General features: G+C 40.2%; 4 protein-coding genes across 7 annotated transcripts; 2 read left to right on the top strand and 2 right to left on the bottom strand.

Moving 5' to 3' along the window:
- The first annotated feature begins 7,377 nt into the window (after positions 1-7,377).
- Positions 7,378-11,904, top strand: LOC117634866 (mitochondrial inner membrane protease subunit 1-like). Of its 4 annotated transcripts, none has more exons than XM_034369134.1 (7): positions 7,378-7,493; positions 7,590-7,658; positions 9,329-9,478; positions 10,403-10,641; positions 10,800-11,024; positions 11,161-11,271; positions 11,682-11,904. In XM_034369134.1, exons 4-7 carry the CDS (start codon positions 10,408-10,410, stop codon positions 11,742-11,744), a joined length of 633 nt encoding a protein of 210 aa, XP_034225025.1. In that variant the 5' UTR covers positions 7,378-7,493; positions 7,590-7,658; positions 9,329-9,478; positions 10,403-10,407; the 3' UTR covers positions 11,745-11,904. The 4 variants fall into 4 exon arrangements, with proteins under 4 accessions (XP_034225025.1, XP_034225026.1, XP_034225023.1 ...); XM_034369135.1 differs by having other exon boundaries at positions 10,442-10,641; XM_034369132.1 differs by having other exon boundaries at positions 9,329-10,641.
- Positions 11,905-25,479: 13,575 nt separating this feature from the next.
- On the bottom strand, positions 25,480-26,517 carry LOC117634011 (uncharacterized protein K02A2.6-like). The gene has a single exon (XM_034367908.1). The coding sequence runs from the start codon at positions 26,515-26,517 to the stop codon at positions 25,480-25,482; it is 1,038 nt and encodes a 345-aa protein (XP_034223799.1).
- An 11,359-nt stretch (positions 26,518-37,876) lies between these two features.
- Positions 37,877-43,449, top strand: LOC117635021. The gene is made up of 10 exons (XM_034369346.1): positions 37,877-37,982; positions 38,189-38,468; positions 39,225-39,326; positions 39,519-39,688; positions 40,222-40,355; positions 40,463-40,640; positions 40,942-41,500; positions 42,088-42,200; positions 42,284-42,527; positions 42,919-43,449. The coding sequence occupies exons 1-10, from the start codon at positions 37,921-37,923 to the stop codon at positions 43,135-43,137; spliced, it is 2,061 nt and encodes a 686-aa protein (XP_034225237.1). The 5' UTR covers positions 37,877-37,920; the 3' UTR covers positions 43,138-43,449.
- A 325-nt stretch (positions 43,450-43,774) lies between these two features.
- LOC117635988 (co-chaperone protein p23-2) lies at positions 43,775-48,610 on the bottom strand. The gene is made up of 5 exons (XM_034370398.1): positions 48,386-48,610; positions 47,940-48,283; positions 44,986-45,017; positions 44,862-44,907; positions 43,775-44,077 (listed from the first exon to the last, which is right to left on the bottom strand). The coding sequence occupies exons 1-5, from the start codon at positions 48,388-48,390 to the stop codon at positions 44,046-44,048; spliced, it is 459 nt and encodes a 152-aa protein (XP_034226289.1). The 5' UTR covers positions 48,391-48,610; the 3' UTR covers positions 43,775-44,045.
- Positions 48,611-67,095: the final 18,485 nt, after the last annotated feature.

Consider the following 67,095-nt stretch of genomic DNA (forward strand, 5'->3'; position numbering starts at 1 on the left):
TCGGCCGATCAGACAATTTATCGCTTAATTTAAGCATCGGGTCTTCNAGACTGATCTATGAGTCTAAAAAGTTAATGTGGGCTCAGGAGTAACNTGGATGTGAATGCACGTATTTCTAGGAGCAGGGGGCAGGGTGTTTAATTTAATTCTTTATTCAGCAGTTTATTAATTTAATATTTATGGATAATCANGCAGCAGGAGCCCGACAGGACCGCAGAAAAGAACTTCACGAGGTCCAATTAGCTCGGACCATCTGTGAGTGGACTTTCTTTCATGAATGACTTTATATAAATGAGTTATATAGATGATTTTTATAAATAGATTTCATATATGATTTTATATTGATTTTATATAAATAAGTTTTTATAAATGAGTTTATTTGAATAAATTTCTTTATTGATCTTGAGTAAGCTTTATTATATTTCCGAGCATGATTAGTACAGAAATAGTTCCATAGTTTTGTGCTGCTTACGTACACATGCTAAAGAGTTATAGGAAAAAGAGTTTGAGGCTTATGACANATGAAATAGCGGCACAACTTGAGATTTCATTTATTATTCCGATTTTTCTAAAGGAATTTATTTTAAACCCACCTCGTACCCATTTTCTTTGGTGATTACCCACAGTTGGACCGNTGTCTACGGACATCCAGTCCGATTTCAGTTTATGTCNGTGCACTTGACTTTGCCTCACGAGTTTCGGGGACGCTCGGACCGTGAGTGCCAGGATTTGCGGCTCGGCAGACTTGGTGTCCCGAGACCTGCCAGGATTGCGGCTCGGCTGACTCTGTGTCCCNGAGACCTGCCAGGATTGCGGATCAGGCTGACTACGGTCCCCTGCATCCTGCCAGAGCGACTCGAGNTGACTTGGTGTCATCGAGGAATCTGCCGGCGGGANAGGCTGATCATAGTCCCCTGATTTCGCCAGTTTGCGGCTCGGGTNNNCTGCGTGACGCCCGAGACCTGCCAGGGAATTGACGGTTAAGACAGGGGTACAATTTGGTGGTATTTTCAAGGATTTTGAGTTTTCTTTATTTAATTATGATTTTCAGTTATTTTATATCAGCTTCTCTAATTTTTTTCAGGCATGGATACCTTTATATATATTTATTCAGTTATGCAAGGTTTGAGTACAGAGCTTTTATACAAGTTTGATTTCAGTATTTTATGCAAGCTTTGATTTCAGTGCTTTTGTGCGAAACTTTTCGAACTTGAATGTGATTTATATAGAATGCCTTGAATTTAGTATGCGTTATATGGAGAGTACGTATTCAGTTTTATTTAACTATTTTACAATGGGGGTTATTATGGTTATAAAGTTATTTCTAAGAACNTTATTTTTGTCCACTCACATTTTCAACCTGTTTTTCGCCCCCAGGCCATAGAAGTGCGCCGGATCCACCACCGGGCCAATCAAAGCTTCCGCNTCATCCAGTAAGGTAGAGTTTTATAGAAAATCCTTAAAACCCTGAAACTTAGACAAATGCTCTGATATATAGTTGAAGTTGAAAAATAGGAGTTGAGATCTGTTATCTGAAAAATTCTGGCAGTTGGTGTGAATTTAATTGATTGTTTAACAGGTGGAAAATATTGGGTTTGGTCAAAATACAGGGGAGACTCTGCCGAATTTTCGGCAGAAGTCTAAGGGAGAGTTTAAAGCGAGAAGGGTAAAAAGGTCTTTTGTGCCAGACATTCGCCAGGTATCGGACACGCACAGGGTTTGNCCCGAATTTCAAAGAGGAAATTGGGTCGGGTCCTGTCAATTATCCAAGCCCTCCACATAGTGGTTATTAATTTATGTTTATTTGTAATTGTTATTTATGTTTATTTATAATTGTCGTTTATCTTTATTTCTAATTGTTGTTGTAATTGTTGTTTATCTTTATTTTTAATTATCGTTTATCTTTATTTATGATTGTCGTTTATTTTTCTATGATTAGTCTTTTTTAAAATTGAATGATAAACCACATAATTCATTAAAATTACACAACCATTTTTATAATTTAAATATACAACATAATTTAAACACACAACATAATTTAAACAAACAATGTAGCTCATTGCCCCTCTCCTTTGCATCTCCAAATAAGGTTGATCAAATCATTTCTTAGATTGTGATGCACTTGTGAAGCACGAACTCAATTATGATGGAACATGTAGTCTGAGATAGTTTGTCTGCCTCGGTTTATATAGTACGTGATAGTTGGCTCAAGCTCATAAGCAAGTCTTGCTCTTGCTCTTCTAGATGTTCGTGGACAATAATCATCATCATTAGATCCTGCATCTAGATCTTCAACAATCATGTTGTGCAATATTAGGCATGTCATCATGATTGAAACATGATTGAATGAAGTTGTTCTTTACGCAACATATGTGCAAGTTCCCTAACAATTGCTCATTGAGCCAGAAGTATTTCGAAGGCTCCTTCGACATCCTTTCTATAAGTCTTTTTTTTTTTTTGGGGACAAATAGTCTTTTTTTGGAGTATTTGGTTGAGAAATCGTCTTAACCAATGTAGCCTAACTAAGGTAGACACCATCAGCCGAGTAATAACCTAGATTGTATTCATTTCCATTGACAATATGTTGGATATGGGGAGACACTCCATTGACTACATCATTAAACAACGGGGAACGAGGTAGGACTTTGATATCATTGTTCGATCCGATGACTCGAAAAAAGGCATGCCACATCCAAGTGATATGAGGCCACTGCCTCTAGAACGACAATTGGCTTATTCTTGTAGCCAGTAAACTGGCGTGCCCAAGCAGTGGGGCAGTTCTTCCATTCCCAATGCATGCAGTTAAGATTGCCTAATATGCCTAAAAATCCTCTGTGACTAGCCTTGTGCAAGAGCCTATAAAGGTTGGCCGAATTTGGGGGACGGAGGTACCACTGGCCATACATGGCTTCCATAACGAAACAAAACTTTCGCAAATATTCATGGGTTATAGATTCACCCAATCTACAGTACTCGTTGGTGCAGTCTGCCGAGCATCCATATGTGAGCATTCGAAAAACGGATGTTAGCTTTTGCTCCGGGGATAGACTTTGTCGTCCTCAAATGTCTATCTTCTGGGTAAAGTATGGCTCATGTGCAACAATATCATTCAAGATGTGATAGAAAAGCTCTCTTCTCATGCGGAACCACCTGCGAAAGTCCACTGGGGCTAAAGTGGTCTTTTACAGACATAGTCCTCCATGAGACTCTTATGATATTTTTCTCTCTTCCGATTCTTGTATTCATGGCCTACAACAGAGCCACCATGTTTAGATTGTTGAGCATATTGCTCAAACAAAAACGTATGGTGTTGAATAGCCATTGCAACCCTCTGTTGATGAAGGTCATCATTATCTGAATCATTATTGAAGAAATTTTGTATAGCATTCCCATGTGAATTCATTCTAAGAAGGAGAATGAGATTGAAGGAGATTGTGTGGTCAATTCGGTACAATAACATTTCTTAAATAGACAAGAGAATGAGATGACCTACATGTTTGAAAATAATTGAATGAAAATTAAAAAAAAAAAGATGAGGNAAAGATAAGGGAATCCAATAAAGTGAGATGAACAAAGACGAGCAGTGGTTCAGAATATGATTGAAACCAGACAAGATGGGAAATGGTTTAAAAAATAATTGAATGTAAATAGGAAAAGATAGGGAAAGATAAAGGAATCCAATAAAGTGAGATGGACAAAGTTGAGCAATGGTTGAGAACATGATTGAAACATGACAATAGGGGATGAGAAAGGGTTCATAAAATAATTGAAGAACACAAGTGGAGGTGGGCAAAAGTTCAAAATATTATTGAATGAGGATAAATGAATCCAATACAGTAAAAGTCAAAGTAAAAATGAAAGACAATTATGGCAATGGCTTCAATGAAGGGTTCGAATTATTCCGAGCATACATATGGTAAATAATCCACCAAAATCCCAAAGAGGTGTGAATTGGAAACCACAAGAAGATGAGGCATTGTGCAAAGGGTGGGTGTCTATCTCTGAAGATGGGGCTATTGGCACGAATCAATCAAACGACTCATTTTGGTTGCATGTGTACCAAATTTTTTTGGAAAATGAGCTGGGCATGAGCGGAGCAAGGGTACGATCGCCGCAAGCTATTGCTTCTCGGTTCAAGATCATCAACCAACAATGTTCTCTATGGAAGGCATGCATGATAAAGGCCAATGCAAGGCATGTGAGTGGCTCCAATCTTGAAGGTGTAGTGAGTACCCAATTTTTTCAATGCTTAAATTTATAATTCTAATTCTTTTCAATTATTAACTTGATTTTTATTTTATTTCATGGGTAGGATATGAATGCAAGAAAACTTTTCTTAAATGATAATAAAACTCTAAATAGGCCTTTAAAGTTGTATCATGCTTGGCAAATCTTAAAAGATTGCCCAAAATAGAACAACCTATGTGAATCTCCCACACAAACAATCAAAGATTCTTCTCATAGTGGCAATACAGTCAATTTGGAGGAAGATGAAGATGATGTGGTCATGCCCACTCCAAGGCCGTTGGGAAGAGATAAACAGAATGTTGAAAAAAAGAAAGGGAAAGGTGTTGAAGGTTATCTCAACCAAAGTGGAAAGTTCTTCTCTAAATTGGTTCAACAAGGAAATGAGGCAAAAGAGGATAGGAGGCGAAAGTTAGAGCTCTTACAAGAACAACATGCCTATCAAATCCAACAAGATAAGGATGCCAATGAAAAGAGGATAATGTCCATGGACCTATCCAAATTTACTCCAAGAAAGAAGAAGTATTGGGGGAATAAGGAAGACGAAATTATTGAGGCCTAGATGAATACAAGTTCCCTCGACAATCCAGAAGAAAACTCTGGAGACTATTAGCCAAGCCCTCCAAATAGTGGTTATTAATTTATCTTTATTTGTAATTGTTGTTTATCTCTATTTATAATTGTCATTTATCTTTATTTATAATTGTTATTTATCTTTATTTATAATTATCGTTTATCTTTTTTTATAATTGTCGTTTATTTTTCTATGATTAGTCTTTTTTTTAAATTCAATGATAAACCATATAATTCATTAAAATCACACAACCACTTTTATAATTTAAACACACTTTCATAATTTAAACACACAACATAATTTAAACACGCTTAGATAATTTAAACACGCTTAGATAATTTAAACACACTTACAAAATTTAAACACACTTACATAATTTAAACACACAACATAGCTCATTGCCCCTCTTTTGCATCTCCAAATGTGGTTGATCAAATCATTTCTTAGATTGTAATGCACTTGCGAAGCATGAACTCTATTTTGACGGACCATGTAGTCTGAGATAGTTTTCTTGTCTCGGTTTATATCGTACGTGATAGTTGGCTCAAGCTCATAAGCAAGTCTTGCTCTTGCTCTTATAGATGTTCGTGGACAATTATCATCATTATCATATTCTGCATCTAGATCCTCATTCTCATCCTTAACAATCATGTTGTGCAATATTATGCACGTCATCATGATTGAATGAAGTTTCTCTTTGCGCCACATACGTGCTGGTCCCCTAACAATTCCCCATTGAGCCTGAAGTATTTCGAAGGCTCCTTCGACATCCTTCCTATAAGCCTCTTGTTTTTGAGCATATAGTCTTTTTTTTTTTTTTTTTTAGTATTCGGTTGGAAAATCGTCTTAACCAATGTAGCCCAATGAGGGTAGATACCATCAACCAAGTAATAACCTAGATTGTATTCATTTCCATTGACAACATATTGGATAAGGGGAGACACTTTATTGACTACATCATTGAACAACGAGGAACAAGCTAGGACATTGATATCGTTGTTCAATTGAAGGACTCCAAAAAAGGCATGCCACATCCAAGTGTCATACGAGGCCACTGCCTCTAGAACGACAATTGGCTTATTCTTGTAGCTGGTAAACTAGCATGCCCAAGCAGTGGGGCAGTTCTTCCATTCCCAATGCATGCAATGAAGACTAACATGCCTGAAAATCCTCTGTGACTAGCCTTGTGCAAGAGCCTGCAAAGGTCAGCCGAATTTGGGGAGGGGAGAAGGTACCACTGGCCATACACAACTTCAATAACGAAACAAAACTTTCGCAAATATTCATGGGTTATAGATTCACCCAATCTATAGTACTCGTCGGTGCAGTCTGCCGAGCATTCGAAAAATGGATGTTAGCTTCTGCTCTGGGGGATAGACTTTGTCGTCCTCAAGCGTCTATCTTCTGGGGAAAGTATGGCTCATGTGCAACAACATCATTCAAGATGTGATAGAAAAGCTCTCTTCTCATAAGAACCACCTGCGAAAGTCCACTGGGGGATAAAGTGGTCTTTCACAGACGTAGTCCTCCATGAGACTTTTATGATGTTTTTCTCTCTTCCGATTCTTGTATTCACGGCCTACAACAGAACCGACATGTTTGGATTGTTGAGCATATTGCTCCAACAGAAACGTATGGTGTTGAACAGCCATTGCAATCCTCTATTGATGAAGGTCATCATTATCAGAATCATCATTGAAGAAATTTTGTATAGTCTTTCCACGTGAATTCATTATAAGAAGGAGAATGAAATTGAAGGAGATTGTGCGGTCAATTCGGTAGAATAACACTTCTTAAATAGACAAGGGAATGAGATACCTACATGTTTGAAAATAATTGAATGAAGATAGGAAAATATAGGGAAAGATAAGAGAATCCAATAAAGTAAGATGGACAAAGATGGGCAATGGTTCAGAACATGATTGAAACCATACAAGATGGGAAATGGTTCAGAAAATAATTGAATGAAGATAGGAAAACATAGGGAAAGATAAGGGAATCCAATAAAGTGAGATGGACAAAGTTGAGCAATGGTTCACAACATGATTGAAACAAGACAATAGAGGGTGGAAAAGGGTTCAGAAAATAATTGAAGAACACAAGTGGAGGTGTGCAAAAGTTTAAAACAAATTGAATGATTATAAAAGAATCTAATGAAGTCAAAGTGAAATTAAAAATGGAAGAATATTATGGCAATGGCTTTTCTCAATTTGAAGTAAAAAAATAATATTTCAGTTGAGAATTGTATTACAAAACAATTTAAAAAAATAATTTTTATAATCCGATTCAAAACCGAACCGGAACCGGAACCGGATCGAAACCGGTTCAAACCGAACCGGACAGTTTTTGAATTTTTTTTAATTAAAACCGAACCGAACCAAACCGCATGAATAGTACCGGATCGGTTCTAATTTGAAGCAAAAACCGGTCCAAACCGAACCGTGCCCACCCCTAATATGTATGGTATTTTGAGCCCTAAAAATACATGAATAGTTGTATTTTGAAAGGTAAAAATTTGAGTTTAGCCCCATGGTTGGAGATGGCATAAGTCCGGACCAAAATAAGACGCACGATATGTTAAACATGAGAGCTCTGGTCGTCTTGTTTGCATCAACGTGTTCATCGTCCCAGATCATCCTTGTCCCAAAATAAAAACATCAGCTGCTACCTTCTTGTATGCCTCCAATCTCTGTCTCTCTATCTCTGTGTGTCTTTCTTTCTGTCTCTCTGGCAGTTTTTGCAGATAATTGTGATCTTGTTTTCATTTTAGAGTTCCAATTCTATGAGACGACCCAAACCCCCTCGCCGTTTTTTTTCTTCTGATTTTTGGTACTTCCAGGTATGAGAGACATATGGTTTTGCTACCCTTTATTTTTTATTAATCTTTAATTTTATTTTTATTTGATACTGGGTTATGCTTTGGAAAATCTTATAGTATTCATATATGGTTTTATCGGAAAAAAAAAAACATAAGAAGATGCGTTTCAGTATTGGATTTGTGTGGGTTTTGTTGAATTGGTGATTGGATAGGCTTGAATGTTTTCTGAAAATTATTAATATTCAAACTTAGCAAACTACTAGTCAATGTAATTGCTTTTTTGTTGTAATTGAAAGCTAACTTGTGTGTGTAAACTTTTTTCTTATGGATAAATTATTTTACAAGACTAAAATGACAGGCCTTACTATATATATATATATATATATATATATATACACACCATTGGAGGTGTACTTTGTAACATTTCTTTTCGTTTCATTCCATTTTATTTTAATTTTGACGTACTATCATGTAGATACATACCGAAAGGTTTTGTTCAACTGAAAAGATTGATGCAGGGAATTTATTCTCATTGTGTAAGGAACTGAGTCATGAATGGAAAATGTGATCCAAGTCTGTTCCTTGTGATCATTGTTTACAACTTTGGCCTATATTTTGGGGACTTTAATTATCTTGGGTTGGCTTTAAAATGAGATTTAGAGGGAGAAAACTACTTGACTACAAGAGTTGGTGATGACTGATGACTGATGACAACGATAGAAACTTGATCTCAATGCCCCTAGCCTTAGGCTTATGAAGCCTACTATGTTTCCAACTCTAGGAATGCTTTTGGGCAGGCATGGTTTTCATAATAAATTTTATGATTTTGCTAGAGAGTGTCATGTGTAAGGTCCAAATCAGGGCAGATTCAAACTTAAAATACCATTAAACTAAGAAGTAGTTAGTTATTAGAAATACAATTGGCAACATACAAATGTATACAATTGTCAATCTACAATTTCTTTGCTACCAGAGAAGACCCAAACCAAGAGGTTGTGATATAAAGTGGGTGAAAATTAGGCTTTTTCGGTTGTTGCTTGGTAAATAATAATAAGAATAATAATGTGACACACTTATAGTTGGTTTTGATTTTGGATTCCATCCTTCATCTGTAAGAAAATATCATGCTCTTTGTTTCTTGCAGTACTTCTCATAATCGAATTTTGATATGTAAGTTGTAAGTTTTAACTAAGTTCAAGCATAATTAGTTTCTAGTAAAGGATTTTTCTCCGCCCATAATTGAATGTTCCTAAGTTTTAATTGTAGTTTCTGGTTGTGTGTGCACGTCTCTTGGGACCTTTTTCTGGCATTGGTTTAAAAATTTAATGTCACTGTATGAATCATTCATTTGTGTCTCCTAATATTGTTTTGTTGTAAAATCTGTTTTGAATTTGATTAAAAGTTGCTCTAGCATCTGGTTGATGGCTTTATAAAAGTTGAATTTAGCATTATGTATCAATTGGTTATGGTTCTAGTTATGGCAAAAGTAATTAGATATTTCTGTTTGTGGCTTGTGAATAGAATCAAATATATACTTGCTTTGCCTTGTCAACAATCATTGACTCTGCTATAAAGATATTCTTACAACCACTGAGGACTATATCAGCATTTGTGTAAAGCTCTTGAGGTTGGGAGCAACTTAGCTACATGATTAAATAGCAACTTAGCTGAATAATGCACTTGTATTTTAGGAAAGTGGAATGGATTCAATATAAAGTGGTAGTAGCACTCAAAAAAGGCTTGCATGGAGCAGAGACATCATCGTTTTCGTATGAAACCCTAGAATTCAGATTGCAGTCGCTGTAATTGCTATTTGCACCCAATTGACTGCCAAATCCAAGGTCAGCTTCTTTTTCAATTTCTGTTAAATCATATGGAAAATACAATTCTTTGCGAATTCCATTTTTTCATTTAATTATTTGATTGATACAACTGGATAGTAAAACTTTTTACCTTTTTTTTTCTTTTGCTATTTTCGTATATAATTAATTAGATGTTATGGAGGTACAACAGAATATGTTTTGCTTAGGTTAGGCGGGCTATTTGGTATTGCTAACTTATCTTTCTTCTAGAAAAAGCTGACTGCTTCTGGTAAAAGTGCCGAGACTGGTTGAAAACTTTAGGCAAGGTTATTTAATTCATAATTTTAGGCCTTTAATTGTCGATTATTGTGGTTTTGGTCTATTCTAAATCATGTTCAAAAGTTTTCATCCGGCTGTTTAAATTTTTCTCTTTTGTACTATTAGGACTTCTTATATTGAAGCTAATATGGATGCAATTAATGTTATGCTTGAAGGGAAGAGACTTCTCTCAGTATGCTATAGATGCAGTATAGCTTTTAAAAACTTTTGGGTTTGAGAAATCGACTAGTTTTTCAGTGGATGTGATATGTTGTAATGGATGTCAGGGCTGCTTTGCAACCATTTTGCTTTCGGCTATGAGTTTTATTTATTTAGTTATTAATTTCTTCTATACTTAAAGTTAAAGATGGAGAGAAAAAATCATGTGCGGAAAATGAGGTAGGGAGAAGGGAGGAGGGAGGGAAGATGAAAGAGAGCAGGAGGATGGGGAAATGGAGAATGTATGAAAAACTTGAAAAAAAAATGGAAATTGTTTTATGTTTTAGTTTTCATTTTATGTACCATTTCATCACTAGTTTTCATTTTATTATCTATTATTTTATGTGAATTTCAAATGCATGGATTTGAAATAAATGGATTTGAAATCCAAATGCTTCCATCCAACCGGGCCCTAACTTATGGTAGGTGTCATGTTAACGTATATACTTGTTATCCATCTCAAAGATTATACGACTTCCCTCTCTCTCCCCCAACTGTCTATATATGCTCTGTACTCTCCCATGGCGTCGAGATACATAAGGGAGTTTTTGGCTTTGGAGGCATTTAAAAACGCAAGGAGAGACGTAAGCAACGTCCTTCCACGACTGGTAAAGTTCCTCTGTTGCCTCCAAGTCACCAAGACACACCTTTTCACCGTCACTTTGGTAAGTTCTAATCACACCACTCTCTCATTCTTAGACAATTCTTTTTTTAAAATTTTTTTATTTTATTTTATTTTATTTTTTTGGGATTTAAATTCAATGAGCTGAGGTAAAAATATTACCAAAGGGAATTGAAATGGGTTGTGATTCTGTGTATACAGTCCTACAGTCCCAGCATGCTCCCAACCCTTGGCCTGGCAGGTAATTTGTGCTTGGTTGAATGCATCTCAACCCAGTTCGACAAACTGGGTGTTGGGGACATTGTACTCGTACAGTCCCCTGAGGTTCCTTGGAAGTTCATGACCAATCGCTTGATAGCCATGGAAGGCCAGTCTGTTACATATGTTGTGGACCCTAAGAACAGTGACAAGTCTGAGACTATTGTGGTATGTTAATGTTTCACTTCAAGCTTGTAGTATTGGTTTTGTTTTGGGCTCTGGGTTTTTGGGTTTGAAAGTTTGCCTTTTTGTTGTTTTGGGATTTAGGAGATTATACTGTTGTTGTTGGTGGTGATGCTACTAGGTTCCTAAGGGGCATGTTTGGATAGAGGGATACAACATCTATGAGTCAAATGATTCAAGAAAATTCGGGCCGGTTCCTTACGGCCTTCTACAAGGCAAAGTCTTTTGGAGGGTGAGAATCTTTTCTTCTTGTACCTCAATTTGAATTATTTGCATATGCATCCTTTTACATTGGTTTTAGATTGAATCACTAAGCATAAAGGAACACATCTATGTTGGTTTTCAACTGGAATTGTTAAAAGGATATGCCTTCCAATTTATGAGTGGTATGATTAGTGGGTTTGGGAGAGACTGTATAATGTGTAGTTCGATAGAAGTTCAAATAGTAATGAATATGTGGTAAAAATTTGCAAGCGATGAGATACATCCTATTATGTTTTTCCCAGGGAAGATTGAGAATATGTATTTTTACTGGGTAGAACTGAAGTCCAACGGATGTGAACAATGAACTGTCTCTTGGGTATTTCTATTTTCTACCACTAGAATACTAAGATTTCTTATTTTTGATCTTTTTGTCATTAGATATGGCCACCTAAAGATTTTGGATTGTTGGCGCAAAACAAAGGGAAGGATTCTATCTCATGAAGTATGCTTATTGAGCATGCGCACTGTTAGTTCCTTGTATGTAATTACATAATCTTGTTGTAGTAGGGAATTAGAAACTTGTTTGTAGAATGATATTTTTCTATCAAGAAAAGTGGTTCAGAGAAGGCATGAATGAAAAATCGATTCTCTTTCTACTTTATTTCTCTTTCTGGTCCTTGGTGCCTATCATTTTCATGTTCATAGACTTGTTTTTTTGTTAAATCTGTAGTCAGTTAGTTTCGACATAGACAGTTGATGTGAAGTTTTGCAAGATAGTGATAACAAAGAGCAGAGAGAATAGAACTTTCCAGTTAAGGACGCGACATTATTGATAGTTCACAGACATCTTGAACCACATTTGAGTTATTGCCATTCAATTTTCGTTTCTGGAGAAAAAATCTCTTGCAAAATCTTAGTCAATTTTTGGTTTGAAATTCTATGAACAAGATCTTAGATTTTTGTGGTCCAATCTATAAATTCACCGACAATTCATATTTTGGTAATTCTCCTTTGATGTGAAGGTTTGCTATTTACAAGATTGGCTTTCGATGGAAGTGGTCTATGAGGTTAAGTAACCAACTCTTGGATTGGTGACAGGACCGAATCAAATTCCGCTTTGGAATTCGAGTCGAACCCTGTGCGTGTCTGACACTTGGCAAATGTTGAGCACAAAAGACCTATTTGCCCTTTTTCTTAAAATTTTGACTTTGACTTCTACCGAAATTTCAGCAGAGTCTCCCCTAAATTTCGTTCAATCCAAAACTTACACCTGTCATAACGAGCATAATCGTCCAAACAACCAACAGCCAGCACTTCAATAAACATGCCAAAAGTTCCATTCTCACTCTAGGGCAATATATCAGAGCAATTTTGATAGCTTACGGATCACTTAATTGTTTTACATACCAACACTTTTGAATCAGAGGGCGCGGAAATCACGATGGCCCGGTGGTGGATGTCTTGTGCACGCTACAGCCTGGGGGCGCAAAACAGTTGAAAGTGTGAGTGGACCAAAAATAAAGGTTCATAAAATATCTAAGAATATACTAACCCCCGGTGTAAAAATAAGGAAATAAATCTAAACACGTATTCTGCATTTAAAGCATACTAAACTCAAGGCATTATATGTAAATCATATTCGAACTCGATACTTCTCGCATAAAAACAATGAAATCAAATACAGTTGAGTAAAACTGAATATCTAAACTATCTTGGAAACATATGAAAATCAACGCAGTTACATATTTATAGAAATATATGCAATCGCTTTCAAGAGCAATAAAACTTGCATGAAAGCATTGAAATCCAATTTGCATAAAAGTACTGAAAAAACCTTAAAGCAATGTACTCAAAACTTGAATTAAAGCACTGCAATTAATCAAAACTACCACTCGGATGTACCCCTGTAATTCCGTCAATTCCCCTGGCAGGTCTCAGCGACACACAGTCTATTCGAGCCGCAAATCCTGGCCGGATATAGGGGACTATAGTCAGCCTGATCTGCTGGCAGGTCTCGGTGACACAAAGTCAACTCTAGCCGCTCTGGCAGGATTCAGGGGACCGTAGTCAGCCTGATCCGCAATCCTGGCAGGTCTTGGGGACACGAAGTCAGCTGAGCCGCAAATCCTAGCAGGTCTCGGGACACCAAGTGTGCCGAGCCACAAATCCTAGCACTCACGGTCCGAGCGTCCCCGAAACTCGTGAGGCAATGTCAAGTGCACTGACGAAACTGAAAAATAGACTGGATGTCCGTAGACATCGGTCCAACTGAGGGTAATAACCATAGCTGGGTACCCACGGTGGTTAAAAATAAATATTTTAGAAAAATCTGATAAATCACTGTATTTGGCAAGTCTGAAACTAAGCTGCTATTTTCTCTGATATAAATCTCAACTCTGCTTTCCACCACTTTCTAGCATGTTCAACTAAGCAGCATAGAAATAAAGATATTTTACGGCACAAATCATGCTCGGAAAACATTCCACAAAACTTATTCAAAATCAAATAATGACATTTACTCATATAAACTCATTTATAAAAACTTATTTATATAAAATCAATCTAAAATCATTTATATAAACTCATTTATATAAATCATTCATATAACTCATTTATATAAAATCATTTATGAAAGAAAGTCCACTCACTCCTGGTCCGAGCTCGCTAAACCTCCTGACAGTCTCTCTTGCGGGCCTGTGTGGTCCCGGGTGCCTGCGTAAATCATCATAAATGTTTTATTAATAAAACTGCTTGGTATAACTTTTTAAGTAAAACTCTGACCCCCGACTTCTAGAAGTGCGTGCACTAACTTTAAAGTCATTTTCCTGCCCACTTAGGTATTTCAGGTATTTACAATTGTCTGAAAAGACTCGAGACTTCATTAAGCGATAAACTTCCATCTTGGTCGAGACGGAACCCCGTGGGGTCCACGACCTCCAATGACCAATCTGAGAGTTCCTTTAAGTTCCTCACATTTAAGGAACCATATCCTACAAGTTTGGTCTGAAACTGACGATCGGATTGACCACTATCGTTAAATCATAAAATTTCCAAACCCTAGCCCCAGGGTTCGCGATTTCGGAGTATCCGGGACTACGATTCACAATCCGTCGAATCCTACATGATCCTGAAATTATTTGGAACAACATATCCGATATTGAGCGCGATCCAACGGTTCGGTAATATTGAACCCGGGAATCGCACAATATGAAAAATCCGTTCGGGGCTCAAACGAGATCCAAATTGAGATCCGCCAAATCCTACGCGCTCGTGACAACATAAGGGTCGCAACAAGACACAGTGCCACTGCACTACCCTCACCCACGCACCCCAGCACTCGCCGGCAGTGATGGGTGTCTAAAGCGATTTCGGCTCGCCGGAAAAACTTCAAACCACGGCTCCAAACTCCTACACTAGGTAAAACACCATATTTGGAGCCACTTTTGTTCTTGGACCTACACCGAAAAGTGGCAGGAAGTGGCTGAAAACAGAGGCATAAAATCGGCTGAAACTTCAAGCTCAAAAATCCGATGGCTACGCTACGAATCGATCTAATCCTACCCAACAGCAGTTAGAACAGCTCGAGAGGTTCAAGATCCATACCTGGGTCGACGAAAATGGTAGCCGGATGAGGGAGATCGGCGGCCTTGAAGTTTCAGTGAGTTCCCGTCGCTTTTCTGAAATTTTCGGCCAGCATAGGCCGTGCCGCTGGCGGGGAAGGGTCGGGAAAGGTAGGGGACTCGACGGCGATTCTATCGCCACCGGTATTGTGGCCGGTGGTGCCCTGAGGCGGCGCCAGGAAGCTCTGGAAGGTGGCGGGTAGTTTCGCGCGAGAGGAGAGAGCTAGCTGGTTTTTATATATCCAACTTTGAAATATTTACGGTTATGCCACTGAGACTCTTTTGACCATAACTTTCTCGTTACAACTCCGATTCGGGCCTACTACATGTCTGTGAACTCGTTTCACCGTGCTCTACTCAATGGAGCAAGCGAAATTGTCAAATTCCTTCTCGAACAAAAAGTCACCTTTTTCTTAATAAAATATTACGAGAGCAAAATTGTATTTTCGCAAAATAAAATATTCCTTAATTATGAATTTTTGGTTTGGGATATTACAATCTACCTCCCTCACAAAAATTTCGTCCTCGAAATGTATGCGCCTGTCATTCGAAGAGGGGAAGGGACTGCTCTCACAATTACTACTCGGGTCACCACATAGCGATTTTCACTGAAAGTTAAACATTTCCCATTTCAATATCCGAACTGATTGTTTCTCACAGGTGAAACCAACCTCCAATTCTGCTGGTTATTTGTCTAACTCAACCTGCAGGCAAAGTAAGCCTATAATTTCCTTGGCCCTCACGCTCTATAGTCTCCCTGGGTTCGCAATAGCGAGGCCTTAGTTCTCTCGCTTTCTCAAATCTCACTACACCTTCCTAAGGTGATAAATTTTGAAAAAAAATACCCAACTAAAGATCCTTCTTCTATTATCTGTATAACTCCTTGTCAATCCTGGGTCATTTGAGTTTTTACTGATTAAACCAATATGTTTCTTCATTTTCTACGAACTTCCAAATACCAATAACCTTTGTTTACCATTCCGTCATCATGCTGAGGTGGACTATACTATGTCTCACATAAGGCACCAATTTGGAGACATCACAATTAGAGGCACCAGTGGCAAATTTGAGGTTTGTGATCTGAGGAAGATCAGTTCGTCTGACAACTGTCATGTGAGGCACACACTCTCAAAGTGGTAACTTCTCACCCCAATCACTCTGAAACTGTAGTATACAACGTCTCATCAATCCTTTTAAAGTTTGAGTCATTCTCTTAGGTTGATCATCTGTCTGGGGGTGAATTGCAGTAGTAAACTGCAATCAGGTCCCAAAAGCTTCTTTTAATTGAGTCCAAACGGGGCGTAACCTGGGGTTCTCGCTCTAACACAATAGAGACTGATGCTCCATAAAGTCTCCCGATCTTATCTGTGAAAATCTTAGCCGGTTTGTTCAAACTTTATTTGGCTTTCACCGGCAGAAAATACGTAGACTTGTTGATTCGATCCTTAGTTTCTTATGTTTCTTCCTGCTTGCTCCGTGCTCAGGAAAGTGGAACATAAAATCTATCGTAAGTTACTCCTACTTCCCTTCAGGAATCGGAAGTGGTTGTAGGAACCCTACTGGTTTCGGTCATTCCACTATCACTTGCTGATAAATTCTGCTATTTCTTTCACCACCAGAAGCCACTAGTAGAATCTCCATTTTGAAACTTCATTCTCAGAATCATATAATCAACCTCCACTCGCAGTGTGCAAGTTCAAGGATCCTGAACTTGAGTTTCCTTAGTGCTATCATCACTAATAAATATTCTCCTCGGAGATAAGCTACTGATCTTGAGGAGTTCATGCTGAGTGTATCTATACCACATTAACTTATCTTAGATGATATTCGGTGATGTAGTCCTAATCTTTTGTTAGCTCTGACCATTTGCTTTGCCTCAATTTTTCTTCCTCTCGTATGAATAAATATTGTAATTCTTTGTGATCTGTAAAGATCTGGCATATTTCCTCATAAAAATACTGCCACCAACTTTTCTAAACCAAAATTACTGTGGCCCGTTCCAAATCGTGAATAGAATACTTCGATTCATGCTTCTTCAGTTGTTGAGACGCATAAGCGCTCACTCTACCATGCTGTATCAGCACAAACCCTAATTCTTATTGCAAAACAATACTGTAGCACACCGAGTTCCCACTAACCTCCTAAAGTACTGAAATCGAAGTAGTGGTCGGCCTGTTCTTGAGTTTAACATAACCCTCTTCACACTTATCTGACCACGCCAATTTAACTTCTTTCTTGCCAAAGAGATGAGCGGTGTCGCCATGGTGGATAGCCCTTCCATGGAGCGACCGTAATACTCGGCTTACTTAGAAAACTCTGTACCTCAATAGCACTGATCGGTAGTAGCCAAAGTTCACTAATGCTTCAACTTTTTGAGGATCAACAAAAATGTCATCTGCAGAATTCATGTGTCCTAAACGTCTCACTCTGTCTACCCAACATGGACACCTGCTGAGCTTGGCATATAGTCACTTTGTTCTCAGAATCCACAACCCAATGTTTCAATATATCATATGTGCCTTTCTGTCTCTTAGAATACACCAAAATATCATCTAGGCACACAGTCACGAAGCGATCTCTGTAACGTCGAAACACTGTTCAAGGGCGGTCTAAACTGCGGCGAGTACATTCCTTATCCTCACAGTATCACCAGGAGCCCATAGTGCCCATACCTCATCCGACACGCTGTTTTAGGCGTATACTCTTTCTTACATAACACTGGAATATCCCAATGAAAGAAGCTAGGCTAGATGAATTTCTTATCGATCAACTCCTGCAATTGAGTCTTTAACTTCTTCCACTTTGTTGGTGCCATTCTGTACAGTGCCCGAGGAATGAGCTTCGTTCCTGAAGTAAACTCAAAAATGAACTCGATCTCCTGATAAAAAAGTAATCCAAGAAGATCCTCGGGAAAACATCTGAAGATTCCCCCATTATCTCTGGTATCATTTACATGTGCTCAGTGTCCTAAGCGCTCCTTCCTATGCCGCCTACTGAGACACGGCCTCTGGCCAACTAATCTAGTCCTTAAAATGACATCCAATCAATCACGCCAAAAGAATTCAATCTGTAACTACAGCAGGTAACACATGCGCTTCCTGCTAGGACATGCCGTCTACCTGTGGCCCTGGAACTTCCACCACATCTCCTCGGCTGACTGCTGTCTCGATTGGCTACACTGATCTGGACCTACCGCTGAACAAAACCTCCATAAACTGTGACATCTCCTATAATCTACCTTGCATACTTGTTTCGATGTAGCAATGATCTTTCTATGCTGAAGGAACAGCGGCAACCCTTTTGAAAAGGTCTAGACTGTCCATAGCAATATCCTCCAGTAGTGCTCCACTGGCAGCGCCCGGAATGGTACTTACCACACCCGGCACATTAGGGCGACTTCTCTTGCCAAATCCCGACAACAACTGTCGTCCAATACCTCTAGCTACACTAACCCAAAAGCGGTTTCCAATACCACTACCTTGGCTGGTACCTCCACTGGGACTAAATCCGGGTCGGTAGCCTCCATACTTGCGGCCACTCGATGATCTGGAACTGTAATTACCAATTTAGTTACCTCTCTTAGACACTTCCTGACTAGTATCACCTATGTCAAAATGCTGTGTACGAAGTTCACTCCGTGGTCTGCCCATTATTTGACTGGGACAGACATCACCATATTACCAAAATTAATCAACCACTAACTGATCACAATATCTCGGATGGAGGCCTTTAACCCCATCGTAACCAGGTGATACCTCTTACTTCCAATCTTTACTAGTGGAACACAATACTTAAACGGTTGGAACCTTTTTCTTATATTCTGATCTAGTCATTATCCTCTATCTAACTGTAAAAGCTCTTGCATCAACACAATCTGGTAGGCTCATGGATAGTGCTCACTATCAAATGCAGTCTTAACCACTTGCCACGTAATGATTAAAGATTCCGGTATCGCCTTTTAACCGAGTCCCACCAATACCCTACTATTCTGTGGAACAGCCATGACCTCCATGATCTGCTCCATTCCTTTCAATCCATTCCTCATTTACTGCTGGGTACTACCATTCATCAAGATTTGTAGCCCTCTTACGGATGAATCTCTGGGTTACTTAATCTTGGCTAAAGCCTGAGCTAACAGCTCCAAAGTCTACTGGACAATAGGATCTCCCTGTGTACTAGGTATAATAGATACGGCTTCTAACGAGCCTCTAATGAAAGATTACTCTACCGGTTCAGATACTGATGCAAGTCATGCCCAATTTGGGGATCCCATCCCCTTACGTCGGCACAACTGTCTAGTTTTCCTACGGACACCACCACCATTAAGGCCCATCTGTCCTGTCACGGACGCGGATTTGAAAAGAAAACGAGAATGCACAAAGTGCAAAGTCTACAGGAAGTGAAACCTTGCTCTGATACCAAATTGACAGGACCCGAATCAAATTCCGCTTTGGAATTCGAGTCGAACCCTGTGCGTGTCCGACACTTGGCAAATGTCGGGCACAAAAGACCTATTTGCCCTTTTTCTTAAAATTTTGACTTTGACTTCTACCGAAATTTCGGCAGAGTCTCCCCTAAATTTCGTTCAATCCAAAACTTACACCTGTCATAACGAGCATAATGTCCAAACAACCAACAGCCAGCACTTCAATAAACATGCCAAAAGTTCCATTCTCACTCTAGGGCAATATATCAGAGCAATTTTGATAGTTTACGGATCACTTAATTGTTTTACATACCAACACTTTTGAACCAGAAGGCGCGGAAGTCACGATGGCCCGGTGGTGGATGTCTTGTGCACGCTACAGCCTGGGGGCGCAAAACAGTTGAAAGTGTGAGTGGACCAAAAATAAAGGTTCATAAAATATCTAAGAACATACTAACCCCATTGTAAAAATAACTCAAGGCATTATATGTAATCAAATCGAACTCGATACTTCTCGCATAAAATTATATCATCAACAATCGCAAGAAAATAAAAATGCATGAAAGCATTGAAATCCCAATTTGCATAAAAGTACTGAAATCAAACCTGCAATAAAGCAATGTACTCAAAACTTGAATTAAAGCACTGCAATTAATCAAAACTACCACTCGGATGTACCCCTGTAATTCCGTCAATTCCCCTGGCAGGTCTCGGCGACACACAGTCTATCCGAGCCGCAAATCCTGGCAGGATACAGGGGACTATAGTCAGCCTGATCCGCTGGCAGGTCTCGGTGACACAAAGTCAACTCGAGCCGCTCTGGCAGGATTCAGGGGACCGTAGTCAGCCTGATCCGCAATCTTGGCAGGTCTCGGGGACACGAAGTCAGCCGAGCCGCAAATCCTGATAGGTCTCGGGACACCAAGTCTGCCGAGCCGCAAATCCTGGCACTCACGGTCCGAGCGTCCCCGAAACTCGTGAGGCAATGTCAAGTGCACTGACGAAACTGAAAAATAGACTGGATGTCCTGTAGACATCGGTCCAACTGAGGGTAATAACCATAGCTGGGTACTCACGGTGGTTAAAAATAAATATTTTAGAAAAATCTGATAAATCACTGTATTTGGCAAGTCTGAAACTAAGCTGCTATTTTCTCTGATATAAATCTCAACTCTGCTTTCTATCACTTTCTACCATGTTCAACTAAGCAGCATAGAAATAAAGATATTTTACGGCACAAATCATGCTCGGAAAACATTCCATAAAACTTATTCAAAATCAAATAATGACATTTACTCATATAAACTCATTTATAAAAACTTATTTATATAAAATGAATCTAAAATCATTTATGTAAACTCATTTATATAAATCATTCATATAACTCATTTATATAAAATCATTTATGAAAGAAAGTCCACTCACTCCTGGTCCGAGCTCGCTAGACCTCTTGACGGTCTCTCCTGCGGGTCTGTCTCGTCCCGGTGCCTAGGTAAACCATCATGAATGTTTTATTAATAAAACTGCTTGGTATAACTTTTTAAGTAAAACTCTGAAACCGACTTCTAGAAGTGCGTGCACTAACTTTAAAGTCATTTTCCTGCCCACTTAGGTATTTCAGGTATTTACAATTGTCTGAAAAGACTCGAGACTTCATTAAGCAATAAACTTCCATCTTGGTCGAGACGGAACCCCGTGGGGTCCATGACCTCCAATGACCAATCTGAGAGTTCCTTTAAGTTCCTCACGTTTAAGGAACCATATCCTGCAAGTTTGGTCTGAAACTGACGATCGGATTGGCCACGATCGTTAAATCATAAAATTTCCAAACCCTAGCCCCAGGGTTCGCGATTTCGGAGTAACCGGGACTCCGATTCACAATCCGTCGAATCCTACACGATCCTGAAATTATTTGGAACAACATATCCGATATTGAGCATGATCCAACGGTTCGGTAATATTGAACCCGGAAATCGCACAATATGAAAAATCCGTTCGGGGCTCAAACGAGATCCAAATTGAGATCCGCAAAATCCTACGCGCTCGTGACAACATAAGGGTCGCAAAAAAGACACAGTGCCACTGCACCACCTGTTCACCCGTTTTCGCGTTTACTCCTTTGATGGAAGGGCGAAGTTCCCCACTGGCTTGGAGACCATGTGTTGGTCAACAAGTCAGCTTTCTTTGGTGTGCGAGCGTGCCACTGCTAGCAATGTAAATCCTAGCAGATTTCTTTTTAGAATAAATAACTTGCGCCCCAAGTTACTGACTTATAAAACAAACGATTGTGAATTTGGGTGAGGAATATCTCCCAAGTAAGTTCTTTTCTTGCCTCAGATTTCTTGCCTCAGACTGGTGAGGACTTTCACAATTTATCTCAGTATCAAATGGCTGTTCTGGCCAGAAATGTTTGATAGAAGTTGGGCTGTTTCAGGCAGAACTGCCTTTTACAAAACAATAAATATGCACATCGACTCTAGGAAGGTTAAAAGACGGCCGGAATTCCGTTTCTGCTTGGATGGAAGGTCCCAATTTGGGCTGGACTGGACGGGCCTGGGCCGGTCCGAACTGCTTCGTGACTTCGGATGCTAGGCTGACCTATGAATCGATACCAAAGTTCGATTTTGGCAGAGCTTTATGTTTACTTTACGCTTCGTGAGGCCTTTGAGTGGGTAGAACTGTAGCTTCTTCAGTTTGAAGGGGGCAGAAGTGGCTGTTCTCGAGGGTTTGACGAGCTAGGGATTGCACTACGAGCGTTGTTTTGCTTGAGCAGTACTCTTCATGAGTTCGCTGAGGTCTCCACGTCTGTGAAAACTCAAACTCTGCTTGTCTTGGCTTTTGCTGAACCAAATTTGTTACGAGGAATCTTGTTTTAGAAGAATTATTTTCTAAGTTTGAACTTTGGAATTCTGATCTAAAGCTGGTTTTTCTTGGAATCCAAGTGAGCTTTTGGCTGTTTTCTTGTTGTTGGTTTTTTGATTGATTGATGAATTGAGTGTCCCTCTATTTCTTGCCTACTCTTGTTTTTATAAGAGACCTTCTTGGGAAGGCGGTTTTAATTTTAATAATGGGCGGCAAAAAGATCTCCTAAAATGTAAAGTAGAAAAGATTTTTATCAATCATGGCAGATAGGCTTCTCAGTAGTCATCTCCTAAGCAATCTCTTCCCTGGTTTCCTGGGTGGTAGCTTTCTATTTCAATGCCATCGTCTGTGTGAGCTGATTTTATGGCGGTTTGGTTTTTTTTTTCTTTTGTATTTTCTGAACAACTCCCTGTTTCTTGCTTTTGAAAGCGTGACCTGTGAATTCTTTGGGAGATGGTGTATTGCTTTGGAGCAAAATCTCTGAATACAGATGGGCTTTTGATTTTCTGCTGGCAGTGTTTCAGAGACGTCTCTTCCCATAAAAAAAACTTTTGTTGAAAATGCTGACTTTTCAAAGCTGAGGTAGCCACGTGGGTGTGTTTTTAATCTCTTGGGTTTGAGCCCAATCAAAAATTGTGGGCTGATCCTTGAAGCCTTAATGACAGCTTCCATGTTTGGCTCTTCTTGGGCTGGGCGAGTAACTTCACTATGGGCCTGCTTTTGAACTTTCTTGGCGTGTTAATTTTAGGCCCAAACAATGCCCCCTTAAGTCTGAATTGTTTTGGAACGGTTTTCAGACTTAATGTTTTTGCCATGAATTTGCGCGCCAATCTTTTCCGCTTCTTACCCTTCGTCTGTCACGTCCGTCTATAATGATCTAGAGTTCGTGGGAAAAAAACGGCTATTTATTAGCTAGTTACTAGCTAATAATCATCAGGTGTCGTCCCATCTTCCTCTTCCCACGTTTTCGACCTTTCTTTTAAAAGAAATTCAGACCCACCGCTTCTAATCCTAAGAACTTTTCTTCGGGATTTCCATCGTTTCCTTCGAACCTCCTTTTTCTTTCATTCTCTTTCTGTTTCTTCCTTTGAATCGAAAATGTCTTCCCCAAGATTTCGTGCTCAGTCTTCTTCAGTTCCAGTTCCTCCTGATTACATTACTGGGACCGGGATCGATGCTCACGCGATAGAAGTCAGGAGCAAGCTTCACCTCTTTGCTCAAAAGAATCTGGACGAGAATATCCTTCATCTGTTTGAGAACACCCTGGTGTTAGGGCCTCATTGGTTTGGTCCTGTTCCCGCTGAAATGGCGGAATTGCTTAAAAAGGATGCGGAGGCTCCTTTGTGTTTTGAGAGCACTTCTGCCCTAGCTTCTTATTCTTGGGTTAGCAAGAATTTGGGTCGGTCTTTCCCCTCCAGCGAGGTGAGGAACAGTCCGGTCAAATGGGCAGACTGGATTGACAGACTTCTCCCGAGATATGGGGGTCACTGGAGGAGAGCGGGAATTTATGATGCCATTCTCCTGTCCAAGCAGTCGATTAACAGAGATGAGAACCTGCTTGCCGCTGCTCTCCGTTTCTGGAATTCTGCCAGCAATACATTTGACTTCCGTGTGGGTCCTATGGCGCCAACCCTGCTGGATATGGCTCAGATCTTTGGGTTCAGGCCCCATGGCTGGCCTGTTGATGCTGTTGGAGATTATCACAGGCGAAAAAACCAAGAGAAGGTGGTCACTCCCTTCACTATCTCTCCAGCCACGATCAACCAGAACTGCTCTTTCTCCAATTATCTGAAGAGATTCAGTGCTGAGAAGGACAAGGACCAGCAACACATGTTGTTTCTTCTGTATTGGCTGAACTCGTTCGTTTTCCCCAATCGGTCTTCGGCAGTTCTGCTTGAGTACCGTAATTTGGCAGAGGCGCTTCACAATCATACTGATGTGGGGCTTGGGCCTACAGTTCTTGCTCACCTTTTCAAGAATCTATACACTGCCACCCTGGAGAATCCATTGAACCTGTCGGCCCCTAGCGCATTCTGGATGATTCAAATCTGGCTGCAGGTCTATTTTCCAGAGTTAAGGTTCCCAGACATATTTCTGCCTGAAGACCAGGTTCTGGCCCTTCCTCTGATATCAGCAGAAGTGCCCAAGCGTTCTCTTGAGGAGTACTTGATGCTCTTCAGGCATTGTACGAAAAGGTCGGCAGCTCAATGGCAAGTGGTGATCAGAAGGACCTATCCTTGGTTTTAGACCGGATTTCGGTTGTTTGAGAAGGAGCCAGAAGACGAGGCTGCCAGAACAGATTTTAGGAAGAAGTTTCTGAGCATTACTCTGCCCAGAGATCTACCCCATGGTGGGGGAAAACTTCCGAATTTTCATCTCGGGGCAGAAGTCTATCATCCCAACTTCTGTGCAAGGCAACTTGGCTGTCCTCAGCTTATTCCGCTGAAATCATATCGGAGTTGCAACCGGGCCTCCTCTTGGAGGGATGTAGATGATCTGGAGGTGCACAAGGATGCCCGGTGTGTAGTGAACAAGATTAACAATAGCACGGACGCCCTCTTTCCTTCGTGGGAGCCGAATTCCTGCAGTTCCGCCGATTTTGAGGCCTGGTGGCAAACCAGATTCCAAAGTCTGCCTGCTTCTGTCACTGCCCTCAATGTGCTTTTTGACGGTTGGGAGAACTGGCTCATTTTCGCGGATGGGGATGCCAAAGCGCACATGATCCAGACCATTAAAGACATCAATGCACAAATCATAGAAGGTAGATATCTGATTCTGTCTGGGATTTGTTCTGTCTCGATGATCGATTTCTAATGTATGTTCTGCCTGTATTAGATCCTTCTCTGACAAAAAATGTGGGTGGACAGTCTGTTCAGGCTGGAAAAGTGATTGGTAGGTTTCCTTCTAGTTCGTTTCTTCTGTCTCTTTCTGCTGGATTTGGTTTTTAAACTCTAACTTCTTGGTGCAGTCTCTTCTGTCATTGAGGCTGGGGACTTGGAGCTTCCTTCTGCTGATGAAGAAGATGAGCTCCAGGTAGAGCAAACCCCTGCCGAGGCTGTTCTTTCTGGCAGAAGAAAAAGAAAAGGGCCTGCTCCCTCTCTGGAAACCCTCAGGAAATTAGGGTTTTAGTTTTTTTAATTTTCGTTTCTTTATTTGTTTGGGAAATTTTGCCGCGAGGGTGGCTATTTTTAAATAAACTTTATTTTATTGCCTTTTAAATAGCACTTTACTACTTTTCATTTACCCTTGATGCAATAAACAAACATAGTATTGAAAGTAAAAACAAAACAACTTTAAAGCAAAAATGGGTTCATAAAAACAGAAAAGGTCAGCCTTGTTCTTTTTCTATCCCTGGGTCTGTCTGTACAGCCTGCGAATCCCACATGGTTGGGTAGAATTTCTTTAACCATTTGCCATTGATTGGGGCAGTGTGAATAACTCCATCTCGGTCCTGTAACCTGTATGCCCCCATTCCGAGGATCTGGTTAATTACAAAAGGGCCTTCCCACGTAGGTGACCATTTCCCATATCCAGCTATGTGTGCTCCAAGGGGCAGAATTGCCTTCCAGACTATTTCTCCCTCTTCAAAACTCTTGTTTCTGACTCTTTTGTTGTATGCCCTTGACACAGCCTGTTTTCCTGCTAAGAGTTTGTTGAGGGTGTCAATCCTACTTGCATCCAATTCTTCCAATTCAAGTAACATGGCTTGAGAGTAGTCTTCTCCTGTGAGACCGTGCTGGTGAGCAATTCTAAGAGACTGGACTGCTATCTCCATGGGAAGAATTGCATCATGGCCGTAGGTCAGAGCATAGGGGGTCATGCCAGTCGCTTCTCTTTTTGAAGTTCTGTATGCCCACAAAGTCTCTGATAACTTTTCATGCCACTGCTTTGGATTCTTCTCCAGCATCTTTCTGATGATATTGATAATCACCTTGTTACTTGATTCTGCCTGTCCATTAGCTTGAGCATAATAAGGGGTAGATTGAAGCAGTTTGAACTTGAATGTTTCTGCCATATCTAGCATATCCCTAGATATGAAAGAAGAACCCCTATCAGTTGTGATTGATTCTGGAATGCCGAACCTTTGTATGATCTGTTCTTCTATAAAGGTGATGATCTCTTGAGAAGTTGTGGTTTTGATTGGCTTGGCCTCTACCCATTTGGTGAAATAGTCTGTGGCAACAATAATAAAACAATGCTGCTGGCTGCTGGCTGGATAGATTTTGCCAATGAGATCCATTGCCCATCCCCTAAAAGGCCATGGTTTTACCACTGGATTCATGGGAACAGAAGGAGCCTGCTGGATTGGGCCGTGCCTTTGACAAGCTTCACATCCCTTGGAATAGTTGATGCAATCCTTCAACATGGTTGGCCAGAAGTAGCCATACCTTCTAATTAACCAGCACATCTTTCTTCCCCCTTGGTGAGCCCCACAGATCCCCTCATGGGTTTCTCCCATGACTTTCATATATTCTGTCTTTCCAAGGCACCTTAATAGCACCTCATCCTTACTTTTTTGGACCAAATCTTCATTCCACATGAGGTAGTTTGTAGCCATGATTCTGACTCTTTTCTCAGAGGGCAGAGTGGGATATTGTAAGTAAGTCATGATAGGCTCCCTCCAATCGTCTTTAGTGATTAAGGCAGAATTGACTTCTATCTCCATTCCTCTAGTCAAAACAGATGGTAGACTTTTCCTTCCTATCTTGATGATCCTCTGGACGCAGTCTTCGGGCATTTGTATGCCTGATGCTACCTGAGCCAGTTCATTGGCTGCGAAGTTCTCTTCCCTTGGGATGTGTTCCCAAGTAGCTTCTCTGAATTCTGTCAACAGATTTCTAGCTGCTACTAGATATACAGCCAGGGAAGGATTTAGACATTTGTATTCTCCAGCAATCTGTTTTAAGACAAGCATGGAATCTCCCAAGATCTCCACGGATTGGATTCCTAATTCTACCAACATCTCAAGCCCTATAATCAAAGCTTCATACTCGGCCCTGTTGTTGGTGCACTGGAAATCTAACTGGAAGGAATAGCAATGTCTGATCCCCAATGGTTCCTCCAGAACAACCCCGGCTCCTGAAGCCTTATCTGTCTTTGATCCATCAAAATATAGTTTCCAAGGTGTAAGATGAATCGAATAGATTGGATTGTTAAGGCAAACATGAGCCCTAGTTAGTAGATTTGCATTTGCTATGTCCAAAGAGTCCATGTTTTCAATTTCCTCTCCTGGGTGATCTGCTAAGAAGTCTGCCACAGCTTGCCCTTTGACAGCTTTCTGGGGGACATACCTGAAGGTGAATTCTGTCAAAGCCAAAGTCCATTTCCCAATTCTGCCCCTCAGCATTGGTCTTGTCAACATATATTTGATTAAGTCTGTCTTGGCGATGATGTAGATAGTGTGTGGCAGCATGTAGTGTCTGAGTTTTACGGCAGTAAAATACAAGGCCAGGCAAAGCCTTTCTATCGCGGAATACCTTCTTTCCACTTCTGTTAATGTTCTGCTTAGATAGTAGACTGCTTGCTCCTTTCCTTCCTTGTTATCTTGAACTAGCAGACTTCCAATGGACACTTCTGATGCAGATACATAGAGCTTGAGTGGTCTGCCTCTTTTTGGTGGGGACAGAACTGGTGGATTTGAGAGGTAATGTTTTATTTCCTGGAAAGCCTGTTGGTGCTGTTCTTCCCACTTGAATGTTTGTTCCTGCTTCAGCCTTAACAGGGAAGAAAAAGGTTGAATTTTTCCTGCAGAATTAGATATGAATCTCCTTAGAAAATTGATTTTTCCTAGGAGACTCTGAAGTTCCTTTTTGTTCCGAGGTGGTAGGGCTTCCATGATGGACTTTGCTTTATTCTTGTCAACCTCTATGCCTCTCTGGTGAACCAAGAATCCTAAGAAATTTCCTGCCTGGACTCCAAAAACACATTTTTTGGGGTTCATTTTTAATTTGTGCTGCCTCATTCTTAGGAATGCCTTTCTTAGACTTGATATGTGGTTTCCTTCCTCGGGGGATTTAATCACCACATCATCTATGTACACTTCTAAAGAATGTCCTATCATATCATGAAAAATGGAATTCATTGCCCTTTGGTAGGTGGCCCCCGCATTCCTTAAACCGAAAGGCATTACAGTATATTCGAAAGCACCTATATGCCCTGGGCACATGAAGGCTGTCTTGTGGATGTCTTGTTCTGCCATCATGATCTGGTTATAACCTGCATTGCCATCCATGAAAGATAGCATCTGGTTATGAGCAGCTCCGTCTATTAGCATGTCTGCCATTGGCATAGGATATTCGTCCTTGGGAGATGCTTCATTCAGATTTCTGTAATCCACACAGATTCTAACTGCCCCTGTTTTTCTTTTGAGAACAGGTACAATATTTGCTAACCAATCGGCATAGATGGCTGGCCTGATGAATCCTGCCTTGAGCAGCCTTTCTATCTCTTCTTTGACCTTTAGTTCTGTGTCCATAGACATTCTTCTTCTGGCCTGTTTAACTGGAAGGTAGCCATCTTTGATTGGCAGTTTGTGCTCTACTAACTGCCTGTCTAGTCCTGGCATCTCGTGATAATGCCAGGCAAAACAATCTCTGAACTCCTGTAAAAGTGCCATGAGTTCAGACTTGAGTGGTTCTTTTAAAAGTGTGCTGATGAAAGTAGGCCTTGGATCTTCTTCTGTCCCTAAGTTTATTTCTTGTAGAGGATCCTCCACTTCTGGCAGGGAGTCATCCAATGCTGCTGGTGCAAAATCTAATACTTCCTCCTGTAAAACTTCCTCTTCTTGTTCCTTTGTACTTTCGTGGGTGAATTCTGCCATATTGGTGGCTGGATTCTGTATGAAAAACTTCCTTTCTTCCCAGTATATCAACAATCTTTTTGTGATGGATCGGATTGTTGCAGCTCGATCCTTGTCCAGTTGATTGGGACTAATCATCAGAGTTCTTAGCATAAAAAGGTCTATTCCAGTCCTCCAGAGAATTGGCTAGACCTTCTTCAATGAGCCTTTGGGCCGTGACACCATGGGGGCGGCCGTTCTGGTTGACTCCAAAGAAAGTGAAAGGACCGAGGTCGTCATGATAATACCTTGCTTCAAGACACATGGCAGAGGGTAGGAATGGCCGTGGATCGGCCTCTACAATCTCCATGTGGCCTTCTTCATTCCATAGTGCTAACTGCTGGTGGAGGGTGGAAGGAACACAAAGGCTCTGGTGAATCCAATCCCTGCCAAGTAGTGCATTGTAAGTGGTGGAAGTAGTGTCTATCACAAAGAATGCTATTTTCAATTCTTTGCTTCCAACTATGACATCTACGTCTAAGATGCCATGAATTTTTGTGATGCCCCCAGCGAAGTTGGTGACGGTCAGACGTGTTGGAATCAAATCCTTCTCTGTTCTGCCCATCTTGATCAGCATTCTGTGGGGTAATAGATTAATGGCTGCACCTCCATCTATCATGATCTTGGAAATAGGAATACCTCCGAGGTTTGCCGTTATAAACAAAGGCCTGAGGTGATTTGCCATTTCTCTGGTTGGTTTGGAGAAACAAAGTTGCTCTGTAGCGGGGTTATTGGCTGTTCTGCCTATTCTGGGGTTGTCCGCTTGTCATTCTGGTGGCTCCTTTGTTTCTGTCAATTTGCATTCAAAGCTTTCCTGAGAGAAAACATCTCCTTCCAAAGTGCTTTCTTGTCCCTCGGCGGCCCTGAATTTTTCTGGTAGGATGAATACCATGTTAATTCCCAGATCACCCTGCAGCAGATCCTCCAACTCTGCGCCAAAAGCTTCTGTTTCTGCATCCAATTCTTCCTCAAATTCCATCAGTTCTTCCCCGTATCCTTCCGTCCAGTCATCCTGTTCTACAGTTCCGAGGGGTTCATTCCGATCATCTGCAGATGTTCCGTAGTCCAGTTGTTCTTCTTCATATTCCTCCGTGTAGTCGTCTTCTCCTTGTAGCGGGGTAGACTCGGATTTCTCTAGTGCCTGTATGATGTTGGGATGACTGCCGGGTGACGAGGCTGGATGGATAGGAGATCTGGCTGAAGGTTCTGTTTTCGTAGTTCCCTTGACTGACAAGCTTTCTGTTCTGTCTGGGGAAGTGCTTCAAGATTTTTTCCTTTCCTGGCAGAATTGGTCTCTGGATGTACCTGCGTATTATTCTGGCTCTTAAGATATGTGCAATATTGCCTTTGGATTCTTCTTTTCTGAGTTCTGGTTAACTCCAGAGTTGGTCTACCGCTTTTTCCTACGGAGTACCATCTGCCCTCTATGATCGTTGCCAAGGGCTTTTCATTTCCGGGTGTCTTGATTGGTATTTCCTTCCTGGGCTGCTCTGTCCTCCTTTCGCTGCATTGTGTAGGCCTAAGACAATTCTTCTGTCTTGTTTTGTCCCGGGATGAGGTTCCAATCCTGTCGAAGACACTAGGTGTGGGTTGATTTTGTCTGTCTAGAACCACTTCTAGCTCTGTTTCACATTTGCACCTGCTGCAGAGCACTACCCCAGCCGATATGGTGGCTCTTGGTCTCTGACTGGTTTCCCTTATGATTCTTCTGCTTCTTCTGCAACCAGCATCTGTCATTGGCTGAGTTTCCCTCTGTTCTGGCCAATTCAAGTTGACCATATTGACTTGTGGTTGAGGGAAAGGATCTGTCGTGACCGATGGAGGTTTTTCTGCCAGTTTCAACCTTCCTGCCGTTATCCCTTCTTGTATCACGTCCCTGAAAACAACACAACTATTGGTAGAATGGTTCCAAGAGTTGTGCCACCTGCAGTACTGTCTGCCCTTGAGTTCTTCCGGCTTGGGTATTCTGTGGGGCGTTTCTATCGCCTTCTGTAGCAGCATTTCATCGAACAAAGCATCAACCTTGGTCAAATCAAAAGAGTAAACCTTGTTTTGCATTGGCTTGTTGGGAACGAATCCTCCCGTGAATGGTGGGGGCTTTTGGTCTTTAGGTGGCTTTGTAAGGGCTTTGCAACTAATGGGATGTTTTAGTTTTGCCATTTCTGCCACTGAAACCTCTCTCTCTTCTGATTCTTCTGTATCTTCCTGTGATTCCACCCCAATCAGGTGGACCGAAGAAGAAGGGGTTTTGTAATAAGTACCTTTGGAGGAGTTCCTTCTCTGCTGTTCTTCCCTAAGTAACTCCTCATATTTGGATGCTTTATCAGCTAGTTCTGCCAGGTCCCCGAACAACATTCCGTCGAACCTCTTCCTGAGAGAGATTTTAAGGGCAGCTTGGGCCATCTGGATGAAATGTCTTTCTTCCATGGGGATTCGGCACTTCATTTTGAGCTTTCTGAACCTGGTTATGAAATCTTGAGCCGGTTCATCTTCGCTTTGCTTGAGGGCAGCTAGATCACTGATGGTGACTTCTGGCTGGATCCTGTAATAATAGTCATGGAAGACATTTTCCATCTGCTCCCAAGTTTGCACAGAATTGGCTGGCAGGCTGGTATACCAGGTGAAAGCCTGTCCAGAGAGAGAATTGCCGAAAAGTCTTAATTTCAACAGAGGGTTGTTCTCAATAGCTATGCATTGGACGGAGAACCTGCCTATATGTTCAACTGAGGAAGCATGGGGGTCCTCCCCGTTGAACAAGGTGAAGTTTGGTACTTTGAAACCTGGAGGCAACGGTATTTGATCGATGTAGGCTGGGTATGGTTTTCTGTAAGTAGGCCTTTCCCCTCTCCTAGCCTCGGGTTCCATGATTTCTCTGATCATTCTTTGCAATGCCCCTATGTCATTCAAAGCATTGACGGGGGGAAGATTTTGTCCCTGTTCTGGCTGGATGTAATCGATCCTGGGCTCCGCTCTGTATGGTCTGGGTGGAGGTTCCTCCCTGTGCCCTTCCTGCTCTTCGATGTCTAGGTGATTTCTCCAGTTTGCCCCCGGCCTATTCCTGTCATGATTAGCAAAAAGGTTATTTCCCCCTCTGCCTCTTCTCCCTCTTGCGGGTGGAGGGAATGGATTAGGGTCCATCCTTCTGGGTCTATATGGCAATACTGCTGGTGGTTCAGGCTGAAGTGCCAAAGGTTGATCATGCTGGGCCACCAAGGGTGGAATGGGCTGAGGTTCTGGCTGGTTCTGCTGAACTAGTGCAAGGTCATCTGGTCGGGCTGGGGCTTCGTGTTCTTGATTAGGAAGGACTCCTTCCCTTGGACCAGCCTGGATTTCTCTGTGATCTGGTAATCCAGCGACCTGTGCAACTAAGGGATTTTCCTGGTATGGCCATGCTAGTCCTGGCGGAGGGCCGTAAGGGAGATCTAACTGCTGGACTACAGCATCAGGGTTTGGGATTCTGGCCATGGCGGTTTCTCGGTCTTTCCGGAACTGCCTGTTAACCTGCCACTGCATCATTGCTGTCATATTATTGAGAGTGTCTTGGTTCCTTTGCACCGTGACTTCTTGTCGGAGTATTGACTCCTGTATTTGATTCATCTTTCTGGAGCTAGTCCTAGAACGTCTACTTCCTGTACTGCCGCGAGCTGATTGTCTAGCATCGCTTTCTTCTGACTCGGGACCTTCCCTGCGAGCCATTTGGTTTGTCTCCATATCTGGTGTGGATTCTGGCTAGAGCTTCCTGTATTTGTAAATCTGTGAACGGCTCTGTCAGAGTATGTATACTGAGAAGTCCCACTGGGCGTGCCAAATTGTTCACCCGTTTTCGCGTTTACTCCTGTGATGGAAGGGCGAAGTTCCCCACTGGCTTGGAGACCATGTGTTGGTCAACAAGTCAGCTTTCTTTGGTGTGCGAGCGTGCCACTGCTAGCAATGTAAATCCTAGCAGACTTCTTTTTAGAATAGATAACTTGCGCCCCAAGTTACTGACTTCTAAAACAAATGATTGTGAATTTGGGTGAGGAATATCTCCCAAGTAAGTTCTTTTCTTGCCTTAGATTTCTTGCCTCAGACTGGTGAGGACTTTCACAATTTATCTCAGTATCAAATGGCTGTTCTGGCCAGAAATGTTTGATAGAAGTTGGGCTGTTTCAGGCAGAACTGCCTTTTACAAAACAATAAATATGCACATCGACTCTAGGAAGGTTAAAAGACAGCCGGAACTCCGTTTCTGCTTGGATGGAAGGTCCCAATTTGGGCTGGACTGGACGCGCCTGGGCCGGTCCGAACTGCTTCGTGACTTCGGATGCTAGGCTGACCTATGAATCGATACCAAAGTTCGATTTTGGCAGAGCTTTATGTTTACTTCACGCTTCGTGAGGCCTTTGAGTGGGCAGAACTGCAGCTTCTTCAGTTTGAAGGGGGCAGAAGTGGCTGTTCTCGAGGGTTTGACGAGCTAGGGATTGCACTACGAGCGTTGTTCCGCTTGAGCAGGACTCTTCATGAGTTCGCTGAGGTCTCCACGTCTGTGAAAACTCAAACTCTGCTTGTCTTGGCTTTTTGCTGAACCAAATTTGTAACGAGGAATCTTGTTTTAGAAGACTTATTTTCTAAGTCTGAACTTTGGAATTCTGATCTAAAGCTGGTTTTTCTTGGAATCCAAGTGAGCTTTTGGCTGTTTTCTTGTTGTTGGTTTTTTGATTGATTGATGAATTGAGTGTCCCTTTCTTTCTTGCCTACTCTTGTTTTTATAAGAGACCTTCTTGGGGAGGCGGTTTTAATTTTAATAATGGACGGCAAAAAGATCTCCTAAAATGTAAAGTAGAAAAGATTTTTATCAATCATGGCAGATAGGCTTCTCAGTAGTCATCTCCTAAAGCAATCTCTTCCCTGGTTTCCTGGGTGGTAGCTTTCTATTTCAACGCCATCGTCTGTGTGAGCTGATTTTATGGCGGTTTGGTTTTTTTTCTTTTGTATTTTCTGAACAACTCCCTGTTTCTTACTTTTGAAAGCGTGACTTGTGAATTCTTTGGGAGATGGTGTATTGCTTTGGAGCAAAATCTCTTAATACAGATGGGCTTTTGATTTTCTGCTGGCAGTGTTTCAGAGACGTCTCTTCCCATAAAAAAAACTTTAGTTGAAAATGCTGACTTTTCAAAGTTGAGGTAGCCACGTGGGTGTGTTTTTAATCTCTTGGGTTTGAGCCCAATCAAAAATTGTGGGCTGATCCTTGAAGCCTTAATGACAGCTTCCATGTTTGGCTCTTCTTGGGCTGGGCGAGTAACTTCACTATGGGCCTGCTTTTGAACTTTATTGGCGTGTTAATTTTAGGCCCAAACACTACCTTCACCCACGCACCCCAGCACGTGCCGGCAGTGATGGGTGTCTAAAGCGATTTCGGCTCGCCGGAAAAACTTCAAACCACGGCTCCAAACTCCTACACTAGGTAAAACACCATATTTGGAGCCACTTTTGTTCTTGGACCTACCCTGAAAAGTGGCCGGAAGTGGCCGAAAATGGAGGCCGAAAATCGGCTGAAAATTCAAGCTCAAAAATCCGATGGCTACGCTACGAATCGATCTAATCCTACCCAACAGCAGCTAGAACAGCTCGAGAGGTTCAAGATCCATACCGGGGCGAAGAAAATGGTGGCTGGATGAGGGAGATCGGTGGCCTTGAAGTTTCGGTGAGTTTCCGTCGCTTTTTTGAAATTTCCGGCCAGCATAGGCCTTGCCGCTGGCGGGGAAGGGTCGGGAAAGGTGGGGGACTCGACGGCGGTTCCATCGCCACCGGTCCCTTGGCCGGTGGTGCCCTGAGGCGGGGCTAGCAAGCTCTGGAAGGCGGCGGGCAGTTTCGCGTGAGAGGAGAGAGCTGGCTAGTTTTTATAGATCCAACTTTAAAATATTTACGTTATGCCACTGAGACTTTTTTGACCATAACTTTCTCGTTACAACTCCGATTCGGGCCTACTACGTGTCTATAAACTCGTTTCACCGTGCTCTACTCAATGGAGCAAGCAAAATTGTCAAATTCCTTCTCGATCAAAAAGTCACCTTTTTCTTAATAAAATATTACGAGGGCAAAATTGTCTTTTCGCAAAATAAAATATTCCTTAATTATGAATTTTTGATTTGGGATATTACAATTGGAGTCATGGAAAATGAAGTCATATTTTCCGGAGAAAAGATATGATATTTTTGCAATACTGAGAAGTCAAGCGATATTCTAATTCATTTGGACAGGTGGTAGCCAAATTTTAAAATAAAAATAAAAATCATAGCATTAATGTGGGGAATGAATCTCTTCGGCAGTTTGAAAGGACTTTTGTGCCTTCAAACTAAGAAGAAGGAGACAAAGTTTAACCTTTAGACACACTGGCGTGAGCCAAAGATTCTCTAATGCAAAAGTTAGTTGTGAGCAATGAGTAAAGTAGGGTTTTTTAGTTTCAAGGAATAGATACCTTCTCCTCGAGGCAGAGGTTGGTTTATATAAGATTATATCCTGGCTGATTTTTTGTTGCGAGTCCACATTTTGAAATCAAATTGGGTGTCCGTTAGGCGGCACATCAAGTCAATTAGTTGTTTGCGATTTGGGTTGATTTACCTAAGGCGTGTTTCCTAAGGACAAGAATTCTACAGTGACGGTCTCATATATGGCTCTATTAATGCTACAGTGGGCAATAATAAGATAAAAGTCCAACGTAGGATTTATTTGTTTATGAAAGATTTCAAAAACCAAGCTCTTTATTTGTGAGATCTTCAAATATAGGATGTTGGGCAAGCCAAGTCTTCATCCAATCTCCAAGTTCATCAACATCTATAATTGTTGGGGGAATAGAAAAATGTAGTTCCAAATCATAAAATTTTGAAGATAAACCAAACTGCCTTTATTAATAAATTCATCTGCAAGAGACTTCTAGTTCATGTGGTTACATTGCATCCGACATCCTATATTCAATTTTTTTTTTTTTGGATAAAAAAGAAATAAATCTTATCTTAGGGTAGGCAACCATTCCAAAGAGAGCAAAGCATTTGGGTTTGGATTTATTTGTGGGTTATTCAGAAACAGGTATGTAATTGCTTGCAAGCCGGTTGTAACATAAAGATATATCACTAAAGTTATACCCTTTGATTGATAGAAAGGCTACTATCCGCCCCTCATTTTAGCTGCTTGCTACAGTTGGAGAAATTATAAAATAGTACGGAAGTACCATGTCAGTGTATGATACTTTCATTCAAATTTTAACACATGTCTATTTTTGAAAAGAAATTAATTACTTTATTACAGCTGGACTTACTTAAGTTTTATCTTTTAAAATAAAATTAGAAAAGTCTTAAAAAAGGCGTAAGCCTTGAAGTAGTGAAGCATAAGCCTTTTGAACATTAATTTAATTTAATAAAAAATATATATAAAAAATACAATATAGATAAATTATACTACTAATTCTTATTGAGCCAAAATATTCTATCAAATATAAGTATTAATTGTCATTTAAGCGTAATAATCAATCTCAAAACATAAAATACTTATTCAACATTATAATTTTTTTTATATTTTTTAAAACAACTCAATTCATGCATCCCACTCCTCATCACGAAACATCTAATGCTATGATATTTGACATTTATATGTGGACTTAAGTGTTATTTTTAATATATTGTGTTGTTTGGGAAAAAAAAAAATATATATATATATATACAGTCCTGATCTCTTGGACTCCTGTAGTCCAAGAGATTTATGGTCACTCACCGTTGGATGTAAATTCAACGGTTGACTTGAATCGGGTAATAATCATTTATGTCATATTGCATTTATATATATCATTTTGAACCATTGGATTAATATCCAACGGTGGGTGACCACAATCTCTTGGACTCTTGTGGTCCAAGAGATCGGGACTGTATATATATATATGAATCTAGTACAAAGAGAATTGCATACCAAAAAAGAGAGAGGCTTCAACTAATGGAGAGAATTAAAATTAATGCAGATTATCGTATTAGGGATATACATATAGGTCCATTAATGTATTTATTTAGAAGGAAAAAAAAAGGGAAGTATGGCATTACGGATATACATATAGGTCAGGCCAAAAAACAAAAAGTGTTAGTGATAGGTCTGTATGTTAAATATATTATTTTAATTTTGTTTTAAGAAAAACTAAAAATTGATTTGGATGCTGATCAAACGCACGTTCCTCTTAAAAGGGATGCTTTAAAATCAAAACGAGGCGTTCAACTTAGTTTTGGACTATGTAACGACGCAGTTCCATTGGGAAAAAAAAACTAAAAAAGATACGTGCAGTTGTCTTCTTCCTCGCGCAGATGAGCTTCGCCGACCCACAAAGCGGCGCTTCACAACGCCTCCCTACGCCTTGCCGTCGACGCGCACTCTAAGCGTGCAGACGACTAAACAAGCAGACACCTAAGGCGCTTTGCTACCGCCGCGCTCCGACGCGCCTACGCATGCCTTTGAAAACATTGGTTCAAAATAAGATTATAAGGTGAATTGTCTGCTGAGCATCCGATTTTAAAGAGGAAGAGCAAGGAGAGGGGTGGCACACGTTGGGGTTATGGGTGTTTGGGTTGGGGACGAAGGGTTGTTGGAAAATTCTCTCTTTTTTTATTTTTTATTTTTCTAATTTTATTTTTTTTATTTTAAAAAATAAAGTTTAAGTAAGTCCAACTGTAATACGCTGACGTGTACACGTACTATTCTGTAATTTCTCCTAGAGCTGGAGCGAGGATTGATTTGCTGAGAGAAATATGGGACGTGCAACAAGTGTACATGCAATGCTGCATGGCCATCCAAACGTGGCAGCTCCATCAAGAAACACATCTCACCGCTTCTTTCTTCACCCTATTAAGCCAAAGGTTTTCTCTGCAAATCACACTACTTCTGCAGCCTCATCTGAACGTTGCAACCAACGCAACAATGGCAAACAGATTGAAACATCTTTCCTCCATTGCCAACGACGTCGTACAAAGCTGTGCTTTGTAAGTGATCGCTCTCTCTCTCTCTCTCTCTCTCTCTCTCTTTTAGAAAACTACATGGAAGGCAGATGAAACGGCTAAATAAAAGTGTGCATATGTTTGTTAAATCCTCCTATAGATGTTGTTCTCCAAATTGTTGGATATATAAAAATATAAAACTGGTTGTGTGTGTATGTATATATTTGTTAAATGATTATGTTATGTGGCAGAAAATTGAAAACTCCTGTGCAGAAACTGGTGGAGGAATTTGAGACAACATGGAAGGCAGATGAAACGGCGCCGGTTGGTCATAATATTACGGCTACTAATAACAACAACAATAGTTACGGGAGGAAATTTGTAGAATTCTGCAGTGCCAAGGTTCTGCAGACTAGCGACATTTGCAAAACCATCGAGGAAAAGATTGCGGATGGGTCTTTTAGCCGCTTCACTTTCGACATGATGCTCGCTTGGGAGATGCCCGCGTCAGCGGACGAAGAATCTTTCACGGTGATTGATTGATTAACTTTTTCCATTTTTATTGAACAGAAAAAATAGTGATCAACTTTGCATATGATTGTGAATAGTAGTAATTCTAACTTTGGTTTGGATGCCTCTATGAGTTTTATAGAGTAATGTTTGTACATATATGTGATATGTTACATTGCAAAGTCTAGTAGATCAAAATGATCAAAGACCGAATAAGTTCATAATGCGATTTCGACAAATTCGATCTGTTTTACTAAGAATAAAATCATATGAGATCTTAGGTGTAAGTCCTAAATCCAAGAAGCTGTTCTTAGGAGGGTAGATATATTTTACTTTTGTTTTTTGCATCATTTACAGGGTCCATTTGGGAGGAGTAGTGATTTCATATATTATTATATAGTGAAACTTCTTGATTGAACTATTATAATACATTGACACATTCATATTTTTATGGGAAGAAAACAGAAGATATGCATTTCTAATATTTAATTGCATATTAGTTATTTCAAATATTCCTATAATTACCTCCACCTCTGCTAGTTTCTTCTACCTATTCCCCTAGCCTTACCCTAAATCCTCTAACCTTAGCCCTACCCTAAATGATGATTATGTCACTGTTTCTAATTGCTGTACCTATTCAGCTTTGTAACACATGGTATTAATTTTTATTTTTTTTCCTACCAGACTTCTTATTATTGGGATTTAATTTATTTTTTAGTTTCGTCTCTAGTATTTCTATTGTTGTTGCAACACATGTCATATCTTTGGGGTTTTCAGGAGTGTGTGGCAAAGGAGAAAGAAGAGAAAAAAGTACCTGCAAAATTTTCTACAGAACAAGATGAGATCTCTCTGTTCTATTCCGACCTCATGCCACTTCTTGTAAGCTATATCAGTTCTTAAAATTTAATTTGCAAGCATTGATTTTTCGAGAACAAAGCATACATGGAATTATGGATTGAACCAAGTTTTGGTATGAAGTAATGGCAGTTGCTTGAACAATAGTCTTCTCTTCCTCCTTGTAGTTGTAAGTATGTTTGTATTTTCTTATTCATGCTTTATGTACTGTGGCAGGTTGATAATGAGCAAGATGTTGGAGAAGATGCATTTGTGTGGTTGGGATCGCTGGTTCCACTAGTTGCAGATGTTGTTAATGGGAGATTTACCTTTGAAACTTTAACAGCACCTACAGGAAACCGGCTCCATTTTCCTGCCTATGACAAATTTTTAAAGGAAATTGACAGGTGATGCATCTAACCCTATATTGCAATTTTATGATGTATTGATGCATACTAAATAAGCATCTACAAAAATAATATTGCTGGAGACACTCTTTAATACACTCTATGGCAAACATGCATTGTAAAAGACTAGCAGCTGCGCATTTTAGACTAAAGAAGACAATAACACTCATTTCACATGTCCAAACTTAATCTAAATGTAGTCTTTGACCAATACTTGAATTTGAACCTTATCATATGCAAGATTGATGACTGGAACTATCACATCAGTCGGATCTGCATTAGTTTTTAACCGTAGTTTTCCAGTCATACCCATTTATGGAGATCCTCGAGGTTAGGAAGCCAAACATTGTGTAGTCTGATTAAGAATACATCAACCTGCTTGCAGACTAATTAGTTATCCGCTGAGCCAAATACATTTAAAGGGGGTAACAGATGACAAATGGTAGTGTAACTCATAAAAGTATGCTTACATTTAAAGTTTTGAAAAGATTGTTTAAACTTTTTCCTTTTGTGTACTGTTTTGATTTTTGTAGATGTATAAAACATTTGCAAAAACATGCAAAGCCCAAGGGTGCGGAGCTTGCAGATGACGAATTCATTTTACACGTGGAGGGAACTGCTAGCACACAGAGAGTAGTGCGCCACATTGGAGGAACAAGTTGGCCCGGTTTGTTTAAAAGGACAACTTTGATCATCACAAACTTATAATTTTTTTCCCCAGAATTAAATAATTGCTTCGATCTGGCCAACCATGAATTGGTGTTTTTATTTCAGGTAGGCTTACACTAACAAATTACGCACTCTACTTTGAGGCTTCTGGAGTTATAACATATGAAGATGCCCTTAAAATAGACCTTTCAAAGGATATGGAGCAAAGTGTGAAACCAGCTGCAACAGGGCCATGGGGTGCCCCACTTTTTGACAAGGCTATAGTTTATGAGACTCCTGATTTGTAAGGACATATTACTCTGCATCGAATTTTTAGATACTAGTATTTGACACTGAAAAACTAAAACCTTCGCTAGAGTGCCATGTGGCATTGTAGAGCAAATAACTTGATTGAAAAATGGATTGCTGCAAACTTCATAGTGCATGTTTTGACTCAACTTGTTTCGCTAAATGCTGAAGGGTTTCTAGCCCTCCTTGTGGCAATTGTATGGATGTGACATCTACCTAACAGAAAGACAACAATGCAAAGTTTGTTAAAATCTTGATATTGTTGTTTTGAATTACTTGTCTCACCAATTTTCTAGATCAGAGGGGATAGTTCTGGAGTTTCCTGAGGTAACAAGCTCTACAAGACGTGACCACTGGCTTGCACTCACAAAGGAGATTATGTTGATGCACCGTTTCCTTGCAAAGTATGAAATAAAATGTCCAATACAAGCATGGGAGATGCATGCAAGGACAATACTATCAATAACAAGGCTTCATGCAGCAAGAGAAATGCTAAGAATATCACCCCCTACACCGACAAGATTCTTAATTTTTTCCTTGTTCGATGAGTTACCAAAGGGAGACTATGTTCTGGAAGAGCTTGCTGAGAGTCTAAAGAAGGTCAATAGCGGGCACCCATGCAGTGCTAGTTCCATTCTAAGGACTATGAACATGTCAGAGTCAATCATCTCACGTTTAGACGTAACAGAAGCTGGCAAGGAAAGTATAAGTCCAACTCTTCAAGATGAAGACAGTTTCCAACTAGAAACTGCAATTAATCAATCAAGAGAGGAAGAAAAGGAAATTGCTATTGCCAAAGCTACCACAAAGGAACTGAAAGAGGAGGGAATCAGTGAAAGCACTACTATCTTTTTGGTAAGCATCTTACCCCCATTGATGTCACTTTAGGGGAACTTCCATTTAATCACTCAGCTCAACTAGGTTTTAATCCCACCATGTGGAATCCGGTACTTGAATCCTCTTCTTCTATTGCCATTATGCGGTGAGGCTCTGCACTATTTTTAACCATGTTCTTCCATTTGTTCATGGCTGTCCTTTTTTCCTGTTTCTTTTCTTCATACAATGACTAATCTATGTTGTGGAGCTACTTTCTCCAGGAATAATTACTTTGAAATCCTTACTCCTTGGTATATCTTTGAAGTAATTATGAAATTATTCTATTTGACTAATATTATATACGCTTACAAATGTCATTAAGTGCGCATTCCTCTTCCTAAAGCACAGATTTGTATAAATGATATACAGTAGCAAATTATAAAAAGGCCTCTCTTCCCTCTTCCCTTCCCCCAAACTTTACCCATATGGATCTTTTTATGTCCTTCATTATCTTACCCTATATGACCATTGTGGTGCACTAGTATGGATGTGGTTTTTTAAGATTGTCTCCTCACTAGGTGCACATTCGCATGCATCCCTCATTACTGTGCTGTTTTTTCATGTAGGAGTTACTAAGGCCCCTTAGAAATTCTGTGCCTTGGTTTGAAGAAGTCCTCACATGGGAAAGACCGTCAACCACCCTTGTTGTGATTGCTGCTGCTTTAATAGTGACTTACCAGTAAGTGTTTTCTCTAACTGAAGTGCTACTTATGCTAAGTTGTGATGAGATTTATTTAACAATAACTTATTACTAATATTTAGGGAATGGGTTGGCAAAGCAATAGCAGCTTTCTTGCTGTGGCTGGTTGCAAAGATGTTTAGAGCTAGACTACAAAGGCTTGATACAAAATGCAATGAGATTGTAGTGTGCACTGCATCAGACCAGAGTACAATGGAAAGCATAGTTTCTGCTCAACATGGAATGCAAACTGTGCACGAAATGGTGCAAACAGCAAATGTTTCATTAATGAAGTTGTGGTCCATATTTATTTCGAAGGCTCGCAAGGTATTTACAGTGCCAAGCTATACATTTACTTCTACAACTCACTGTGATTTCCCGTTCTAACTATAGGGATATCAGAAAAGGAAAAGGAAATTAAGAAATGTGAGCAAACGAGAAATTCTCTTAAAAGTATTAGAAATGCGAGCATAACATTGGCACCGAGACGAGTGGACAGCATGCCGCAGTAGTTTAAATATGAATTTGATGGGTACTTGGCAATTCAATTAATGGTTCAAATGTCAATGCTCATGTTATTGTCACTTTTTTCATGCTTATTTGAAGTTCTTGTCAGCGCATCATATCTGCCAGTTCTGCCAGTAATTTACTGTTGAAAAATTGTTGATTACTTATTTCAGTTTCATTCAACTGAAGTAATTATTGATTGTTATTGCAGCATGCAGATATGGCGATGACGGCGATGAGTGCAGTAGCAATATTTTTAGCAGTGGTTCCAATGAAGTTAGTTATAATGGCAGGAATATTGTGTTGCTTCACTATGACATTGGCATCGAGGTTAGGGATGAGCAAGGGGGAGAACCAAAGCAGCAGACGACTAAAAGAATGGTGGGATTCAATTCCAGTTATCCCTGTTCGTGTTGTCGATACTAAATAGACTTCGTCGTGCATCGGGTTTGGCACGGTGTCTCCCTGGAAAATGCATAGAGAAGGGTAGGTTGCATGTGTCCATTTGTAAATCCTTATCAAGACCTTACTCCTTGGCAGAACACCAAAAACAAGCTACATGTTGGTTTTGTCACACTCTATTTGGCATGATAATAATGGAGTTATTGTATGAGCAGCTTCTCTTCCGTCATTCATTCAGTTACTGATTCAATGCATTCATTCAGTTACTACATACATCAAATATGATGCAACTGCAACTGCCACCACCACACCACCACTAATCTATAGATTGATAAAGCGATCAATTTTGTGTTTAAATCCTACTACACTCTTACGTTAGCCAAACAAGAAACTTCACAAATTCCGTCATTGACGTGGTAAGATTACTACATGTGATGGAGAACATAAGGGCATTTTAAACAAAATTACCACTACATGTGATGGAGAACATAAGGGCATTTTTAACAAAATTAAACTTAAAACCACACGACTGGCTTTTGACATGTAGGATAAACAAGTAGCAGTAGCACCATTTGTGATTTTAAACAGCCTATTTATTAACAAACAACGAGTTGTACCCCTGTTCATACAACATGAGGTGTCAGCTTAAAGATGATCTGTATGTATTACAACAGCAACTGGTGTAAATGGGGATTTTTTTTTTTTTTGCTGTTATAATTTTAAGATTCACAATGGACAGACTATCCCTGTAATTTAGTTCCGCCTCTTGAAAACTGTGAGTTAGAATCAAAGATGAGACCAAGTTTAGCGCATGAGGATAACCAAATAGTTACAAGGATCTGTCATGTCCAAAGTTCTGCTTTCCATGAAGTGAACTTTCCCTATTCTAATTTCTATCGAGCTCATAAGAGTTCCATGCTGTCCATCCCAAATTGCTTACTTTCTTGCCTTTTCCAGGTCCGGAAGATCTGTTAAACAATCCAAAACCAGGTGTTAAAGAACATTGAGAGAGAGACAGAGAGAGATGGAGATGCGGAAAAGGCATGTAGCATGCGTAACGAAAGCAGCACTTTTAACACCCAGCACAGTTCATATGATTTTCTCTAATTTTTTCAAGAACAGACCGAAATTGCAATGTCCTAAAATGCAGCGCATGCATTTCTTCTATTAAAAGAGAAATGGACCGACTGAAAGTTGAAAATAATGGAGACAAAAGTGATTGTAGGCTTTAGAGAGTGAGAGAGAGAGAGAGTGTGTGTGTGTGTGTGTGTGGGTGTGTGTGTGCTATGCATAGAAAAGCAGCAATGTTAATAGCCCACACAGCCTACATAATTCACTATGGTTATTTAAAAACACACTCAATTAGAAATGTCTAAAAATGCAAATGCACATTTCATCTTTAGAAGGACGACAAACAAAATTTGAACTCAACAATAAGAAGAGATGCCAAATGTACTAAAAGTCCACAAATTTTGGTTTGAAATATATCAACGTGACAGTTTATGTGGCATGCAATGCATATCGCACTACTCAAACCACTAGTAAACTTGGCAAACACAGGATGCTGCCACTGGCTGGCTGTCTATGCTGCCACATTATCTAGTGGAAGAAGTTTTGCAAATTCTTCAAAAGGCTAACCAGCACATATGACCGGAATAATTTTAAAATTCAGGAAAACGCAACCAATGCACATCTTTCTATAAAGAAACTATGATTAACATCTCCATGGGTCAAATGGAAATATAGACTTACAGAGCATTCCATCATCATCACTGCTTCCACCATCTTGACCGACATACTGCAAAAGTAAAAAATCCATTTTACCTGATTAGATGAACTTAATTCAATACTCTATGATATAGGGTGTCAAATTTACCGCAGCATTGTCATCATCAGAGGCCAAATCAGCTGCAAAAGACCACACAAAAGTTCAGTCAGATCCAGAAAAGTCTCTCTCAAGAACCAAAGTAAATTCCTGGCACATGATTCTAAAGATTATCAATTTAAAGGCAACAATAATACAGCCCAAATGGCATCCCAAGGCCAACCATGAGATTTCAAGTGAACAATAACAGCATCTTATAGATAGTCATACCCACTGGTATCTATGGCATGACAAGACCAGTGCTGTCATATCATCCTTACTAATGGTGGCCTGCTGCTACAGTTCCAGCATGGATGTCCCATAGTGAAACCAAAACTAATTCCAAATTTCTCAGATGATATAAATTCTTTTCTGTGAATAAATGCTGAAGCTCTAAAATAATTGCATCTCCAGAGAGATTGCCTCAAAACTACCTGAGGTAGTTAGAAGCTAGGCATGGATATAAGAGTGATGGACACTTTTGCTACCACACGTGACAGAAGATGGGTGCCAGTTTTTTATTAAGCATGTCAAAGTTTTTCGGATGAGATACTACATGCCGGTTCAAAATGTGGTTTCTGAACTCATATCAACCTTATAGTAAACAACAAATACACGTAAAGAAAATCAGTCTTATTTATCTAATTAATGTTAAGTAGCTAAAAATAAAACAATCTAGATGGCATTTAAGTTTTCTATTTGAAAACTAAGATGGGCTAGAGCTGTTAACCAGTAAACAAGTTATTCGGTTCCTCTCTCTCTCTCTCTCTCTCTCACACACACACACACACACACACATATTATAAGATGCACCTTAAAAATAACATCATAAGTAACATTCATGACAATTCTGCACAACCTCAAACAATCTGATAATAATATGTTCCCCTGAATCATCTTAAAGGACTTCATCACGCCTAAAATGAATCCATCCAATCCTTAAGCACCAGATCCCCAATTTGGATAGCATATCATCCCCAAATGTTCGGGCACCATAACTTAGATGCTAATTTGGAACAGAGGGCAAAAAGTAGAAGTTAGATGCAAGGTTTTTGGATGAGGATCAAATTTGGGGCTTCTTAGCTGGATACAGTCTGAAAATAGGAGGTACAAGGTTGCTGTTTTGTGCTATGCATACATGCAGAAATATTAATAGCCGACACAATTTATATAATTTATTGTGGTATGTTTAAGAACACATTCAATTACAAATGTCTTTAAAAAGCATATAAACATTTCTATCTTTTAGAAGGAAAACAAAACAAACTCAAACTCAAACGTAAGAAGCAATGCAAAATGTACTAAAAGTTTATAAATCCCTTGTGAACTTCACATTCTGATGGTAACCTAAGGATGTTGTTTCTAATTCTTACATCATTTTTGGTATATATTTTTTCACTTTGATTCTTTGAGTGTTGGTGGGGTTTGTGGACTATGATATTTAGATTCATTAAAACAACACAAACTGCCTAAAGTTTCCTAATTACTTTTACAAAGCCTTACTTATACAGATCTTAATCCTAATATAATAAATTTGGAAAAAGGATTTCCGCAGAACTTTAGGAACCCAAATTAAACAAAAAAAAAAAAAAAAAAACAAACCTTTAACTAAACTAATCCTCAAACTAAAATTAGAAATCTAAATATTACCTAATTTTCCCTGTCACATCTTTAAAAGACATAAATACCCCTGAGTGAAAATACTAATATAACCCCTATCTATAGAAAATCTTAATAAGGACCCCTCCCACGATATCCCATTACAATGTGTAATCTACCAAAAAACCCATTAGCTAACTTTGCGTTAGTTTTGGAAGTCTTATGTCAACACCCAGATAACAGACATTAGCCCACCTAGGCATGTATCTAGCCATTCACATCGGGGTGGGCAGAGCCATTTAGGTGGGGAAGTTTGGTGATGGGTGTGGGTTGGAGCTATGCTATTATTTAGGAATTTTTTTCTGATTTCGGGTGGGCTGGAGCGGTTAAAGCAGTGACCGGCATGATAATGCAGGGGAAACTGCAACTTGTGGACTTGGGATTTATTGAAGACAAGATACAGCTGGCAGCAAATAAACTGACTTTTACAAGGAGTACGATTTTGACCCAAATGAGAGAAAAACAAAAGGAACGATGTGTAAACATAGCTGAAAGAAAATCAAAATCTATTGAATAGAACCAGCTATGGAGTTACTCTCCAAAAAGTAAAAATGAGGGTTGATCTCATAAATGGTTTAGCATTTCATCTCTTTTAACCCCAAAAGATGCATTTCCCAACCAGATTGTATTCAAGGAACCTAGAATTGTTTAACAAAATTGCTGAACTGCCACCTAAATTGACTCTCTTCCCAGCATCTCCCTCTCCTCTCTAGGAAATATAAACGAACACAAGGTCACTGATCACACCTCTACATCCTTACATGCTTCTATTGAAATATAAACGAACACAAGGTCACTGATCACACCTCTACATCCTTACAGCACAAAGTATGGTGAGAAGTTGTAGATACTCGATTGACTCTACAAATATGAAAAAGACACGTAGCTTGTGAATCTTTGCTTTCTCTTTTTCCAACTACTTGGAACTTTGGTTGTTCTCTGCTATTTTTTAATCTTCGAATAAAGATAATTATGAGTGAATCCCTATGGCCTATTTGCTAAAAATAGAAGCCTATGAAAGTAAAGGTGAACAAGAACTATATTAAAGTTCATTTCTGTTTCACTCTTCACCTTGTAAGTCACAAACTGGTTGCTAAAATTCATAACTACACAACCCAACAAATAAACATACCCAATTACAGAGGATATCAGAAATTTGCTCGCAACAAAAAAGACAGTGATAACTAAAAATAAAACCAAGGTAACAAATAAATAAAAAGCAGCTAAAATGAAATATACAAATACATTAGTTCCAAATGCAACAGCAAAAATAACCCACTTCATGAAATGTTAAAAAAAGAACTCACAAGTAGTGTCTTCCTCATCCTCATCACACCATTTGTTCCAATCAACCTTAATGTAAGGTGCAGGCTTCTCTTCAGTCTTGAGCAGCCGTTTCCACCAACCATTCTGATCTTTCTGGATTGAGCAGAGGATGTTCCTCAACCCAGCTTTAGTTTTGCAACCATCAGGCGTTATTGGTCCGTAAAGGTCCAAAGTGAAGTGAAAGGGCTCGCCTTGGACTCCAATGGCGGAGAAGCTGAAGGAGCCCTGAGGCTCACACTTGATGTTGATGTCTTTGGCGTCAGGTAACGCCACCGTTAGGTACACCTTATCGGAGCGCTGGGCCCACAGAACCTCCGGGTGCCGACTGTTCACACCACAAAACACAACAAAAAAACAAAATCAAATAAATCTGTCTATAGTTAGAGAGAGAGAGAGAGAGAGAGAGAGAGAGAAAGCGAACAGGAACCTCATTTTGGAGCGTGGCTAAGGAAAGGCAGAAATCGAGTGTACTCCGTACTGTAAAACCCAGTATAAGGCAATAAGGAATTTTCCAAATGGAAACTTTGAAACAACCCTCAACCCTAAAAGAATGTTCAAACTCGAATCAAGTACGGCCAACGGGTCAAATTTGGTCAGAGTCTCATTTATGGAACAAAACTTGACCACGGATTGTGGGGTCGAGCTTGTAACTTGCAATACTGTATACGATCCGTGAATATAACACGAATTTACACGAAAATTTTAGTATTCGGGTCTGAATTATCAGGTTGTACGGGTAGTGTCGGGTCAATTTGCAAATACCCGTTAACTCATTAAGAGCGGGTTAACAGTGGGAGTATTTTTGTAAATTTATATCTTTTTTTTTTTTTTTTTTTCTCTCCTTCTATTTCTTCTCTTTCGTCTCTTCCTTCCCATTCCCAGACTCTCTCTCTTTCTCTCTCTGCCACCCTCTCTTTCCTCAATTAACTCATATATACGATACAACAACATGGTTAAATTAAAACAAGATACACAACATTAATTTGGTGGTCCTCCCAAAGTTGGATATCCCTTGCATTATGGCTTTTCACCTCTCTATTATCTACGTTGTCAGATAATAATTGTGGTAGCATGGTGATAGCTGGATATGGGTCCCCTTTGTTATGGCCTTCCATCCTATGTCATTTACATTTGTCAGATAATAATAGTGGTAGATGGATATGGGTCCCATTCGTTATGGCTTCAGATAAAAAATCTTATCTCTTCATACATCTTACAATAACCGTTGAATCCAATTGCCTCATATGAATCTTGTAAGGATTGTAATTGTTGCTTTGTTTGGCTCTTCTCTTTTTTGGAACAAAACCATTGTAATCTCCTTAGATATTTTAAATCCATCCGTTAATTTGCATACATTGTAGAGTTTGATATACATGGATTGATACACACTTTAAAATATGTTTTATGTTTCATTATGTATCAATCCATCCTATATCTGTTTTAATCCGTCCATTGCAGAAATCAATTAATAGTTTATTGCAAATATCTTTCATGCACTTGATTTCTGAAAAAGATAAAATAGGATTATCCTCTGCCTCTTACACTCTTATCAAGTCAGTCTTTTTTGAAACCAAGTTCCTGACTGAATCTGTTTTTTATATTGATCTCCGCTTTATTGAAACTGGCTGTTCAGTTCTCTATAACTACTGAACTTAGTTTTATGAAGAGGCAAGCATATTAAGCATTTGGCATCACGTTTTAAACTCAGCCTTTACTATTCTTCCAAGTTCATGTTTTTGAAAGATCATCATATCAGTTTTTAAACATTCAAAAACTTACTTCAGTCATCTTGAATTCTTAAGAGTTATGAGTATGATTGCATACACATAAAACTTACTCCAAGTTTATTCTCACTTTGATTAAATGACTGCTTTGGTTTCATTATTGTATTTATTATTAAAACCTTGTTTCAAAGTTCAAACATCTTTTGGTTTTAATTCATAACTGTACACGGTTTCTTTTATCTAGTTTTATCATTTGTATGATTGAGATAGATAAATTTTATGAAACCACAACTCACTTCATAACATCATATCGGGAGCAACTTATGCTTGGTACTGTTGCGAGGTCGAGAAAAGAATCTGTTGCTGTGAAGTAAAGAAATGGTGCTTTGCTAGAAGGTTAGATAGTTAGCTTCCTATTGTGTGTAGTTGAGCTAATATCCCTATATTTCTTGAACTTTACAATTGAGTGGATTGAATCTTTTCCTGGCTTAGTCCCCCAGTTTTTCCCTTATGGGTTTCTGGGTTAACAAATACTATGTCATTTACATTATTGCATTTACCTTGGTTACTTGATCACCACAAGCATTATTTGTGTTTAATGTCATTTGTCACTAAGTAATAATTTTAAATTGGTGAGTTTTTATCATAAAGCCTACTTCAACACCCCCCCTTCCCCTCGCACCGGTAGGTTTAATAAGAGCTAAGCTCCTGTTTTACAAATCTCATATGTATATTTGTTATCTCTTAAACCATCATATCCTCTATAAATGAACAACCACCTTATTTTCATAACACACCACCTCCCAACTCTTGTATTCTCAATATTCCTTTTTCTACCACCGCAATAGAATGACCAACAATGGATATGATAGCTCTTCTAGTGATGAGATAGGTGCCAACATAATATTTTTGGAAATATTCGAAAGCTACGAAAGAAAAAAAGTAGTGAAGAAGAAGGAGCAGGCCTCGATGGTTGTCCACGGGGGTACATCATCACGATGACGTACTATACCAAGAGATCGAGTAAGTGCCCATGAAAACCCTTTTCAAAATTACTTCTCTAACCATCCGTTGTATCCCCCCGTTGGATTTTTCGTAATAGGTTTCGCATAAGGCATGAGTTGTTTAATCGAATAATGGAACAAATTATCCCTTTTGACGATTACTTCAAACAAAAACTTGATGCCACTGAAAAGTTGGGTTTCTCACCACAAGTGAAGATGACAGCCGCCTTGCATATGCTTGCATATGGTACAGCAGCTGACCTCAATAATGATTACTTGAAGATAACAGAGACCACATCATTTGAAGCTTGCAAGAGATTTTGTCATGCAGTCGACAACTTATACGAAGCTGAATATCTTCGTAAACGAACGAGGGCGGACTTACGAAAACTGCTCTAAAAAGCCAAGGAACAGGGGTGTCTTGGCATACTAGGAAGCCTTGACTGCATGCATTGAGAGTAGAAAAATTGTCCAATGTCACACCATAGGGCATACAAGGGCCACTATGGTCGTCCAACCATAATCCTTGAAGTGGTTGCTTCTTACAACACATGGATCTGGCACACCAACTTCGGAATGTCGGGAGTATTTAATGACCTCGAAGTACTATACAAGTCACCTCTTTGTTATGATGCCATTCAAGGATGTGCTCTGCAGGTTTGATATTATCAAGATGGAATATATCCAAATTGGAACACAATTGTCCAATCATTTTCAAATCCTCAAGGACGACAACATCAATTATTCTCTAGGATGCAAGAGGTGTATCGTAAGGATATGGAGAGAGCTTTTGGAATTCTTCAAGCTTGATCTGCAGTTGTTGGGACTCATGAGGCTTGCCCGCCAATGGTACCGAGAAGACATTTGGGAGGTACTGAAGACTTGCATAATTCTTCACAATATGATTATTGAAGATAAGCGTGACCAAGACGACATAACTCATGCTGAGGACACACCATATCGTGTGGATGAGGCTCTAGTGCAGCATGAACGTGGATCATGCAATATACAGATAAAATCTATTAATCGAAGCATAATAAATGATCCAATTGCCAACTACAACCTCTGATTTGATATCATTCAACACTTATGGGAGCAATATGAAATAGAACTTTAATTGTTGTCTTTTTAAATTTAGTGTTGTGTGTTTAGAATTCAATAACTAAATTGCAATCTCCTTGAATTCAATTATTTCATCAAGTTAAACAAACTAGAACATTTTTAAAATAATAAAACAAAGTACAATGGAATTTAAATAATAAAACAAAGTACAGCGGAATTTAAATAAAATAAACTACAACATTCTTTAAATAAAACAAAATACTAAACTATTCTAGAAATCATCATTTTCTGGGGGTTGGGAACAATAGACTTCATCCTCAAAGTTTAGCGAACGGGAAGAACTCTTCGCGATAATATTGGCTTGTTTCTGTTAAACCTATCGCCTTTTCATTGGAGTTTGGATTATGGCGGTTTCCTTAAACATAACCTTCAACTCTTTGTTCTCAATCATACAATCTTTGTTCTCAATCATACAATCTTTGTAAGACCTCATAATTTCGTTGAGCTCTTTATCTACTTGAGATGACTCTTCCACAACAACCTTTCTTTTTAGCTCATGTTTCCATCTTTTCGGCTGAGGTGGCAGATGGAAGGAACTTTTGGTCCTTCTTCTCTTGGATTGCGTAGGTGTGCCACCACCAAGCCACTGATTGGCTTGAAAAAGTTGGATTATTGTGTACGCGCTTCTGACTTCTAACCAGCCGATTGATCGGCCAAGCAAAGAACCTCATCTTGGCCTAGGTTCTTTCACTTCCTCAGGGTCGAGGATGGTTAGGTATCGTATGGGTATTTTAGTATTTTTGAGATTTAATGATAATGATGCAAATTAAATTAAAAATGCGATTAAACTTAAAGACAAGAATTAAAAAGCGATAAAGTAAATCAAAGCAATAGATAAACGTAAATTAAATGAAGAACGAAATAAGAACGAGATAAACAATAAAGGCAATAAAATAAAGCAATCTTAAATTAAATTAAACTTAAAGAAAATTCAATAACAATTAAAAGTAAAGCAATGAACTTGAATCTTAAAACAACGTAATGGAAAATACAAAAAATTAAACTTACACTAACGAAAGCGAAGAACTGATCTCATCTACTTGCTTGGAAAATAAACACCTAGTCTAGGAATAGAAAAGTGAAAGACAAAAAGTGGGTTTTTGTGTCTGATGTCGAGGTCCTTTGCTCTTTGTCTGATTAGGTTTATATAGGAGCATCTGTCAGCCCATGGGCTGGCCATTAAATGGCCAAAGGTCAACTTCGTTCAAAATATTTCTTTGTGTGGCTTTCTAAATTAGCGGAATTGACTCGAATGAGATCATTGGATTGCAAATCTGATCACTTGATTCTCTCCTTCTTAGGAACATTTCAGATTGACATCACTCCCTTCGATTGCTTTCCTTGGATGGATCTCGTCACGTGCATGAAAACATTCGAAAGTGTTAGGTCTACTTCCGTGGGCTGAGCTTGAACCTTCAAGACTTGTCTTGAGATTTGGTGAGACGGAATTCTAATCTTGAGAAAATAATCCCATAATATTGGAGTGGCTGGAAATTCAATAAATCCACATGCATTCTCAAGGTGTCTTAATATGAATTATCACTTAAAATGTAATATATTTATCAAATGGCCACTTAATGGCCATTGAGAATGCCCAGGCCATAAGGCCATGTCTTGCATGTAGGCATAAAGAGAATTCAAGGCACAAAGGCCTGAGGCCTAAGTCTCTAATGGCCACTTTGCCCAAGTCAACCCGTAAGGCCATTGTTTGGCCTTACTAATTATATTACAATAATAATAATAATAATAATAATAAAACCCATCTGAACAACCTAATGAATAAAAACAACTCCACCCTGTTTATATACATACAATTTACATATATAACTTGAATGAGGTGAACCAAAGGGCAACACCCAAAAGTCAAATAAAACCTCAACCACACAAAGCCCAATTCCATTCGCACTAAAGCTTCAACCAATTCCAAACCAGCCAACACTTTCATTCCATCCAGCCGCACAAAATCAGTCATGCACCTCTCCAGCTGCTATCTTCCTAGCTGTACTTTTCCTGCCAACACAAAATCAGTCTACTCAAGACCAGCTGCCAAAGCTCCAACCAACTCCTTGGCCATTATATTAGAACACTTTATTTGTGAATGAACATTGACCAATATATGTTGGCGTGACTTGTGGATATTGACTTACTTTCCTTTCACACCAAGAATTCCTATTATAATTGTAATTGATTTACTTTAATTCATGATTTCCTACTGCAAATAGATTTAGGAATTTATTATTTACTTGCCCATTCAGGTTTCGTTGTATTATAAATATGACCTCCTACAAGGAAAAGAATACACAGAAAATTCCCACAAACAAATATTCTCTCATAGTTTTCATATTTTAGCATGGTATCAGAGCGGCGATCTTGGAATTGCTGACTCTAGTTTCAAACCCCCGCCGCTGCTATGGGGGTTGATGATTTTTTCAACCCTCATGGAGGTAGCACCACCGACTCCTTCTCTCATTCTCCACCAACCATCGTTGAGTTGAGTGCCCAGATGGCTCCGCTCCTACAGATGCAGACTTTGACCCCTTAACCCGATCCAGAATCAAGATCCTCTTTTGACGACCCCGACCACGACCCCGACTATGACGACGACGACCCCAAACCTGACTCCGAAGACGACCCCGACCCCCACTCCGATGATGACCCCAACCCCGAATTTGTCTCTGATTCAGACCCTGATCCCGATTTCGACTCCGACTCCGGCCCCGACTCAGGCTCAGATTTCGATCCCAATTCCTACTCAACCTGTATCCTATGCATCTTCCGCTGCACAGATTATGACTTCTAGACTAACGACCCCGACACATGGACCAGATTGCGCATATTGTGGTGATCCGAGACACACTTGTGAGACTTGTTTTAAATCGCATGGCTACCCCAATTGGTGGGCTACTCTTATAGATCGAGGACAATGCAATATGACCAGTAATGGTACTGGTTATGGATTCCATACTTCCGATAAGATTGATTCCAAGAGCTGGATAATTGATTCCGGTGCAACTGATCATATGACGTTTGATCCTGATGATTTTCTGAATACTACACAACCTCGACGAAACTGTATTGCAAATGCCAATGGTGTTACTTATCCTGTGACAGGGGCTGGCACTGTTGCACTCTCATCCTCTCTCACACTGTCTAATACTTTACTTGTTCCATCTTTATCCACTAAATTGTTGTCAGTTAGTCAGCTTACTAAACAATTGAATTGTTGTGTACTCATTTACCCGAGTTTTTGTTTGCTTCAGGATATTCACACTAAGGAGATTCTTGGTCGTGGTACTAAGAGAGGGGGGCTATATTATGTCGATGACTTCAGTCCCGGCATGGCTAACAGCGTGACACATCCCTTTGATAGCAAACAAAAGCAAATCTGGTTGTGGCACCGTCGATTGGGACATCCGTCTTTTAGTTATATGAAGCATCTTATACCAGATTTATTCTCAGGTTTCAAGGACTCCGACTTCACATGTGATACTTGTATTTTGGCCAAGAGTCACCGTGTGCCCTACCCGTTGAGTACGAACAAGTGTACTACTCCATTTACGTTAATTCACTCTGATGTCTGGGGACCTTCTCCTATCACTGCTCCTTCTGGTGTTCGATGGTTTGTCACATTCATCGATGATTGTACACGGATGACATGGCTTTATTTGCTGAAGAATAAAAATGAAGTGTTTTCCTGTTTTCAGTCCTTCCACAAACAGATGAAAACTCAGTTTAATGCTCAAATCCAGATTCTTCGCTCGGACAATGGTGGAGAATTTGTCAATCATGACTTTCAGACTTACTTCCAACAACATGGAATTATCCATGAGACGACTTGTCCTCAGACACCACAACAAAATGGTGTTGCTGAATGAAAGAATCGACATCTTCTTGAAACCGCCCGAGCACTTCTGATTGGCGCTCATGTTCCTCGCCATCACTGGGATGATGCTATTGTCACCGCAGTTCATCTGATCAACCGCATGCCTTCTGGTGTACTGACCTTTAAAACTCCTTACAGGTGCTTGCACAACACAGACCTCTGCCTTCTGTTTTGGTACTCACACCCCGAATCTTTGGATGTGTGGCTTTCGTTCATCTCCACAAAAATCAACGTAGCAAACTTGATCCATGTGCGCTTTGTTGTGTTTTTGTGGGTTATGCCACTCATCAGAAAGGCTACCGCTGTTATCACCCTCCTACCCAACGAACCTATGTCACTTTGGATGTGACCTTTCTGGAATCTGAGCTGTTCTTCCATGACCCATCATCCAATTCTACACTTCAGGGGGAGATACGAAGTGAAGAGCAGAATTGGAGCAACTTGGAAAATAAAGAAATTCTCCTTTGTACAGAAATGATTGATCATTCCGAGTCTGGAGCACGAGATTACTCTCTGTCGAAAAGCGACCAATCGCCCATTCATAGCGATCAATTGCCTGACCCACCTGATCCATGCGAAGATATTTCTGATCCGAGTCTCACACCTACAGACAATATAGAACAACAAGATGAAGACCCCCTCTAACTCAACAGTACCAACAGACCAATCTCCTGAGAATATCCTTGAGGTAACTACTCCTACTAGACTTGTGCATTTAGATGATAAAACTATTGGATATCAATTACCTTTTAGGCAAAATCGTGGGAAGCCACCAAACCGTTATTCACCTGATATTGGCAAGACATCCAAGTATCCAATTGCAAATCATGTATCCACTGAGAAGCTGTCTGAACCACTCAAGGCTTTTGTGCATCAGTTGTCTGCTATCCATATTCCAACCAAGGTCTCTGAAGCATTGAAAGATCCTAAGTGGGTCCAAGCTATAAAAGAGGAGATGAAAGCCCTTGAGAAAAATCAGACTTGGACATTGGAGACTATACCCCGAGAAAAAAAGACTATCGGATGTAGATGGGTGTTTACTATAAAACACAATGCAGATGGATCTATCGAGCGATACAAGGCAAGACTTGTGGCAAAAGGGTACACACAGACCTATGGTATAGACTATGAAGAAACCTTTGCTCCAGTTGCAAAGTTAAACACCGTCAGAGTCTTATTGTCCCTTGCAGCTAATTTGGATTGGCCACTACACCAGTTTGATGTAAAGAATGCTTTTCTACATGGCGAACTCACGGAGGAGGTGTACATGGACATTCCTCCTGGATATAATACTACTCAGACTGGAACAGTTTGCAGGTTACGAAAAGCATTGTATGGATTGAAACAGTCACCACGTGCATGGTTTGGACGGTTCACCATGGCAATGAAGAACAATGGTTTCAAACAGTGCAACTCAGATCATACTCTGTTCTTGAAACATCGAAAAGGGAAGGTAACAGCATTAATAATCTATGTTGATGATATGATTATTACTGGGAATGATAAACAGGAAATATCACAGCTACAAGACTATCTGGCTACGGAGTTTGAGATGAAGGATCTAGGTGGACTCAAGTATTTCTTGGGAATTGAGGTGGCTCGATCGCAGCAAGGCATATTTCTCTCTCAAAGGAAATATGTCTTAGACTTGTTGACAGACACAGGAATGCTAGATTGTAAACCTGCGGACACTCCTATTGTTCAGAATCATCATCTTGGAGAATATCCGGATCAAGTTCCAACTAACAAAGAAAGATACCAAAGGTTAGTGGGAAGATTGATCTATTTGTCACATACTCGACCAGACATTGCTTATGCGGTGAGCGTTGTCAATCAATTTATGCACTCTCCAAGTGAAGACCATATGAATGCAGTTCTTCGGATACTTAGATATTTGAAGTCTGCACTTGGAAAAGGACTTATGTTCTCAAAGCATGGTCATCTAAATATTGATGGTTATTCAGATGCAGATTGGGCAGGTAATGTAACAGATAGAAAATCCACATCGGGTTACTTCACATTCGTGGGAGGTAATTTGGTGACATGGAGAAGCAAGAAACAGAATGTAGTAGCTTTATCCGGTGCAGAAGCCGAGTTCAGAGGCATGACTAAAGGGATTTGTGAACTTCTTTGGTTAAGAAAGTTGCTTACTGAACTTGGGTATAAACCTACATCCACAATGAATCTCTTTTGTGACAACAAGGCTGCTATAGCCATTGCACATAATCCGGTTCAGCATGATCGTACTAAACATGTTGAGGTGGATCGACACTTCATCAAACAAAAGCTTGAGGCTAAAGTGTTTCAGTTTCCTTTTGTGAAATCGAGGATCAATTGGCGGATATTTTGACAAAGGCGATTTCCAGTAAAGCATTCCACAATTCACTAGATCAGTTGGGCATTGGCGACATCTATGCACCAACGTGAAGGGGAGTGTTGGCGTGACTTGTGGATATTGACTTACTTTCCTTACACACCAAGAATTCCTACTATAATTGTAATTGATTTACTTTAATTCTTGATTTCCTACTGCATAAATATGACCTCCTACAAGGAGAAGAATACACAGAAAATTCCCACAAATAAATATTCTCTCATAGTTTTCATATTTTAGCAATATATACATATATATTAAAACGTTTGTTTTGTGAATGGCCATTGATCAATACATATTAAAATATTTCATTTGTTTTGGGAATAGTCATTGACCAATCACCACATTCATCAGCATATATGTTTAGCCAACTATTCAATTCCAACCCAAGTACCAACGTGTGGTCCAACCTTGGCTTCTTTGATACACCTCCAGCATCTTATCAAAAAGAAACACAACCCCACCTTTGTCACCACACACCTCCAGCCAACTAAATTCCCAACCACATAGTAGAAGACTCCAACCGATGCCTTCTCCAGCCAATTCCAAATCAGTCGTGAGCCTCAGCAACCACATCCTTCAGCGAGGAAAGTCCGATTAACTTGGCAGTCCAACTAAATTCCCAACCACATCCTTCAGCCTCAGCAACCACATCCTTCAACCACCCTAAACCCTTGCAAGAGGGATGGCTGGATAGTGTTCACCTGTTTTATGTTTATTCCTGTGATGATAAGGTAAAGTTCCTCATTGCCTTGAGAACCATTGACTGGTCAACAAGTCAACTTTCTTTAGTGTGCGAGCGTGCCACTACTAGCAATGAAAAATCCTAGCAGACTTCTTAAAAATAGATAACTTGCGCCCCAAGTTATTAATTTCTAAACAAGCGATTGTGAATTTGGGTGAGGAATATCTCCTAAGTCAGTTCTTTTCTTGCCTTAAACTGGTGAACACTTCACAATTTTTCACAGTACAAGATTGGTAGTTCTGGCTAGAATAAATGATAAGAGAGTGAACTGTTTTCCGGCAGAATTACCTTTTACAAAAACTGAAAAGGGAAAAACCAACTCTAGAAAGACAAAAAGAAGGCTGGACTTCCATTTATGCCTGGATAGATGCTTCTCATCCGGGCTGGACTGGATATGCCTGTGCTGGACTGGACTATCAGCAACTTCAACTGTGAAGTTTCAGCTGTAAATCGATACCAACGTTCAAGTTTGGCAGAGCTTGAATCTATTTCAAGCCCTGGAAGGCTTTTTGAACGGGCAGAATTGGGACCTCTCCAGTCTGGAAAGGGCAGAAGTGGCTGGACTTGATCACTAAGCTGGAATTGCACTGTGGTACCTGTTCTGCTTGATCAGGGCTCTCCATAAATTTGTTGAGGTTTTCATATTTGTAAAAACCCGAACTCTGCTTGATTTGGCTTATGCTGAACCAAATTCGTAACAAGAGAAATGTGAGATCCCACATCGACCAAACGGAGAGGGGGTGATGTGCCTTATATGGCACACCTCGCATCAATATAGTGGGAGACCTTTTGGGAGCTCACTGGCTTCGGGTTCGTAGGAACTCCGAAGTTAAGCGAGTTGGAGGCTGGAGCAATCCCAGGATGGGTGACCACCCTGGGAAGTTGCTTCGTGAGCTCCCAGAAACAAAACCGTGCGGGCTGGTGAGAATGTAGCCAGGCCCAAAGCGGACAATATCCTGCTACGGCGGAGCCGGTCCGGGGTGTGACAGTTTGGTATCAGAGCCACTCTGCCGTGTGGTGCGAGTGTGCCGACGAGGACGTCGGATCCCTTAAGGGGGGTGGATTGTGAGATCCCACATCGACCAAACGGAGATGGGGTGATGTGCCTTATATGGCACACCTCGCATCAATATAGTGGGAGGCCTTTTGGGAGCTCACTGGCTTCGGGTTCGTAGGAACTCCGAAGTTAAGCGAGTTGGAGGCTGGAGCAATCCCATGATGGGTGACCACCCTGGGAAGTTGCTTCGTGAGCTCCCAGAAACAAAACCGTGCGGGTTGGTGAGAATGTAGCCAGGCCCAAAGCGGACAATATCCTGCTACGGCGGAGCCGGTCCGGGGTGTGACAAGAAATCTCGTTTTGAATGACTTATTTCTCTAAGTCTGAACTGAAGTTGGAGATTTTGATTTGTAGCTGGCTTCTTTCTTGTGGCTCAATGAGCTTTTGGTTGCTTCTGTTTGTTTGAAGGCTTTTGAGATCAAGTGATCATTTGAGTTTTGTCTTTGATTGATTTTTTTGGCTGTCTCCTTATGTGTTCATCTCCTCTCATATTTATAGAAAAATGCTGGAGTGAGATTTTTAATCTTTAAAATGGGTGGCAGATTTTTCTAAAAAACAAGATCTTTTTTTTTTTTTTCAGTGTAAAAGAAAAGGGAAGTTATCTTATTCTGGCAAGTAAACCATTAACAGTCAGTTCTACGGCAGTCATTTGTCTATTTCTCTGGAAAGAAATCCTACTCTTTGTAAAAGTTCAAACTGTCGTGATGGTTAGTTTGATTTTTCAAATGAGCAACTCCCTGCACCATACTTATCTCTTTTTTTTAGAAAATATAGCATGCTTATCTCTTGGAAATGGCACCTGCTTTGGTGCAAAACTTCTCTTTATATATATAAAAATTCTAACCTTCTTCTTTTGGCTGAGCAAAAATAGAGAAGTCCTTTTGTAAAACCTGCCTTCATTAATTTTCTATCAACCTCTCTGTAATAGTTGAAAATTTTGACTTGTCAACGCCAGGTAGTCACGTGGGTCTGTTTAGAAAAGATTTTCTGATTTTGTCAATCTTCTAGGTAGAGATTTAGATGGTGTAAAAAGGCTGGGCTAGTCTCTTTTTAGTGGATAAAAAGGCCCCAAATGTTTTGTCTCATGACCCTTTTTCTAAAAAAGAAATGGCTGGGCGTGCATATTTTCGCCCAAACAGATAGGATCCTACGAGGTTCCAATTTTTACAAGTAGATCTAGCCACTTGCTGAAGTCAGCTGGTGAGAGTTCCAATTTGATTTTTCACTTGGCTGATCCTTTAACCTAACTAGTTGGATTTTATTTATTTATTGCTATTTGTTTGTTGCATTTTCTTACTTGGCTAGGCCTCTTGGAATTGGATCTCCACCTGACTTGGCTTGGATTTGGAACCACTTGACCTAGCTTGAAATTGGAGACCACACCCAAACTGCTCATAAGCTTCTTTTTTTGTCCTATAGGCCTTTGCCGTGGGTTTGAGGTTTGTGGGAGCGCTTGAGTTTCTGGAACGGATTCATACGGTGAATCATCATCTACATAAATGGATTCACTCATTCGATGAGCATTCATAGAGGGGGAGGATTGGAACCCTTCAAAGGGTTGCCACTTATGAGCATGTTGGACAACATTCCAATAGTGGTCAAGGGGGAATGCTTTCTTGAACCTCTTAAAAAAAAGTCGCTTTGCATCAATAATCTACATATATTATATGAAAGAATTTAAATTAGTTGACAAAATATTAATTGACAAAATAAATTAATAAATTACAAAACTCACATTGTCCATTTTATTTTGGCCACTCTTGTTTAACCTTGCCACTTGAGTAAGACATTATGAGAATTTGTTGCACATTTAAGAGATGTTCGTCCAACGCAATTTCAAGCTTTTTGATGACCTTACTTGTAATAACCCAAGCCTAATTTAATTTTTAATTATTAATTTATTGGAGGAAAAGACTTAAATACCCTTAGAATAATTTATTAGGTTTAAAGTTGACCTTTTGACCGGGAAGGAATTTGAAAATTCCGATTGTACGGTTGCGTAAATCACATCGAATCGAGTCCATAGACACGTAGTGGGCTCGAATCGGAGTTATAACAAGGCAAATACGATCAAAATATGTTGAGGGGCAAAATTGTAATTTTTGCAAGTCATATTTTAAAATCTGATTCTTCTATCTCTCTCCCTCTCACTCTCTCTCTCCCCCACGACCAAAACCCCCTCCCCCGATATTGTGAAACAGCCGTAATGCTTAAAGACTCATTGTCGTCACCACCGTGAACCACCGGCCACAAGATCGGACCCATTCGAACCGCCGTCCTTTCTACATCCTGTCTCGACCACTTTCACCCGTTGCGGACCATGGAGCTCACCAGAAACTGGAGAAAACTAGCTGGTTTTCGTTCGATTTTTCACGGCTTCGATCCCTCTCCTACGACCACCAAACCGGATCTGTGATGGTTGGGTAGGTTTTCATCAATTTGTAGTGTAAGTAATCCAATTTTGAACCCAAAACTCAGCCGGATTTCGGGCTGAGATTCCGGGCACTTCCGGCCATTTTTCAAGGTATGTCCAAGAAGAAAAGTGATTCCAAATGAGGTTTTGCATCTAGGGTAGGAAGCTTGGCAGGCAGTTTGGAGTTTTTCGACAGCCAAAATTTACTCAAGGGAGCCACGCACTGCCGGCGAGTGTCGTGGCGCATGGGCCAGGTAATGGACCGGCATTATGTCCTAAAATGTTCTCCTGGTCCTCACGAGCGCTTAGGTACTTTTAGATTCCAATTTGGTTAACGTTCTATTTCAGGGTTCGATGCATTTGAACGGTTGGATCGTAATCAATTTAATATATGTTGATCTAGATAATTCCAGAATCATATAGGATTCAACGGATCGTGAATCGGAGTCCCAGATACTCCAAAATCGCTAACCCTAGGGTTCAATAACCATAATCGTGCGATCGTGCGATCGTGATCAATCCGACCGTCCGATTTGGAACAAACTTGCAGGAGATCATTATTACAATATGTAGAACTTACAGAAACTCTCGGATTGTCAATTGGAGGTCGTGGACCCCACGGGATCCCGGGTTGACCAATATGAAAGTTTATTGCTTAGCTAGACTCGCATCTTTTCAGACCGTTCTAACCATCCGAAATGCTTAAGTGGGCATAGGAATGATCTTAAATTTGGTGCACGCACTCTTGGTAGCCGGGGGTCAGGGTTTTGGGATTAAATATTTCTATTGAGTATTTTTATTGATTAAATATTTATGATGGCTTAAATAGGTACTCGGGCACCAGCTGACCCACAGGAGGGACCTTCAAAAGATCCAGCTAGCTCAGACCCTCTGTGAGTGGACTTTTGTTTTATAAATGATTTTTATGCAATCGAATTTCATTATTCGATATTGAATAAGTTTAATTGATGGTGATTTTCCTAGCATGATTGATGAATTTAAATATTTTTATTTATATGTTGCCTAGTTGAATATGTTTAAAAGGGGTATGGAAAGTAAGAATTGAGATAAATTGTTGGATTGAGTGGCAGCATAATTTAAGGATAATTAAGAAATAGTTTTATAAATTTCAATCATTTTCAGAAACATGTATTTATTTTAAAAACCACCCTAGGTACCCAAGGTTGCCTTCGGATTAAAAATGTTGCCTTCGGAATAAAAGTTGCCTTCAGATAAATTGGTTGCCTTCGGATATGACGATGTCCACGGACATCCTAGTTGCCTTCGGTTTTGTCGGCACCCTTGACATTTGCCCCACGAGTTTCATAGACGCCCGAACCGTGGGAGCGAAGAATGCGAATCAGGCGGACTAAATGTCCCGTGGGAGCGAAGAATGCAAGGATTGCGGCTCGGGTCGACTTTGTGTTTCCTGAGGCCTGCGAGGACGTGTCACTTCAGTAGCATGAGGAATTGACGGAAAATAAAGGAATTGACGGAAATAAAATGGGTATACCTAGGTGGTAGAGAAATATTTATTTTTCAACCTTTAAACTGTTTGATGATTTCTGCGAGTGTTTGAATCATTATATAAATATAAATATGCGTGTAATATTTAACTATTAAATTATTAAGAGGAAAGGACACTTTTGCCCTTAGAATATTCTTGTACAGGAAAAGTTGACTTTTTGATTGAGAAAGAATTTTACTATTCCACATGCATCATTGCGTAGAGCGTGACGAAACGAGTCCGTAGACACGGAGTGGATTCGAATCGGAGTTGTAACGAATAAAATACGGTCAAAATACGTAGAAGGGCAAAATGGTAATTTTGATATCAGGATTTTTAAAAAAAAACTAACTCTCTCTCTCTCTCTCTCTCTCTCTCTCTCTCCTCCCTCACTCTTATCTCTCGACCAACAGCCCCCCCTCTTATTTTTAACCCGTCACCTTCTCTCCCGTCCCGTCCCGACCAGCCTCGACCGTCGCCGACCACGGAGCTCGCCGGAAACTGGAGAAAACTCGTCGGTTTTCATTCGATTTTCCAGGCTTTCGTTCTCCGTCATCTGGCCACCAAATCGGACGAGTGAGGCATTGTTTTCTAGCTATTTTCCATGCTCTAGCTGCTGGTTGGGCCCGAATAAATTATTGGCCAAAACGACGCTCTATTAAGAAAAGACGTGAAGAGAAGTGCACAAAAATCCACCACATGCGAGTTACAGTTCACGTGCCACGCTAAATAAATAAATTGTCATGCTAGGAGTTGAGATAAAATATGCTTGATTTACGAACCCATGCTAAAATTAAACATAGCAACCCTTCCCAAGGATGATAAAATAAAAACATGCCAAGCGACATGCCATGCCAAGCATGAAATCTTCATTTCGCACACAACCACACTACAAGCCAAAGTGGGCCCGAGCCACTCAAACGCTCGAGGCTTGCTTGTGTGGGTTGTGGTATGGATGGTAATGAATCAACATGAGGCCCATTGATGGGCCGAGAAATGGAAGGTCTCGGGGTGCTTAGGAGCCTCGAGACTCAAGTCCATTTCTTAGGCCCAAACATGTGGGTGAGCACAAGAGAGAAAAAATAGCCCAATAGCCCAAGCAAAATAGCATATTGACACAACCAAAAAGCCCAATGTTTAACAAAAACAACCCACTTGCTTAAGGAGCCACCTTGGCCAATACAAAACCCCAAAATAAGCCACAAAAAACCTCAGCCCTTTGCTAGAAAATAGAAGCCACGTAGAGAAGGTCTGCAAGATCATTGAACAAAGTTGCTAGGAGGTTCCAACACGTGGAGGGAGCAATTTCAAAGCTAAAACATCCAAGGAACCAGGGGGTATTAGCGTGTAAAATACCAAAGAGAAAAACACACTTCGAACCAGCATATATATCCAAACTCCTTTTCTCATCAGACTCAACCATGGAAAAAAGGGAAGAAAGCGATAAAAGAGATGGCTGGGAATGGAAGTCTCCCATAGAGACAGCTGCGGGAAAAGGAGGCCTTGAGCTCCAAACTATGATCTGGTGCAAATAGGCAGAAAGGATTTCATCAAGAAGGGAAAATTCAAGGAAGGAGATGAGAAAGGAAGGGAAAAGCTTGGCCAAAATGAGTAGAAGCCATTAGGATTTCTTGGGAAGTGATGGTTTCCAGCGGCTATAAAATGAGGTCTCTTCCACCTAACAAAACTCAACTCAAACCCATGCCTAGAGAGCAAGCTGTCTCTCTAACTTGCAAAAATCCAGCAATCTCGTGCACTATTCACCCTCTTCTCCATTCTTCTCTTTGGGCAGACAGAGTCTCTGTCAAGCTGCCGGAAGAGCATTGTTCTTCATTTCTCTCTTCCTAGCCAAATCTCCCACAAATCTCTCATTTCTCACCTTAACACTTCCCTTTTTCCCCCTAAGAAAGCCTAAATTTCCCCTCAGTGCTAAAGCCATGTTGATTTTGCTTCCATGTCACATGCCACTCACGCTGAGCTTAAAAGCTTATCTGTAAGCATGAAGAAATTACCTGTAAGTTGTCATTATTTTGGTTGGTGAAGGTAACCAAAATACTTCCTAAGGCTCTGCTGCCATGTCGAAGTGTTTTCGGGGCTGAATTTTCGAATTCATACAAGGGGGACAATTCCATCAGTCTGCCTTTTACGGCAGCCCAGCCTATTTACAGCTGCCGAAAGAAAAAGCCACACCTGCTGAGTGTTGGGTATTATTGGCCTACTATGAAGAACGATGCGTACAACTTTGTGAAAAAGTGCCACACATGCCAAGTCCACGCCAATTTAAGTCACAAGCCTCCCATGCTGTTGCAGGATATGCTCACTCCTTGGCCTTTTCACACTTTGGGGCTTAACTTGATCGGGACTATCCATCCACCATCCGATGGCTACATATGGATCCTCACAGCCACTGAATATTTCACAAAGTGGGTTGAGGCAGTTCCTCTTCGGAAGGCCATGGGGGCTGCTATTGCAAACTTCATCCGTGAATACATCGTATGCAGATTTGGGATCCTGTATAAGATTGTCACCGACAATGGCACCTGTTTGTCAATAAGCAAGTAGGCTCGACGCTTAGTGGCTATGGTATCAAGCATCGTCGCTCCACGCCCTGTTACCCACAAAGAAATGGTTAAGCGGAGGCCACAAACAAAACTTTATTGAGGATCCTAAGCGAAATGGTCTATGAATATGAAGGAGGTTGGAGTGTTCACCTGCCGGATGCTTTATGGGCTTACCGCACCTCTCCAAGAAGTGCCATAGGTTTCTCGCCTTATTCGCTTGTATATGGGTCTGATGCCATTTCACCAGTAGAGATTACCATCCCCAGTGCCAGAGTATCAGCCGTTAACGACCTCAAATGGGAGACAAAGTCATGCTTGGATTAGCGCCTGCTGGACCTCGAAGCTTTGGATGAAAAAAGAGCGGAAGCCGAGAGGAGGACAACGTTGTACCACAAAAATGCTGCCCAAGCCTATAACGGGACAGTCAAGCCTCGATCCTTCAAGCAAGGAGACCTCGTGCTAAAAGTCGTGGAGCATGTAAGAAGACAAGTGTCGGAACCTTCCAAGTTTGCCCCGCAATGGGAAGGCCCATTCACAGTCAAACAGGTTTACAGCAGCGTCTATTATCGCTTGGTCTCTGTTAAAGAAGGCATGCTGACGGATCCGATCAATGGGAAGTGGCTCAAGCCCTACTACTGCTAAGTTAATTTTATGCCTTGTACTTTTATTATTGTATTTTCCCTCTGTTTTAAAATGAACTCCTTCTCTCTTATTTTCATATTTTGAAAAAGAAACTTTTGTATGATG

The sequence above is a fragment of the Prunus dulcis genome, chromosome 7, assembly GCF_902201215.1.
Source record: "Prunus dulcis chromosome 7, ALMONDv2, whole genome shotgun sequence".
Lineage (NCBI taxonomy): Eukaryota > Viridiplantae > Streptophyta > Magnoliopsida > Rosales > Rosaceae > Prunus > Prunus dulcis.

Bases quoted from the DNA above. Each gene is read 5' to 3' on its own strand.
- LOC117634866 (XM_034369132.1), top strand. From the start codon at position 10,396: ATGGTAGGTGTCATGTTAACGTATATACTTGTTATCCATCTCAAAGAT. The intron at 11,025-11,160 runs GTATGTTAATGT...TGATGCTACTAG, and splicing joins ACAAGTCTGAGACTATTGTG to GTTCCTAAGGGGCATGTTTG. The intron at 11,272-11,681 runs GTGAGAATCTTT...TTTTGTCATTAG, and splicing joins AAGGCAAAGTCTTTTGGAGG to ATATGGCCACCTAAAGATTT.
- LOC117634011 (XM_034367908.1), bottom strand. From the start codon at position 26,517: ATGTTGAAGGATTGCATCAACTATTCCAAGGGATGTGAAGCTTGTCAA.
- LOC117635021 (XM_034369346.1), top strand. From the start codon at position 37,921: ATGGCAAACAGATTGAAACATCTTTCCTCCATTGCCAACGACGTCGTA. The intron at 38,469-39,224 runs GTGATTGATTGA...TGGGGTTTTCAG, and splicing joins CGGACGAAGAATCTTTCACG to GAGTGTGTGGCAAAGGAGAA. The intron at 40,356-40,462 runs GTTTGTTTAAAA...TTTTTATTTCAG, and splicing joins TGGAGGAACAAGTTGGCCCG to GTAGGCTTACACTAACAAAT.
- LOC117635988 (XM_034370398.1), bottom strand. The intron at 45,018-47,939 runs GTGAGTTCTTTT...GGTCTTTTGCAG, and splicing joins GGATGAGGAAGACACTACTT to CTGATTTGGCCTCTGATGAT. The intron at 44,908-44,985 runs GTAAATTTGACA...TTACTTTTGCAG, and splicing joins CTGATGATGACAATGCTGCG to TATGTCGGTCAAGATGGTGG.